At 38.0% G+C, this 63,397-nt stretch overlaps 1 protein-coding gene across 5 annotated transcripts; it reads right to left on the bottom strand.

Annotated features, from left to right (window-relative positions):
* Positions 1-6,768: 6,768 nt before the first annotated feature.
* Positions 6,769-51,422, bottom strand: ZFC3H1 (zinc finger C3H1-type containing). Of its 5 annotated transcripts, none has more exons than XM_074902861.1 (35): positions 50,741-51,422; positions 46,392-46,811; positions 43,344-43,408; positions 42,905-43,103; positions 42,456-42,703; positions 40,767-40,890; positions 39,036-39,133; positions 36,960-37,163; positions 36,106-36,270; positions 32,251-32,388; positions 31,731-31,849; positions 31,251-31,397; positions 30,015-30,189; positions 29,687-29,818; positions 28,418-28,966; positions 28,212-28,321; positions 26,821-26,952; positions 25,605-25,726; positions 24,918-25,019; positions 24,435-24,551; positions 23,384-23,567; positions 21,418-21,604; positions 20,771-20,962; positions 18,589-18,823; positions 17,295-17,400; positions 17,013-17,211; positions 16,436-16,530; positions 15,312-15,422; positions 12,982-13,086; positions 12,718-12,883; positions 11,902-12,002; positions 10,638-10,739; positions 10,006-10,045; positions 7,745-7,807; positions 6,769-7,619 (listed from the first exon to the last, which is right to left on the bottom strand). In XM_074902861.1, the coding sequence occupies exons 1-35, from the start codon at positions 51,339-51,341 to the stop codon at positions 7,482-7,484; spliced, it is 5,991 nt and encodes a 1,996-aa protein (XP_074758962.1). In that variant the 5' UTR covers positions 51,342-51,422; the 3' UTR covers positions 6,769-7,481. The 5 variants fall into 5 exon arrangements, with proteins under 5 accessions (XP_074758962.1, XP_074758966.1, XP_074758963.1 ...); XM_074902865.1 differs by having other exon boundaries at positions 42,477-42,703; XM_074902862.1 differs by having other exon boundaries at positions 42,905-43,100.
* Between the last annotated feature and the right edge of the window lie 11,975 nt (positions 51,423-63,397).

Below are 63,397 nucleotides of genomic sequence, written 5' to 3'. Positions count from 1 at the left end.
AAGCAAAATATAGATGTGGATGATTTTTTTTAAAAAAGAAAAAACAGGATGCTAAGTAGTTCATCAGTTTTCCCAGATAAATACAAATTATGACACCAGCAACACGTGGCATGGAAATTCCAGCAAATTTTGTCTGGCGTGGATAGTCTCTCCAGCAGTAAGGGCTGAAAACAGGCCACCTACTATACAAGATCAACAAGCTTCCTTAGTCTTTTCAATTTCAACCATTATTTTTTTGCTTCTGCCGTTCACCTAAACAAAAGCTAATATACATCTTTCATTGAAGGCCATGGTTACCTCCAGAAAGAATAAAGCTGGGCAGAAAGGCTCTATCAGCAACTGCAATCCCTGTACTGACTATATGAAACAAAGTGTGTGCAGTGGGAGAACACCTCAATAAAAGCATTAAAGAAACTATATAGTCCATAGACAGCTCTTAAGATACTGTATACACTAAGATAAGAAGTGTTTACAAACAAAGTTAGTCAAGTGCAAAAGACCACATGCTCACAGCTTTGTCTCAGCCATGGATGGTAGGAAAAAACCTAGATTGCTGGCCTGGCTCCATGCTTTTTGCCCTTGACTCAAGGAGCATGAAGGCAGTTAGGGGCCAGGTGCAGCTGGTTAGACAAAGGTGGTAAAAGCACACAGATTTAATGTACACCAGGAACAGGACAAAATCACAGAAGGGCTGAGGCTGGAAGGGGCCTCCAGAGGTCATCTGGCCCAACCCCCTGCTCAAGCAGGGCCTCCTAGAGCCAGTTGCCCAGGACCATGTCCAGACAGCTTTTGAATGTCTTCAAGGATGGAGACTCCACCTCCTCTCTGGCCAACCTGTGCCAGTGCTTGGTCACTTTCATAATAAAAAAGGGGTTCCTGATATTCAGCCAAAATTTCTGTGTTTCAGTTTTGGGCCCATTGCTTCTAGTCCTGTCACTGGGCATCACTGAAAAGAGTTAGCTCCATCCTCTTCACGCCCTCTTTTTGTACACATTAGTAAAGTCTTCCTTCCCCCAAGCTTTCTTCAGGCTGAAGAGTCCCAGCTCTCACAGCCTTTCCTTATATGTGAGGTGCTCCAGTCCCTTAATTATCTTTGTGGCCGTTAAGTGGGCTCTCTCCAGTAACTCCATACCTCTCTCGTACTGGGGAGCCAGACCTGGACACACCACTCCAGGTGTGGCCACATCAGTGCTGAGGGGGATCACCTCCCTCGACCTGCTGGCAATGGTCCTCCTAATGGAGTACAGGAGGCTGTTGGCCACCTTTGCCACAGGGGAAGATTGTTGGCTCATGTTCAACTTGGTGTCCCCAGGTCCTTTTCTACAAAGCTGCTTTCCAGCCTGGACTGACGCCTGGGGTGATTTTGCCCCATGTGCAGGACCTGGCACTTCCTGATGTTGAACTTCACAAGGTTTCTGCTGTCATGTTTCTCCAGCCTGTCAAGGTCTGTCTGGGTGGCAGTATGACCCTCTGGTGTACCAGTCACTCCTCACAATTTTGTGTCATCAGCAAACATGCTGAGGGTACACCCTGCCCCATCATCCAGATCATTAATGAAGATGTTAAACAGGACTGGATCCAGTATTGACCCCAGGATTACATCACTAGTGACTGATCTCCACTAGACTTTGCACCGCTGATCACCACCCTCTGGACACAGCTGCTGAGCTAGTTTTCAGTCTACCTCAGTGCCTGCTGAAGTCTATACTTCATCAGCTTCTCTATGAGGATGGCATACCACTTCCCACGACTATTGTCCATGCAAGAACTCTGCATCTTCCCCCCCACATACTCCAGCGAGTCTAGCTTCCTTACAGACCCCTAACTTAGTATAAGAGTGACATAACAGTGGCTGTTAAGTGGGTTGTCAGATAAGATAGAAATTGGTTACGAAATCTTTAATGTCAAATACCAGCATCCACTTACGCTTTTAAGTACTGGTCAGATCCTGATGCACAGCTCTAACACCTCTTGTAGTCTCAATATAAATCTGTACCCCCAAAAATAAATGCTATTAATCATGAGCATGGATGAACAGAAGGAAGCATGTTTTACTGGGGTATGTCCTATTCTTTATGTGATTACATTTTTGGAATCTTTGCAGTTTTATACAGCCCAACCATGAAAAACTGTCAATAAAATAATAAATTAAACCAAGACTTTGTTTTCCCTCCTTTCACTCCTCACTCAAGGCTTGTAATCTGGATAGAAAGATAAAAAAACTTGTCCTTATCTTCACAGTATGTCCTAGAAGCATGAAAAGGGTAAGATAAAGCAGCTCAAGAATCTACTATCAATGCACAGAATTCATATGGGAACAGCATTAACTCAGCACTATGAGCAGAAATAAAAACCAACTAGGTACAATTACATGACCAATGACTGCAATTCAAAAGTTCAGATGCTGCTCCAAAACAACTTGCTAGACGTGAAGGTCAACAGCTAGGAGTTAAAGCATCTCACCGATGTGGGCTTAACAACTCGAGTTTACAAGAAAGATGGAGACTTTTTACCAAACCCTGTGGTGACAGATCAAGGGGCAGTGGTTTTGAACTGAAAGAGGGTATGTTTAGGCTAGACATCAGGAAGAAATTTTTTAGAATAACAGTGGTGAGACACTGGCACAGGCTGCCCAGAGAAGTTGTGGCTGCCCCCTCCCTGGCAGTGTTCAAGGCCAGGTTGGACGGGGCTTTGAGAAACCTGGTCTAGTGGAAGGTGTCCCTGCTCACAGAGGCAGTCTACTCTGCTGAACAGGGATTTGCATCAGATCCGACCTCACCCCCTTTCTGCACCCACAGACACCAGTGCCAAATGTTCTGAGCCAATAAACTCACAGCAGAGTTATGCAGAATGTCTGCATTCAACACCAGCGTAGCCATCTCTGCATCTCCCAATACTAGCCCAGTGTTTCAGAACAGCACTAATTGTAGAAACGTTAGTGATGGAAATCTGGTTTGCTGGTGGGTCTGCTTTCATAGTCGAAGGCTGCTTAGCTTTCAGCCACTGATCAGTTAAGACCTTGGAGAAAATTTCCTTCTTTTCTGAATCCTAGAGAAAAGTAAAGATTCACAAGCAGCCTCAAGCTCAGATCAAAGCCAGTTGTTTCAAAAAAGTGAAACACAAAAGAGGTGTGGATAATTCAACATCTGACAATGCTTCGCTCTAAGAAAAACTGAAAAGTGGAATTGAAGCTGAGGAACTTTAGCACGTGCACCGCTAAAAAAAAAAAAAAAGCTGTCATGAATGATGCTGAAGTTAAGGAGTAGATGCTGCATATATTCTTTACAAAAAGGTAACTCCTAGTGAGATCTTTCTTCCTGTTTTTAAATTTTACTTACTCACTGTTCCCTTTCTCTTTTCTCCTTGCAAAAGTTTAAGACACTTGCAGATGGAGAATCACATAAATAATGGGAAACAGACATCACAGGGTTCTGCCTCACAATCCCAAGCAGTAAGAACAGTTTGAAGCTTTTCTCATTTTACACTGTTTAACAGGAGGCACAAGGGCCCCCAAACACAAGAAGCATGACAGACATGAAATTAATTCAGTGAAAACAAGTTACTTCTAGCAGCATGGAAAAGAACAGTTTGTAAGTCACAGTGTGAGAACTCTGATTTGCTTCATTTATAGATGGCCAAGTAGGCCCCTAAGTAGTGACCTCTAATTGTAAGAACGCTAATGATGATACTAATGGTATTAATGCTCTAATAGTGGACAGGTGGTACTCTTATCGTGTTCAGGAGAACACCAAAACTTCCAGGAGGTAGCAAGGCAGCTGGCAACAGCTAAAGCTAACAAGCTGGACGGAGCATCAAGCTTCTCGCAAGACTACAGTGCTCTTCTGAAGATCTTCCAAAAGCTCAGCAGCAGGCCAACAGGTGCCCAGCTGACATCTATAGCATGCTGATCACATCCCTTTGTTACAGTACTGTTGATGTTTACGTACTGCTCTTGTCTAATGGAAGCAGTCCTTTCCATTTTGCATCTTCATGCTCCCAGCTTCCTGTATACTTGCACTGCATCTCTTTATTTGCCAACCTCTTCATACCTCTTAAAAGGTCCATACCTCTGCTGCTATCAATATGAGGCAAACCCGCTCACTCATTCAGTTTAAGTAACATTCCTGTGACATTGAAAATTCCTGGATCTTTGTTAAGTCTTATATATAAACACAAAACACGCACTACAAAGTTTTAAGTCTTTCACCTGAAACAGGGCCTGTAAAACACAAAAGGGAATTCACATCTGCTTTTAAGAGTTACCAATTCCCAATAAATACTGCTATATGAAATGCAATTAACCAATGGGCCTAGAAGAATGAATGGGCTCATCCTTGAACCCAATGAAAAGAGGATGTGCCTTACAGAAAAATAGTCTCTTATCCCAAAACTTTAAAAAAAAATTATAGAAGACGTCTCAGTTATCTCAGAAAGATTAGGACTATTTCTAAATTTCTTACCTAACAATTCTTTAAAACCTTTCTGCTTGCTTCTCTCCACACTTACTTTCCAATGTGCCTTCACCTTGTAGCTGTGAAGAGCATATCTATAACAAAGCTAAAAACAGCATGCCATCCATAAATTGATCATTGTCTTGATGAGCACAAAAATGGCTAATAGTGAAAGAGATTATCTTCATGCAGGTCCTCAGTGGATGTACTAAACAACACAATGAATGGTTTACATTTTTCTTCCTAATATATGCAGCTGAATGTTTTGTTCATGTTGTTGTGTCTTTGTAATAGTTAGGAAATGAAAAAACTGTAGTGACAGTAGTTTGCTTCCAGAAAGACAAACTAAAGGCCAAATAAGTAATCACTATTGACAAAGTAGCCATTCTGAGCATAGAGCAAGTAGCAGTATTGTTTTATGTTTTGTTATGTGCTTTCCTCCTATTTTTCCTGTTAAGCAGCTAGTATTTTGCTTGATTCACTGGAGTTATTCTTTATTCCCAGTTATTTACCTCTGTTGCCTGTAATGTGAAATTTATTTCTTCTAGAACAGTCCCCAGGAGATATTACTAATTTAAAATATTAAAATATAGATTAATTTAGTACCCTTTGTTAAATTTCATTCTTTATAGTGATGAATTAATGAAGTTTTGCAAATGACAGAAACAAACCACCTTGTTTGTTTATTAAAACCAGCATGCCCTCCTTGTAACTACCAAATGCCAGAGGACAGAAAGGATTCAATGGTAGTTGCAGACCTGTGGAAGCTCTAAATCCTTCCCTGGCAGTTCTACATCACCCAGCATGCATTTTGTTTCTTGCTTGGTGAAAAAAATTACTTGTGCTGCTCTAAAGACTACACCACTTCCTTGTTCTTCTTCATCTCCTAAACGAACAATTTCCGTTATGATTAGTCACTTTAACATACCATCAAGCCAAGCAAAATTGAGTCAAAAGGCCACATACAAACCCAGAGTATTTTAATTAAAACAATATGAATTAAGGCCAGTGGAAGGCAGAACATTGTGGGGTTTTGGTTCTCCCTCCCCTTATCTCCCAAGATGTGAGAAGCCATGAAAGCAGAGTACCTAAAGCTTAAGATCTCCTTTGAGGCACTAGGCCTTCTGTTATAAACTCACTGCACAGCAATGCAAGCAAGGTCACTAACAGTCCTAAGTGCAACACAAGCCCAAGCCAGGGAATGTATAAGACAGCATTCGAAGTGCTGTAACCCTTGACAGTGTTAAGTTTTTCTGTTTTTAACAGCAGCATAGGTAAAATGGTATCCCACTAAAATAACTACTGCAGGTGTTCAGGTGTTGCTGAAAAAAAAAAAAAAGCAACTGTTTATGAGCAAAGTTCTAGAGAAAAATTTCAAAAAAATATTTGGGCAATGTGTATAAGCCAGCATTTATCATACTTGAGGACTTTTCAATTAAAAACCGTGCACTTTTATGGTCTACATCTTTTTCACTGAGCTGTAACACAGAAGTTTGAAGATAGGGATATCACTTTACTACAATGAAAAATGGGTTTGAGTCAGCTTTTCTGATACCAGTTGTGAAGTCTGCAGGAAAACCTGGCCATTAAAGTGGCTATATTAAATGTATCTTAAATATGAGAGTTGTCTAAAATGACTTAAGGTGCAGAATCATCCCCTGTCCCTAAATGAAAGTCAGTATTTCCCACTTCTCTCTCCTTTAAGGGACCTGCTTCATGTGGTAGTAACATTAGAGAAAGTAAGGGTTTTGAAAGTTAATGGAAGTTATACAAACCACTTTGTCTCAAACACAAAGACCACTTGTTCACTGTCTTCATGGCATCTGCATAAATCACCGACGCAAAAGGCACTACACAACCATCTTTTGGTATCATTTGACAGATGGAAAATCAGGTGGCAAGCCAACCTGCTGTGAACAGTCCCATCACAGGTTCAGTGGCCTGACAGTATCTCTCTGTAATGGACATGCAGTGACTTTGGAAAGTGGGCCTTATTTCATTAAAGGTGGAAAGGACAAAATATTTTTTAAAAAAAAGTACTTTCCACTACTGAAGTGGTATTACTGACAGGAATATGTGTTATGGGACAAACATCTATGTACCAGAGGCAAGAGGAGGAAAAATCTCATTGAGATGTAGTTTTTTGATGTAGTTGTTTACATCCACAACAGGTGGCACAATCACATTTGCCTATCTTCTGATTAAAATAACAAAAGACAACATTTATATTTTTTTTAGAAGGTAAGCCTGTATTGAAAATATCTCTGTAAAAACACCTATATACTACAAGGTAGTCCCAATACAAAACAGATCAATGTTAACTTTCTTTAAACTGTTAAACTTTATTATAAATTAAAATTTCTTTACAAAAAATTGCACATAATTGACCACTCTTAGGTTCTGATGCACTGGCATTTGCAATAGTTTCTTTAATCTTCAAGTTTAATAGTCTCTGCCGTGAGTCCAATGCAGAAAAGGGCAGTAAGCAACCCTCTTAGAGCCTTCAAGTGCAAGAAGCATACTTGTGGCCACGGCAGTTACACTTTCCTTAAGAGCGGCTGCTTTTGTTTTAAATCCTGTAATGAAAAAGTCTCAAAAAAGGTTTAAAAAAGGAAAACCCAAAATGGACTACTTGCTTTTTACTGTAAACACAGCCCAGTAAATTAATCCCAAACACAGATCTCTCAGGCATCAGCGAGAGTGTCAAGTGAATCAGGAACAGCAAAACAAAGAAAACAGAAAATAAAAAGAAAACATAAAAAAATAATGTCTGTCATTTTGATTAACTATACTTACGTAGATGACGTTATGAGAATCTGGCAGGGCCCAGAAGCAAGGCCAGACAGGGAGTTCATTTTTCCAGAGGAGGGTCATGTTAATTGTTTCCAGGTTCACAGAAAGCAGACTGGAGACTTGATATGCTCAGCAATACTCATCTGCCTTACACAGATCTTAGGCATGGATCAGCCTGAAGAATCATTCAACTGATTTTGGCATTTAATAGGACTTATGGCTGACCGTACCCAGCGTTCAGTGATTCTTGCTTTCTGTTCTGTAAGTGTTTAAATTTAAAAGCTCATCTAGGCTGACTCCAACCTCTTGGCACTTGGAAACTAGTTTTCTCAGGTTATCAGTTTTACCTCCTCCTGATGCTTCAAACAAGAGTTGCTGTAAGAGATGGGGAAGCAGATATAAGATTTAGCCAGAGCTTGAGCATCACCACATCTATGGATATGGGATATGCAGAAAATTTATATGAAACCTCAAACTGAATCATAAGGAGAAAACATTACATCTTTCCACAGTGTTGCACATAGAGGTAACTTCTGAAGGGCTCTCTGATATAAGTGATGGACCTGTAAAATAAAAACAAGTATTACAACTCAGTACAATTTCATGCACTCAAAATGAGTGATTTGAAGCACAAAAGTCTCCTGCAATGATTTTTAAAATCTATTTTTTAAAAAGTTTCAAAGTCAAGCATTACATTGCTATTAAAAGCAAAGGCAAGTTTATGTCTGACCTTAATTCTGACCCTTGTATGCACATGATTAATTACATGAGAACATTCTATTTTTCTTCACAAGATTCTTGCCTCATTCATTGCACAGGATGGAACATGCTCAGGGAATGAAGCAGCTTAATGAATATTTCTCTTTCACCACTCAATATGTAGTCTCAATGTCTTGCTTACTGCATACCATCCCAATCCGGCAATGAAAATAACTGTTTCATAGGCTTTTACCTTCAGCATCTATCTATCTGTCTGTGCTTTTAAAAAAAAAAAAAAAAAAAAAAAAAAAAAAAATCAGTATGCATCTTTGCAACTCTCTAAAAAGAAAAAATGTTTTTACCATTTTATGGTTGAAAATAAGACGACGAAAATGTTTAATCCAAGTATTTACTCAGGTCTCCTTCAAGTACTGGTTATCTAAAGTACCAACTTTAATCAGAGAGTCATTAGGGGAGGTATTTGTTAGCATTTTAAACAATCATATCCGGTTTTACAATCTTTCAGCAAACCTTTACATGACCTCTGAAGAGAATAAATGGTGGGTTCTCCAAGAACAGGAAATCCAGAATCTAAATCACAATTCAATTTTAAAAGAATATCCTACTTGTTTACTAGAAAATCCAGTTATCTGGAACAGTCACCGATTTGTATAAACAGTTGTAAGTGCTCACAACATCCCAAACTAAGCTCCCCCCCACCCCCCAAAAAAATTCAATTGCACAGCATGTGCCTACTTAAGTGATTTTACTCCACACCATATAGTTAGTCAGGTGGTTGCAGAAGAAAAACACAAGATTTCTTCTGGGTGTAATCCAGCTACAATGTTTTACATATACCTTCATTCTAATCGATTCATTTCTTTTTTTAAGGACCCTCTCTTGGATTCATTTGAAATATTTTTCTAAACTTTTTAACCAAATGAAGCAGGGATCTTTTAAGTCACCAGCCTCACTACAGGCAGTGCCTTAAAATGTAGTCCATCTAATACAATGACTGAAGCAGGGATCTGTGACTAATTACAGATTACACCAAACCATCAACACAGAGACAGAATTAAGGTTGAATAGGCAACCATGCCTTTGATATCTCCTGACTTTGAACTATTTGATCTTACAAACCAAATAACTGTCTGCTTGTGGGGTGTTCTTTTTAAACATTCTAGGAGACAGTAAAAAAGATTTCATATGTGAGTCTAACAATAGCCATGCTACCCATTATGGATCAGTTAAAGCTTTAATACGGTTTCAGAAGAAAGACTACTACATTAAGAGAAAGATACTGAGAATCAGCCACTGCAAGAATGACACAAAACAACATACAGCAGGGGAAGTAGCTCAGAAACACCACAAGCAAGTGGTGAGTCACAAACCCAGGGCCTCGTGATCCCTCCAACACACAGAATCTTTCCACAGGCAGAATATTTAAGGTGACAGCAACAATACCAGGGAGATCCATTCCATTTGAACTGAAAAATGACCCAGTTGCTGTGCCTCTTGTATTTGTATATACAGTGATAAAAATATTTCCTTCCCAAAAATACCAGTGAGAAAACTTGTTATTTTTTGAAGAAAAAGAACTGATGTCTTCAGTGGTGTTGGGAACTACTCAAACTCTCTACATACATTGGCTTGGCAGACCCACCCTTCCAACTACTTGTAAAGATAGACGTGAGCAGCTTCCAGCACAACAATCCTTCCTTCCTTCCCTCTACAGTACTTTAAGGGTTAGCAATCTCCTCCAGGTAGAGAAAGAGAAAAAAACAACAGAAGTGGGAAAAGAATACACACCACCATCCCCACCACCAAGGGAAAGATACACACAAAGAGTATACACAAGTATTCATGACATAATCCATTCTACCTTGATTGACAAAGATATTTCTCACACTTGAGGCAAATGCTTCAGTGTTTATACACAGAGTATTTCAACTATCTAGAAATCTTGGGTTTAAGAGATGACCATTGCTTTCGATAAAGCCAAGGTCTGGAAAGCTTTACAGAATTTTATAACTACTCATTTTAGTAAGCTGTGTTGACTTACTTCTCTTTGTCCCATTAGAAAGCATTCGGCAGCAATGGCTCTGAGGAAGAGAAATATATAAAAAAATATTTATTCTTGAATATTTTAAATGCCATTAGTGGCAGAATACTGACTGTGGAATGGAATTAAAAATTCCTCGAGAAGAAACTGACTAGCTTCCAATGATGTTTATCTACAGTGAAAAGATAAAAATAGCCATTTTTTAAAAACAACCTTACATGAGCAAGACATTTCAGTGGTTCCCCACTATGAACAAACACTGAAGAAAAAGATCAGTTCAGCATCACTGGACAATGGAGATTACTGCTATTGTGATATATAAAGGGGAGGGTAGAGAGGGGGAGACAGAAGTCAATATTTGAATTAAAAAGGCAACTTGCAAATACATCATTCATATTTATCTGCATAATATCCATTCACATACATTTCCCCAAGAAGGAAATTTCATTTCTCACTTTAAAGAAGTGACAGTACCTCTGTTGTGACAAAGTTACTGTTTAAATAATAATATAATGAGAGAGAGACTTCCAGTGCAAGTCCAATTGGAAGGACATTTCAGATTTACCTTTGTGATGTAAACCTTATAAACAAAAGCAATATCTATGAAAACAGATGTATGACTGTTGCATTACATTTTCCAGATGGCCAGGCATGTTGGGATATTATATGTAAACATCTTGGCTTGCAGTTTCAGAATTTGAACATTGCTCTCCTCCCAGTATCGCAGAAGCAGTCTGTAAAAGGCATTCATGAGAAAGAAACACTGCTCTAATCACTGAGAAACAGAAAAGCAATCCAAAGATACAAACACATTACACAAAATACTTTATACCTAATCTGAGCCAAGAGTTGCAAGTAGAAAAAAGAACCCAAGCCACTATATACAATATTGACTGAACATGCTCTGAGAACAAAAAGAAGTTAAGATACACTTTCAGAGAATAACTAAGAAGTGTGAAATCACAGAGAAAATATGATCTTGGCACACTACAAGATCCATTCTTAGCATGCACAAGGTACCTGTATATTTGGAAGGAGGCCAATTAGTTTTATAGTCATGTGGCTAGGAGATACTGTTCGGTCAGTTCTGCTCACCCATGTCATGCAGTATCTACATTGTCTAAGGAAGCTGCAAGCTCCATCTAGACACAATCGCAACTTGGTTTAAAATGCAGCCGTTCAACTTTGTGTGCCAAAGGCAGGTGTGCCACCCTCTCCCCATGCCCCCAACCACACACACTTATTTCAAGTCTTGCTCTGAATTCTTTGGGGTCACTGTGGATGATGAAAAACAAGTGTCTGGAGACTTTTCAAAATTATCCAATCAAATGTTCATGAGTTCACTGCAGCTGAAAATGGTAAAAGATGGACTCTCTAATCCTGGAACAGTAAGTTTTGAAATACTACTCAAGTAAGAATCAGCGTGATGCTTATATTAACTGTTTTTGTTTCCAGTAAGATTTTTTTCAAAATTAAGAATGGTTTATCTTTGCTAAATAAATGTCAAGTTAAGCCTTGTCATACACTGGTGTATCCATTTTTATTTGTTCTGTGCTGGAACTGTACCTTAATAGATCATCAAGTAACAAGAAGATTTTAAATATGTATCTGACATTTCTCTACACACTTTAAATTTTGACCACTTGTACTCATCATATACAATGCAGAGTTTATTCCTGTATAATTATAACCTCTCCGTAGATAGAACGGAACCCTGTCAAATACAAGAACGATTTAAATTATAGTCAGAAGGCAAAATATGCCTCAAGCAACATCCCATAAGAGAGGAAGAGTTTCACTTTTGTAGTAGAAAGCAAATCATGCATGTCTTGCACAACCAGTAGTTATGTTAACCAGCTGTTTGTCTTAGTCTTGATTATGAGTATTTTTACATACCTCAGTGCAAGTCCAGGATTAGCTGGCATGGTAGAACAGAACCGTTCCAAAGTTTTGGAATGTTGAGATTTTGGAATGCAGCTCAAATAAAAAAGAATTACCTGTAGAATTTGAATTATGAACATTAATCCACCTTTTAACTGTCTAATTTTGATATAACGGAATTACAAACTATGAACATTACAATTAAAGTAAGTTACCACCTACAAATCTTATTCTTCAAGGGTAGAGAAATCAGCTTGTATAATAACAAGTTGGTATCAAGTTGCTAACACCACATATTTTAAGTCCTTCTAGCCTGCATTTAGCGAGTAAAGAGAAATGCACTGGATGTTAGCAAAGAGTGACCCAGGATTTCTAAGCTTTACTCTGTCTGTGTAAGTGCACAATTTGTTTTTACTCCTCCTCCTCCTCCATTATTTATTTTGTTTCTCAGCCACTGTAACTTCTACGATCAAAACTGACAGCTCACTCTTTCCATCTCCAGTGTTACAACTCTGCAGACCCTTGATGCTAAACCATCTCTTCCCTCCCTTACACATTATCTTTTCTCTAGGAAAGAACAGTTCATCATTCACAGTATTAAAGCATGCCATAATAAAGTTTCTCTTTGCCTTACACACCCTTTATTCAAGAGGTCACTGCTAGATAGTCTTCCAATAAGACCACTGCTCTCCTCAGATACTTGTTTTTTTTTTTCTAATTCATACCTCTCAGTGTTCATACTACTGGTGCTGTATTTGAACAAGTAAAACAAGTACCTGCTAAAAGGTCATTAGTCTTTTTAATTAAAACTGTCCACAGAAACATTTTTACCTTATTATGAAACTCATAATTGGTCCAATAATCAGCAGTACTAAAAGGAATTGGGTATCGTGTGGGGACTGTAACCAGACATCTGTTCACTAGGTCAGTAAAAAGCTTGAATTCTTGAACTTTGTTGTTGGATCCAACAACTTTGCTATTGATAAAAACAAGATAACTGGAAGAAAAAAAAAAAAAAAAAAGAAAGAAGATGGTTCTTGTAGCCTTCAATTAATAGTTTTGAGATAAATTTACTTTCTTCCCTTAAGAACTTACTCCAGCCAGATGTTCTGAACAGTTTCCTGCTGCATCACTGCCCCCAGAGCTGCTTCGTAAGCATCCAGTGCTTCGCCAACACTTGCGTGAAGAGACTGGCACAAACTGTTTATATTAAAAGTTAAGAAGTGTTGTATGTCAAACAAGGCATGTTCTTACATATTAAGAGTAAGAAACAATGAAGAACTTCTCGTTCTGAGATGCAAGAAAAGACAGTATTTTCAGTTTAGCAGCACTATGGACTAATTTATCAGTCAACTTACTAAAACAGGTATGTTTCAACTGCAGATAGTAAGAAATAATACAGAAACCATGCAGTTTAAAGTGGAACTCTTAAATACAAATTAAATACTATGAATTCTCTTCTACTCTTATAAAGTACCCTTTTACTAATCCTTTTAATGGGGATGCTCTGACTGCTACAGAATACAGTCAAGTCTTGAGCTTCTGTTTGGAAAGCTCCAGACAATAAATTTCAGATGGATTAAAACCACTTGAGAAATGGTATCAAGACTATGGCAACAAAATTAGTGTTCTGAAACAACTGCTACCAAAGATCCAGGGTAGAAATATGCTAATCATGTCAAGAAAAAAAAACCTGACAATAATAGTCAAACACCCCCTTAATTTTATTCCACAGCTCTGACATATATTCAGACCAACAGGTAGGACCTCACCAAAGAGAGGCAGGCACATTTTTTGACCAATGTCCAGTAAACCATCCTTATATCAAAGGATTATCACTTATATCACTATCACTAAGTTCTAAGAGGGGAAAAAAACCCACTCAAAGAGGAAGACTACAGAAATGCAAAATAAGACAGGGCTGATGTTGACACCTTGCCACAGAACCCTCCTGACTAAGGTCACATGATCAGAGTGCCTGATGCTACTCCTGCTTTCCCCAAGAACTACAAACTAAATCATCAATTTGCTATTTGTTCTAGAAAGTGTGTATACTTTTGTGCACACACATACACATGTGCACACATACACAATGATCCTTCCATGTAAAACACTGTTCCTTGACCTTTGAGGCTTTGCTGATTTCAATCTGACTGTTTTCACTTGGTAAAAGTGAACTTTCATGTCTTTTGTTCTCTGTACCTGAAAAAAGACAGATACATAGGCCCAAATACCTAGGCACTTACTGTGGCAAGACTCAACCACAGGAACATTCCATTATTAGCTCTGAAAGTAATTTAGACACTTATTTCAAGACTATTGATCTTCCTCTTAGAAGCAGGTGCTAAAATACAGGAGCATCTGAGCTTAAGGTCCCTAATGACTAAACAGTGACCTCAAGTACCTTTTTAAACAATGTTTCTTCTGCACATGTACCAAAATGAAAACTGAAGAGGTTAAGTATTCTCAAAAAACCCCAAACTTAAATTGGTATTAAAGGAGTGTAAAAACATTAACTCAATCTAAACCTTATATTAAGATCTTCTTGAAAACCACACATTTTACCTATTTATAAGTTGTGCACCAACTAAAAACTGTAAGCAACAGTGGTGAAGGAGTTCTGAGGAGTCCTCAATCAATATCTGAAGCATTATCATATTTGTGCCTTTACTTATCTGAAAAGCCAAACAGCTACTTATGAAGATTGACAAAGCCAGACCATAAAGTGGTAAACCTCTTAAACAGCCTGAGTTAACATCTCAGTAACCACAGTTGTATAAGTTAGAGATGGCTAATACTCTGGTGCTTGCCAATCCTGGATAATTCTGCTATTCAAAGGAATGATGGAAGAAACAAGAAAAGATTGTATATACATGACAAAGATCCGCCACTTTTGCAGACTCTTGCAGAGGAAAAGGTCACTTTGTTATATTAACTTCGCTACAGAGGGGCATCTGTGGCTAGTTCCAACTGTTACAGGCTGTTGATAGTAGCTCCATAAACAGCTGAAACAGTGGGTCAAGGAAGGTGGGAAGACCAGGGCTAAACAAAGTTAAACAGAGTGGGGGAAACTTGTAAAATAAAAAAGGGAGACGACTGAAAACCAGAAGAAAGAACATTACTAGCAGTAGCAACCTAAAACAAAAAAAAAAACCACATTTGTGAAATGAACATGCCTGTTACTGTTCCTAAGGGTAGAAATTCTGAAAGTTTTCTCAAGAATTGCAGTTGATGTGCAATTCATGGTTCCAAAAACTTGTCTCTGTTGCGCAGCAGGCAAGTAGGTTCTCTAAGGACTGGCAGATCATTTACTGAAAGAACCCAAAGTGAAATACCCTTAGGCAAATAATCAACGTTCTGCTTTTGAAAATGCAGTTTACTCAGACCCAATAGCTGTTTCTCAGAAATACTTTAGAAAGTCTCACCAGTATATCTGCCATAGGTATGGGATTTGCTGGTTTACAACATCATCTGTAAGATGTTCTTTATAGAGAGGTGATGTAAATTCAATCGGCATTGGAAAATTCAGGAGATATCTACAAGAGAAAAACGTAGTAGAAAATGAGAATATTCCTCTACATGGAAGGGTCCTATGTGGATGTAACCTTTAGTTCCAAAATCTAGTTCATGGGACATTAAAAGAAGATAGACTTTTCATAGATTTTAGTTAAACTTTATCCAGATAGAATTTATACAGAAAGCCTTAAATGGAAATATAGAAATAGTTAATACAGAAAGCATTTACTCTCTCATTACGTGCAAAGTTAAATGGTGCTTTACATCTCAGACTTTTCCCCTCCTCACATAAAATACATCCAGTAAGGTACAATCACCTACATACTAGGTGATTGCTAAGCTGCATTGCCAATACTAAATTTAATGTAAACAAATGTAAGCAGGAATAAAATCTAACACTTAGCTTGGAGATAAAAACATTTCAAAGCATCATCTACATAAGCTTTCTCACAGAAGGTCTTCCTTTGACAGCCTTCAAAGGGATCTATTTTGACTATAGGGAACTTGCGTATTTCAAAACTTCAGTAAGTCTCTTGATTAGGTGCTAAAATTCAAGTGGAAAATCAGAAGGCTAGATATGAACCTGTGCCTTTTCAACAATAATAATCTTCTGATTAACAGCATGCTGGACCTCTGGACTGAGGTCTTTTGTGAGTGCCTAAATATAGTGGTTTAGGTATGCAATTTTAGGTTCCTAGCTTTGAAAAAACAAACAAACCAACCACACCAATGACAAACAAACAAAAAACAACCCCAACAACTTTGGCATATATGAGATTGATTTTCATTCCCCAAATCCAGACATTAAACTTGCTGTCTCTCTCATCTTTAAAACCTCATGGTTTTACAATTTAGCATATATTAACAAACAACAAGTATACATCTTATAAACTACCAAATCATAATTCATTGAAGTTATAGCAAAACATGCCAAGCTAAAAATAGAGAAGTTTAAAAATTCTAGACTGCGGTTTTTTTCAAGAAAATACCAGTATTACCAAAATTTAAGCAGAAAAAATATTCCAAACCGTACCTTAATAGATCCATGGGACCATGCTGTTGGCAAGTATTCTCAAAGAAAGCTGCCACAAAATCTTGCAACAGTGGAAGAATACTGCTTGACCTTTCCTGTTTGGGGGTTTTATTTTTTAAAAATAAAAAAAAATAAAATAAAATCAGGTATCAACCTGAAAATGACAAGAACAATTTAAGCACAATAAATTACAAGTGGTGTGTCTATCTCTGCAATGCTCCATTGTCTTCATTCTCTCAAGAATGAAGTCTAACTGGGTGAGTCAGCAGGTAGCACAGAAAAAGTGGACACATTACAGGGCTTGCTGTTAACACCTATTATTCTTGCTTATGGATATGAACACTGGATTAGAACAGTTCGAACTATAAATTTATGATTTTATGTAATTCCTTTGATTATATTTAATCATATCACTAATGTTGCTGATTTCATTTTCCCCATCTATATATAGATGAGTACTAGACATTACAAAAATATTATGAAGTTAATTAATTTGGTAAGTGCTCGAAACAACACACAAAACCCAAGCTTTATAAAGCCACCAGACCAACAAATGAGTTTTGGAGTGGAGTATTACCTGTGAAACAAGGAATTTACACAACTGATAAAAAACTTCCGCATTCTGAGGATTCTTCTCAAAAGCTTCAATCCACACTTTGCAGGCATTGTCACTCTGCTCCATCTGCAAATACAAGGTGGCCAAACTCTCCAAGAACTGACAGTTGTTAGGGCAGAGCTCCAATAAAGATCTACAAAGTTCTGCAGCAGACTCCCATCTTAAAAAAAAAATATTAAAGGTAAGTTTTCAAAAAAGCAGAGCTGAGTACTTCATTTTAAAAAGTGCCTTGAAATAACTTACCTTTCAAGAAGTTTCAGCAAAGCTATCATGTTTCTGTAGAGTGGAAAGCAGATAGCTATCCTTTTGTCAGCCTCAAGGCTTTCATCAGTACATGTTTTGACCGCATCTTAAAACAAAAGTATAAAATCAAGTCTTTAGACCTCAAGCAACATCAAAGGTACTTGAAACCTTAACACAATAAAACCTCTAATTTAACAATGAAAATACATAAGCGTGGAAAGGTATTTCTGAGAGTGCTGCTTTTGCAAATTGTAAGAAAATGAAGATGACCATTTTTGTCATCTTCACCACTTATCACCACAGTGCAGAAACAAAAGTCTTAGAGAAGTTTCATCCCTTGTTCATTTAAAAACCAGGAAACATCCTATCAATGAAATGTTAAAGCCACATTACAGACAACAGTGTATCACTATATTTAAAACTACATTCCAGGATTTGCAGCATAGCTACTGAAAAGTTATTGAGATATTAAAAGCTAGTACAAGATATTGAAGATGCCAATGCTGAGATATTGAAAGCTAATACAGGATATTATTTTTCTTCTCAGCATAATAAAAAGGTACCCAACAATGAACACCTCATTATCATAGTTAGACTGCCTTCGTTCCCACAGCTGGGCTACTCAATCTATCCCCGAGTAATTCCACACACATTATCACCTGCAGCATAGATGTATTCTCAGTGGCAATTCAATATTGCTGCTGGCTAACACGTTAATTATTGACATTTATACAATGCTATTCCAAACTCTACCTCTGCAGCACCTCAAGTCAAGAGTTCAACTTCTAGTATAATTTTACATCTTTAGAAAAAATTATTCAGTTTACTTAAACTTTGAATGAAAACAAATATATTCATTGCTCTGCCTCTTCTAAGGAAACATGCTAATCTTCCAGGAATATAACTTTACCATAGGCACATCCCATTGAGAGGAGGTAAGAAAAAGAATGACAACAGAAGCTTGGTTTTATGCTTATACAGCCCAAGAAAACTAGCTATCTCATACTATCACAAGCCACTAGTCTTTTCTCTGGATAGAATATCATAGTTCAGAGAAGAAGCCAAGGCTTTGAACCACAGGTGAAAAACTCACTGTGGGTGTGAAGTATGAAAGAACACTGACTTTCCTCACTGCTCTGTTCAAATCAAGATGAAATACTCACTGTTAAGCCACTAGGATTCATCAATAGTCATCAGCAATACTGCACTGCCTTGAAACTCCAAAAGCAAGATAGTATTTCTGGATTTACAACAAGTGAGTAATGTATTAAGTAGTTTGCCTCCTTAATCTTACCTTCAAACATAGCTAACAGCGTATCAGGATCAGTCTTCACATCCTGAACTGTTTGCCATGGTATTAAAAATGGTTCCTTGTTCATGATCCTCGAAGGACTGACATTAGCTGGATCATAGAACTTGACTGGGAGAATGCCGAATTCAGTTAGATGTATGTAAGCCAGCCAAGCCAAGCAACGGTCACTTACAGTAAGGCGGTCTGATATCTTTTCATTTGCTGATTTTAAAGCATTCTGTAAAGGTTAAAAGAAATAAAATGTATTTTAACCAAAAAATCTTTAAGACCTTAAAGAATTAGAAAAGGAAACAAAAATAATAAGTTTCAATATTCTCAAATCTTTTCCACAGAAAATACAGGAACTAATAATAGTCATGATTGATGTAAGGAATATTTGGCTTATGTGAATGTATGACTGTATTAAAATCATATGCATAATTTCTAGTAACAGCTTTAGAAAAACTGGAGAAGATTGTTATTTTCAAAAGTGGAGATAGACTTTGAAAACGTGCATCTCCCAAAATGTATTCCATTTTTCTGCTTAATTCTTGGACAATTACTTCTGGTTGCATAGAAATAATACATTAGCTCTAGAGACAAGTTATCTCCAAGTTAGACTGGGCTTGCTATATCCTACTGGATTTTGTGGGTTTGGAATTTTGTTTGTTGTTTGGGGTTTTTTTTATGAAGTTCTAGTTATAAGGCTATTAAGTTACAGTTATCCAAGTCAACTGAAAGCACCACCAGCTCTAGACATATTGTTTAAAAAAATGTGTTGGAAGCACTACTGAGAATTTTCCTACCAGTCATATGCAAAACTAGAACAGTACAATTAGAATGGTATATCTCAAATAAAATCATTAGAGCATGCAATTAGACAAAGTCTAAACACAATTGCTCCTAAAACAGAACACAATCTCATGGCTAGTGATGTGTCAACATTTTTCTGGATAAATACAGTACAAAGAATGCACTTTCAAGAGAATGAAAGTACTTGCAAATTCAGGCAAAATTCAACAGGACACTTGTCCTGTAATTGGTGAAAACTGAAGTTTCAAAAACACTTATTTACCCTTCAAAATACTTACTTCAGAAAACCTGCTTTCAAGTTTTCAAAGAGACACACTGCAACTAACTCTGAAGTAGCATTTACTTAGAAATAATCTTCTCTTAAATATGGTTAAACAATCTCTCCAAGACATTCCACTACACATTTCAGATGAATATAAAAAAAAAAAACAAAAAAGTTTGGTTTTGTGATGATACTTTGGGGAAAGGTAAGGTAAACCAATCCATGTTATTCTCCCATACACTGGATTTCTATGTCAATTCAACACAAACCGAGTTTTTTTCTCCCTCTGTTTTTGTTCATTCAGTCAAACACTCAAGAGTTGCATTTATCAGTACTGCTGTGTTTAGAATAGCTTTTGGAGGAAATCACACGGCATTACACTTTTTTATTTAAACTGGAGCTAGAAAAAACCCACATAACTGAGAAAAATGTTTTAGGGTGTAGCAAGCAACAGGTGCCACCTGCTGGTAAGAATGAAAAAACTTGCCATTGAAACTACAGCAGCTCCCACTTTTAGTACAAGCTGATGTCAGCACTCCATTTGTCACCTTCATCCACTATTTCAATTGTCTGCAGAGCAGTAACAGGGACTTAAATCCTTTCTACAGTCACAATAAAAGCCTACGTTACCTCCACGACTTTGGAGTTCATGGGATCAGTAAAGTCTGATTTAAGAGTCTCCAAATTTTGAGACAGGGCAATACTGTTAGGTAACACCATACTACATTCTTTCCCAAGAACTACTGGTTTGATAATTTCTGCAGCAATAAACATCTGAGTACCTGAGGCAATACATTACTCACAGACCCTTCACTGCAGAAAATTATTCTATGGTTTGCCAAAAATCAAGTAGTAAAGCAGTTTCCTGGGAACTACTTTGAGACATAGTGGTCTAGACTATTAGCTACACAAGAAAGCAAAATATGTAACAAAACTACCAACGGTATATCCAAATTTTACAGGAGCATCATATCACAAAACAAATCTACAGGAGAATTCCTTCAGCAAATAAAGGAAGGAACAGCTTCTAAAGTTGACACTATCAAAGTCACAGGTATTAGAAAGGTGAAGGTATGAAGACAACTCCTGGGGTGGTAACCTGGAAGTTACCTGCAGCAGAACAAGAGCATTCTGATGTCTTCCTGTAAACAGGTTTAAGTGAACCCTGTACAGGAGAGTCTCCAGCAGCTGAAAGGACACAAGATTTGGATTTTCTTCTCCCCCTGTCACTTCCATTAGGAACTGTAGCATCCTCCCACAAACATAGTCTTTTCCATCAAAAGAATTCTCTAAATTCAAAAACTAGAGAAAAATAATTCATATTAATAATAATCAGAATACTAGCAAGGCTTCTGGGTTTTAGTTTAAAATCCCATGAATCACAAACTTCAGATAATGTCTTTCACCACCTTAGGAACTGTATTTCCCTCCTTCACACCCAATTTTCACATTAAACCTCAAAAAATACAATTTAAAGATCAAATAGTCAAAGCTAAGTTTTGCAAGGTTGCATAACAAAAAATAAGAAATGTAACTTATTTTAAATAACTTTTATTACCTGAGGTAAGGTGATGATTTCTACAAATATGCTGCAAACAGAACTTTGAATTGCTTAGTTTTCTTCGCCACTTTCGAGTGTTCAAAAAACTATATTGTTTTTAGTTTCACACTTTCTCTGTAGTAAGTACTGGTTTTCTACAGTAGAAAATGCACAGTTACATGAATATTTCACAAATACTTTTTTTTTTTTTACTTACGGTCCACCAGATTTGATAAGAGGGAGCATATTCCACTGCTGTTTCACACATTTCCTGTATCTCCTCCTTGGTTCCTCTTTTGGAGAACAGTCTGAGGTAATGACACCAAATTTCAGGATTTTCTTTGTTGTTCTCAAGGGCTCGTGCCAAAACATTTAAAGTAGAATCTAAACACTCAGATGATGAGCTGTAAAAAATTTTAAAAAGCACTCACATCAACTGCGCTAGTATTATGACACAATATCAGATATGAAAATGGATGCTTATAATAAGAATGGAAGTGACACACAGTCAGCCTTTTTTCTTTTTTTTTTTTTTTTTTTTAAGATGTGCTGTCCTTTACTAATGAGAGTTTCAAAGTTTCAGTGTTTTCATCCTTTAAAGGTTATTATTAGGTCCAATTACCACAGCACATGAATAAGTAAGTTTTCTAGGAAGAATACCAATTCAACTAAAAGTCCAATTTAATTAAAAATGGGTAAGATTCACCTCTAAGCAGACATCTCAAGCTGCAATCATATCAAGGCATTTACATCAAACTGACTTAAAAACTTAAGTAGAAATTTCAAAGGCTTAGTAAATTAGAATATTTTTGTTATATATTTAATTTACTTTCTACAGTCAAATAGAAGCCTTTATTTCAGGTTTCTGTGCCTATCATCCAGGTTGTTTGTTTTTTTTAATGGGTTATAGACAAAGAAAAAGATTTTACTTTGAGGTAACTATCATGAGATGATACCAGAGAAGTAATACAAGATTAGCTCAAATAATTAACTACACTGCAAACCACAGAACTGGGGGCTTTATTTCATAAACAAACTTCCATAAAAACCACAGAAAGCTCTGAGGCCACATTTATTCTGAAAACATCTTTCGAAATTACTTTGCACAGCCATTTATGTGAGGAAAAACACATGTCCCAAAATAAAACTAACACAGTTAACCATGCATAAGTCTGAAGCCTTCCCAACCCCTTTATCACCACTACCACCTACTAAACCATTCAGTTTCTTCAAAGTACTGAGGTGGGTGGTGAGGAAAATGGAAGGGGTGGCTGTTTTAAAAAGGATGCACTGTCTTCCATTAGGTTTTCTCTCTTCTCTTCCTGGTCTTTTTCCAAGTACACTTATATTTAGAAAGTGTATTCTTCTCACTCTGCCACTTGGCCAGTATTATTTTCTTTGAGTACTGGGCCTTTCCAGTTCTATCCCCTTTAGTGTTCAGGCAACTATTAATATAGCCAAACTGATCTTTTGCTACATTTTCCATTATCAGCAGTTTACACAAGACTTTTAAGAGCTACTCCTCTCCATTCCCTTTCCTCCCTGCTACAGGTCCTTAATGTAGAACCTCTACTAAAAATCAAAGTCAGTATCTAGAACAGAACCATCATGACAGAAGTGTTACCGAAGTTCTCTGACTGCCAATAAAACATAGTATACTACAGACTAAATTAAAGGAACTAGAGAAACTTAAAAATCCAGAAGTTAAAAAATTATGAAGAAAGAAACTGAGTGCTCAACTGGATGATTTCTACAGGGGAAGAAACAGCAGAACTGTTCTTATAAGAAAGCTTTCTGATGAAAGCCATTTCAAATATTATTCCAATGATTCAGCCTGTAGAGGAGAAACTGATTTGAGTTTATTGGTCCACTACTTTATCACTGAAAGTGTAACATTCCATGGTAATCTTGGGAATACATTAGGTTGCACACTTATCAAACACAATTATTTCTCTCACACAACTTTCCATCAACTTCCATTTTGAATTAGAAGCTACCTAAAAATAAACCATCATTGCATACTATGCTGCATACAGTAAGAAATCTAATCTATTTTTTAACCTGCCTTTAAGTAATAAACTATTTGTGGCATTGTTGATGATGTTCTTTAACATCGGAAAGGAAACTTGATCATAGCAGCATGGGTAAAGCACAAAATCTCATCTAAGATGTAGCAGACTTACCCTTCATTTTGATTCAAGTATTTGTACGCAAGTTTAATCCAAAGCTGCACATCACAGGGGTTTTCTTGGACACTGGCCTCCAAGTTGGAAATGTCATCAGTCTCACTTGTAAAATAACGGACATCATCCGGAGTCACCACGGCATCAAGAGCTGGAACTCTTTTTTTATGTTCTGTGGGATGGGCTACAAATAAAAAATAATTAAATGTTTCTTTTCAAAACAGAAGGGACCTTTAAGATTAGAACTCACACAGGGGTGGCATTTTTGAGTATAGGCATTGACCCGAGCAAAAAATGGTTATTTCAACATCCTCTAAACCTTAAAACTCAGTAGTCTGCAGAAAACAAGTTATATTTCAAATGCAAAGGCAAGAAATAAATAGCAGTAAAAGACTGCTTTGATCAACAGACACCAATTAAGGCAGTTCATTAGGAAACAGACACATCTGACAAAAAATTTCTCAAAATTCTGAGTCTCTAAAAATCCTTTTTACAGGATTTGCTAACAAACCCTAAAGCTCCCACTTGCATGAGTCACATGTGAAACACTGTCAGGTTACTGACACTCTAGCAAGCTTCCAAGTCTCAAATGCTGCTTAACAGCACCTTTTTTTAACTCCTGACCTCAACACCAAATACTAACTGTGCAAATTTAAGATAACTGCACACATAAAGTTTTACTACTTACAGTTCTGGGAGGGGAAAAAAATAAAAATTAAAAAAAATCCCTAAAGGTCTACAGGCAAAGCTGAAACACCCTAAGGAAATAAGTTTCTTATGTTCCTTTTAAGAACAGGTATGCAGAAATTCCACCTTAACTTCCAGGTTTGGTTTTGTTGGGGTTTTTTTTTAAACTTAAATACAACAAAGTCAAGTCAAACTTCACCCAAAAACTTAGGCAAATAAAGCTTGTATGCAAGAAATATGAAGTCAAGAGTTATTTAAACCATTGGGTTTTAAGAAACACTTCAAAAATCAGGTGTTGGCAAGAGATTGGTAGGTATTTTATGCCAGTACTCTTCTTTTAATGGATGTCACAAATCCAGATTACCGTATTTAATAGGTCCAACGAACTGTTCCTCTTCACTGCTGCTACTATCTAACAGAGGTTTTCTCCAGTACTTTGGTCTCCATTTCCTTTTATCTTTCCATGTTGTAAATGGAGGCGCTGTAAACAGGCAAAGTAGTAAGAGTTGTTCTACTTTTCTGTATTGGAGATTAAAATATCTTTGCTAATAACCATTTTAGATAACAACATTTTGTGAGTGCAACACAAGTGTTTAAGTTTCAACACTACTTATTTAAAGCCTATTGTGCTCAGGTGCATAAGTCACTTTTCCAAATTGAACTCCAAAATTATTATATTATTGCCTTAAAACAAACTCTGCCGCCTTTAACTTACCATAGCAGAATTTATAATACTGAGATGAATAAATTAAGCCACAAAAAAAAAATATTCTTGTTTTACAAAACCATCAAGTTACTTAAATAATTCTAAAAGTTTATATTGTCTTGAATCTACCAAGGTACTTACTGTGACTTTTACTCTCATTGACGTTGCTGGCCAGAAGAACAGCCATCTGATCCACTGACATACGGTCTCTGTTTATACCAAAAAGTTTTTCAACATACTTTTCTGCAACAAGAATATTTGTATCTTAGGTAAACACATAAATGAAAATGGATGGGTAACTTAACAGCAATTTAGCACAACCTATGCTGAATTCATTAAATATGACTGCTTCAAGAGGTATGGTAATTTAACATACTAGAAGAAATGAAAAACTAAAAAGTTCAGTTAGGCAACATGCCTATATAGCAACAGCACTGTTATAAAATAAAATTCGAGCTCCACTAAAACAGACCAGTCCAGCAGTTACAAAAAGAAGTGAAGAAGGGGAGAGGGAAAGATTCCATGCCCACTGCTCCCCAGTTCCCTGAATCCCAGCAATACTTGATTTTTTTAAATTTTTTTTTTTTTTTTTTTTTTTTTTTTTTTTCAGTTAAACGGTCCACAGATCAATTACTTTCTGTGAAGACACCAAGGTAACTACCCACTACAAAAGGCTGAATGGACAACTGAAAAAACTTATTTTTTCATATATCTGTATCTTATACATTGTTTTACACCAAAGTCCTTACACCCAGAGCTTTTAACAAAAGCCATTCCCTTCAGAAATGAATCTTCATATACAAAAGTGAACAAAAGCCTCTTAAAAACCTGTGGCCGTGCTGATTTCCTCATCAGTGCTTTTTTCTGAACAGCCAATCAGTTCTAAATTGTAAGACAGAATATCCTGAAACAGCTGCTTACGGCTAAGAGTACAGTCTTTCATGTGCTGCCTAAAACAAACAAATAAACAGTTAATATATTTATCATGGCAACAATTTAATGAAGCTTTTAACTAGAAAGTTGAGTTTAGTACATACTATGGTGAGGCATAAAGAAAATTATACCCACAGAAAACACTATAGCCTGCTTTGAAGTTCCTGGTAAATATGTCTGGGTTATCTCTAAACTTAAACCTGCATCAGTAACTTCATTCTAGTCTTCATTACTTCCCTATAGCCTTATTCTTTAAAATATACCACTACACACTTGCTTTGCACTAACACAAAAACACAGTATTTCAAACTTTCTGGTCCAAACAAGGCAGTAAAAGAATTAGATATTACTTTGTATTTAAAAGATTCAAACTATGGTTTGATGGTAACAGCTAAAAGCTGACCCAAAAAGCTGTCTGACACTGACATGGGAAAAAAAGAGCTAAGTCCACTCCTACTAAACTTCTCCAATAGTTAGAAGGTTTCAAATCAAGTTTATTCCTGACCAATTCATATCCATCTGCTCTTAGTACCAACTTTTAAAATATACTGTGCAACATTAAATTATGTTTAAAATGGCTTGTTAATACCAGGCTTTAAAGAAACAAAACTTAGCCAGTATTTTCCCAGAAAACTAGAATTCTACTAATAGAATAATTGGGTTTTGGTTTTGTTCTTTTTTTTTTTCTATTTTTGTATGTAATCACATAATATTTGGTATATACTTTATTTTGGTTAGCATCATGATACATTAGTGTGCTTAACAGTATTGACCGCTACCTGAGGTTCCATGATGGTCTGAAGTTATGCTGAAGCTATAAAGCAAGACAAGTCCTGTCTGAATTACAAGGCAATCAAAAGGTGAAATATTCTCTTAACAGTCCATACTGCTTTTCTAAATTTAAATTTAAAGAGCCTCCTTTCTTCATAGTTTGGATGAAAGGGGTTTTTTTCCCGCCAGTCAAGTATCTGTAATTAGGTATTAAACCTTCTTTTCTAGAACTTGTGCATAGGATCATAAATCCAGATGCATGAAACACATGCCTAATTTTGTCTTCAAGTCTGAAATCTAGAAGAGAGGTTTAGTTCAAACACAATTAAAAAGAACTCACCACTGACAGTCATCATCATTACACGTGCCTGTTAAATCAAAACGGCAGAAACACTGTTTTGGCTCAACCATATTACTATATGTTAGTGAACTGAGGTACAGTTTTTCCTTCGTTCGAAAATACGGACTAAACCTAAAATGAAACAATGAATTATTGTGACAAAGCATAGACAATTAAGACATCAGTTTTACTCAACATTAGGGGAAAAGAAAACACCACACCACTTTTTCTGTATTAAATCTCATTTCCAAAACCCTATTAACCAAAAGCATCACTGACCTATGAATTAAGAGGAAGATGAGACCAGTGAGAGAGGGAGGTAACAAAACAATACTTCTCAATCTAAACAGATTCTGTTCTAGCATTTCCTTCTCCCTTAGGTGCAGAACCTTATTTATATAAAACCAGGAAATGTAGAGATGACCCAGTAGGGAAAGCAAACTACTGAAATTTAATTTCAGTTTAGTTCTAGAAAAACTGCACTTATGCTCTAGTCAGCTTAAGATCCATGCCAAATAGAAGTCTTAAGAGAACCATGAAAGATTAACTTGAAAAAACAGTGAAAAAATCCACATCAGATTTTAGAATGTGTAAACTAAAAACAAACAAAACAGTGAGGTGAGCAGACTAATGCTTAAGTCTTTAGCTGAAGACTGACTACATCAATTTTAGGATTTCTAGCTCCTTAAGGAGTTAAAGCCATAACCTATAAGAAGTTAAAATCGATACTCTTATAAAGATAACACCCTCCATCTTTGCTACTTAAGAGTATAGAAATAAAAATCCTGAAGCACATGGTAGGATTCAAACAACCCATTTTCAATTCCAGACTTTTGTTTTCTAAAATTTGATGTGTAGGAACAAAGCTCTCTTAAAGACAGATGTGTCAAATTTATTACACTTGCAGGCACCTACTTTTAAGTCAAGGCGAATCACTGTGGTCATGACTCTTTCCGCTGAGCAGGAATCCAAAAATAGGTGATTGGCTCAATCTCGACTTAATGGAAATCCTAGCCAAGTTTAAAGACTGAATAACTGAATTATGTGTCTTATTTTTTCCTGGATTTTAGATTGTTTCATATTGGATACAAAAATCCTGTTTCCAAATGCTTAACTATTATTTTTTAAATTAGTTATACCAAACAACCCAGTTGCAGGGAATGGTATGCAATACAACTCAAAAGTAGCATACTATACAAAAGCAAGGGACTCCTGCATACCAGAAAAAGTAACTAAAAATCATTAGGTTCCCTAAATAGACAAAACTGTTTCAGGATAATCAAGTTTCTCACTGCATCATGTCTTCCCTTACACACCTGGGCATCAAGTAAAGAATACCTGAACATGAACAGATATACATAGAAGTCAAAGAACTACTACAGTCTTCCTACCTGTAGGATTTAAATACTAGAAGAGGACTATGATATGGTCCAAATGGAAATGGTTTCACTTCAGTTTGTTTATTTTGCGATGTAACAAAATCCACGTCCACTGAAATTTCCTAGGAAGTAGATAACAGAGATATATATATATATATATAGCAATTGCAACACCACCTAAAAAAGACAACCGTCGTATTTCGTTTTAAAGCATTTACCTGACCACACAACAGATCTTCCTTAGGCACTATAAAGGCAGTACTTTTCACTAGCAACTCTTTCAAGCTGTCAGCTTTAGCATGAAGTTTTTTCAGTTCATCGATATTCAACCCAAGGAACAGCTCAGGCTCCTCTGATGCCTTTTTAGAGAGTTTGTTTATAGTTTCTTGTTTTGGAGTGTCCATGTGTTTAAGATTTGGTTTAGTGAAAGAATTAGATTCTCTGAAAGATCTCCTTCGTTCTCGGTTTGAATTCGACAGAACTTCATCATCAAAGTAGTTTTCTTCACTGTCCAAAGACAATTTATCCTGTGTAAGATCATGAAGCGATGGCTGAGGTAATGCAAACTCAGATTCCTCTTCTGCATGAGCTGCAATATTTGATTGTTCCTTGGTTTGCAGTGCACGAGCCTCTTTCAGTTTCTGAATCTTTAGAGCGTATTCATACTCTAGTTGTTGTAGTCTTTTTTTCTCTAGTGCAATCAATTCTGCTGAATGTTTTTTTGGACTGGATGCAGGGGAGTTCTCCAATTTCAACATTTTGCTTGGCTGAAAAGAAAATAATTCCCTTTATTTCATTTTCACATTTACTGATCTATTGACAGGAGTTAAATGAAACACGGGCAAGCTATTTAATTCAGAGTTTATAAAAATGTATTTTAAACTCCTGCCAGAAATTTTCAAACAGCAGGAAAACCACAAGAGAGTTTACCACAATTCAACTGGCAGGTTTGCAGGTTTTTCAATAAAAATTACCCTACATCATGTACAGGGCTTCAACAGAACTTCTGGCCACATTTAAAAGAGCTATAAAACAAGTATACACAGCGGTGGTGGTGGGGACACAGACACACACATGCAAAAAGGAAAACTTACAGAAATATTTTAGTGTTGTTTTCCTATATTTTGTTTTTCAAAAAAAGACCAGATCTCCTCTTCAGAGTCTTTACTATATAGTTTTAGCAAGATCACTGATGTCTACAGACAGCAAAGTATTTCCCTCCTTTGCAGGCATATAGATCCTCTTATTATTTATCTAATAATGACATTCACCTGGCGTAGAAATGTAGGCTTTGAACAGTTATCTTTTTTAAATGATTAATGTGTTTTCCATTGACTTTTCAAAAATACAGGAAACCAATAGGAAGATTCCTACACTGCTTTTGAAATCTTTTCCTGTTTTCCTGAAATCTCATTTAAAGTAAGTTTCCTCATCAAAATTATTGCTTTTCAAGTACAGCAAGGTTTAAAAGCATGCAAAAGACTTACTCCAAGATGATCCTGCTCCAGTTTTCGTTTCCCAATTTCCTTACTTGCTACTGCTTTTGCTCGAGCAAGCTCTTCCCCATATTTTAATGCCAGAGCTTTTTTTACTGTAACTCGTTGTTGAACTTTATGAATCTGAAAAAAGTAAAGAAAAAAATACTACAGCAAGATGCAAATTTTCAGATAGACCACATAATAAAATATAATCAGAAGAGACACGAGAATTAATTAATGATTAATTCAATGAAAGCCTACTGCTTCCAAAAAATCAGGCTTCTCATTTCAAGATTTTCAGATCTAAGAAACAGAAACATTTCAAAATTGAAGTTACTTGTTCCTGAAGCTTCTTAAGAAACATCTTATTGGCATTCAAGATCTTCTCTGTTGCCTGCAGCTGTTCAGCCAGTTTGTTAATTTTGTTTTCAGCAATTCGAACATTCTCTCTCTTCTTGGCCTCTTGTTGCAACAAATGTTTCAAGACAGATTCATCCTTCATCAACAAAAGTCTAGAAGTAAAAAAGCCACACAACAAAATTGGTTTTCAAAGAGAAGTTTCTCAGAGACATCACTGCTCCTCTGAAACCCTAGCTGTTTAAGAACTCAGCTCTTTCTCACTTAAACATTCTGAGTTCCTCCAGATAGTCTTAACATCCATGAACCAAAAACCTGGTAGTACATAGAGCAGAGTTCAGTATCCCAGTTCAGCATGTTAGTATAAAGCGGAGGAAAAAATTCCAGGTACAAGGACAGGGGAAGGCAAACAAGTAGAGTATCTTTAATGCTGTTTTTAACAGAAAGCAAGAACGTGTGGTTTGGATGTCTTAACGTAGAGTAACAACCCAATTCTTCCTTAGGGTGCATAAAGACATTAGCAGACTACAAGCCACAGTATTATGGCACAACAGCAGAGTAAGTAAATATAAAAAACTATGCATTAAAGGAAGCAAGATAAAGACTTAGATAGATGGGTGTGAATAAAGGGAGGGGGGAAGAATGTCCTTCACTTCCAATTTATGTCTGACCACAAAGCGGTTTGTTCACAAGACCACACAGAAACAATAAAGTGGCAATAGAAGCAGAGACAAAGGATGCAAGGCACTTCTATCTTCCACAATAACTTGAAAGAAGGATGAGAAACATGGAAGAGACATGCTAAAAAAGAAAATACGTACAGGAAATCTTCAAACAGCATACCTATTCTGCAGAAACACCCATTCATTTATGTATCAGGCATACCCACTGAAACATGTTACCCTCAAAGTGTACTAAATAGTGAAAATCACACTCATGTTTTCATATTTCAGTGTTATTAAGGGGTACATATGATATTCTAGTCACTGAAATGGACACAGCTGAAAACAATTAGCATGACAAATCATACTTAAAAGTTACCAAACACCACACTGGAACTACAACACGATTTCTTTTGTACAGCAACAGAATTCAAGACAACAGAAAACCAAATTGTTTGCTGTACATTAAATGCTACACATTAAAAAAAGACTATTTACTTAATTTTCATCTTGCTAAGCAAACAAGGCAGGACTTACAACAGTGAAATACATACCTGTTTTTCTTCAGCTTTGCTTCTGCTTCTGTGACTTGTTTTGTCACTACTGCTATTCTCCCAATTCCATCAACTTCACCATCAGAATTTGCAGGGGACGAATTGTTCCTCAGTGGATCAGACTTAATTAAGCGTTGCTTCTCACGACTAAAATAGAGATGTTAAAAGCAAAGATGTTCAATAGTTTCAATATTTATTTTGACATGTACTCACAACGGTTTTAAATTCTTCAAACAAGTAGCAGGACAAGATTCCCACTGAAAAGAAGGAACTTTCCACAACTGCTACCAACTACTTAAGTCAGTTCAAATTCAAGAACTTTTAGACTCCTACATTGTCTTACTGAAAATTAAGTGGGGGAAGAATCTTTAGGTAATGGCAAGGTTTTCAAACTCAGATTTTCCTTCCAGTTACAAAAAAAGACTAGTAAAGGACTACAAAAAACATACATTTTACATTAACAATTAAACTCAGTTGTACCTGGCTATCTCTTCTTTTAAGAGCCGATATTCTATCTTCTTATCTTCTGGTAGAGCCTCTGGAGTTCTCATTGGATCGTTTTCTTTTTCCGATTTTGGAGGGGCTTTAATTTTTGAGGCCTGTTACAATGAGGTTCAAGTCAATAATAGTCACTAGTTTAAAATACTGCTATTAAATACAATTTTTAAGAGGCATTTCAGAACAAACTTAAAGCTGTTCAAGGCTAGTAAGGTCTTTTCAGCCAATTTTTTTTTTTTTTTGCTAGTAAAGATGCATCAAGTTTTAATTGAAAAAAAATGAAACCAAAATACATTACAAATTCTATCATCAGGATACCATTTCAACTGATCATTTTAATTAGCTGCACAATCCAAATCACAATGTAATGGTCCAGACAGGACTAGTGGCACGCTCTTAACCATTTCTGGTGTAATCCAGTATTTTTTATCAAATTCTGAAGTTTAAATTCCATACACAAAGCAATTACAAAATAAACATATTAAATGCTGATAGTGTTTACCTCAACATTTCTCCTTGCTTCTTTTATCATAGATTCAAGTCCTCCAAATACACTACTAGTTGAGTTAGATGGTTCTCCATCAGACTCGCTATCATCAGAGTCATTTAATGTAACCACAACTGACTTGTGTTTTGGAAGCTGTGAGATGAATGAAAAAAGTTTTATAGCAAAAAGAAAAAAGTTAGACAGATACAACTGAACATATATTTACTATAAGAAAAAAAAAGGAGGCTAACTCCTTTTTTTATCATGGCACACTGATTCCACATTGTAAGGAAAAAAACCCAAGCATTTGTGCATCTCCTCTACAAAATACATACTGTACCCATTCTTTATACTGTAACATGAAAGGTACTCCAACATTTTCAACCTATTCCCAACCTATTCCCATATTTATGTCTCCATGATCACAGTATATGAACCTCAAACTTTTGACTCCTATACTTCATTAATTATTTCAACTGTAATGAAAATTACCATATGCCATTTGCAAGCAATTTTTTAAAGTAGCAATCAATCAAGTCTGCAATAGAAAGCCTGTGGCAGACATACTAGAACACCCCCAATCTTTCTGCCACACAGTTCTGATGCCTCTTGTCCCACAGTTATACTTAGCTGACCTTACACTGAGCTGCTCTGGCAGTTAAATTGGCAGAACACCAACAGTACATAAAGAACAAATGAAACAAGATTAATCACTTTTTGCCAACATCACTAACTGAAACAACTCACTTAAGATCAGGTGACTGCCAGTTCCAGCACACAGAAAGATACAGAAACAAACAGACAATTTACATTAACCTCAAATGCTCTGGAACTTGAAAAGAAGCCACTTAGTTCACATTTTCAGGACTGCTCTTCCCATCACTCAGTGCAGGTCTGGACAGTTACACATTTAATCTTTACCTCAGGACAGGACCTCTTCAAATCTCTCAAAGCACAAACCCCACAAGAAAAGCCTTATTTTTCAATTTAAACACACCCAATTTCCACAATTGTTCCTTTTTGATACTTTCTGGACAGTTCTTAAAATATGGATGGCATCTACTACTTCTGAATGTAAAACAGCTGCATCATTTTTGCACCACCATAGCAGGTGAAATTCCAATTTACATCGGTGCAAGAAAACAGATCAAAGCACTGGTCATCTCCTCACAAATGTTCTCTGGCTATAGCTTCATGGAAACCTAAATTAATTAGGCAAGGCACCCCACCCTTCTCATCTTCAGATGCCCAATACACCCCTTCCTATCATTGGCTCTTGGCATTAAAAGACCAAAGCTGCCAAGCTGCTTTTGGCACAGTTGCGTAGGGTAAACTGTCTCCAACTGCCTTCCCCATCTTTCTTCTAGGGGAAGAGCTGGTAGTGGTGAGGATCAAAGCCAGCTTTTCTCGAGGTTTTTTTCCCCAGGTGTTATTTTTTGAAGCAGTTCAGCAAAATGTTTAACAATCAGTAAAGTAACACTATCACACTGCTTTCAGTAAGATTAGCTTCTACTGCAGGGGAACCACAGCCTCAGTTGTAACGCAGGATCTCTCCATATGTTTTAAGACATTTTCAGTCAGTGCTGAATAAACCCAAGTGTCCATGACTACTTTGAAAAAGGGTTACAAGGTGTCTTTAAAAAAGCAAACCAGTATCTGTAGGCTATTTCACTGTGCAAAGGTCCTCAACTCCACAGAAGAAATCCCAAGGTTTGAACATTTAAAACCTCTTCTGAAGTATGGTACAGCATACTCAAACATTCAAAAGCTACCAAGCCCCTAAAACTACAAAATTAGATTTCAAAAACATGAGGAATGTCCATTTTCTATACCTTTGTGATTATTAAATTTCTGGACATATCTAACAACGCTCCCAGAAAAAAATACCAGTTTTTAAGTTCAAAAATAAATTCTCATGAGTTAACTTTTTTTAGGCTCTAGTAAGAAATAGCAAATACTACAAAAGTTAAAAAACACCATAAGCATTCCATACTAATTTTTTCTAAAAGCTTAAACTAACAGGAGTAATTGATACTGTTTTCACATTAAATTGTTTTTATAGAGGACAGAAATACCTCGTGGCTAGCCTCCTGTGAACATTATTTGGCCGTAAGTTCTTTAAAACACACATCTATTTTATATATAAATATTCTATATCCCAAGCTATTTAAAAAAAATTTAAAAATGCAAAATGCTTTTGTTTCTATAATCATTTTTGTAAAAAAGATGCTAGGCAAGCTAGCCTATTCAAATGCAATGTATTAATCTGTCAGCTTTAACTAAACTAATCATCATTAGCAACAGGCACTGAATGTCAGTTGCAGGGTAATATTTACATAATGCCTTTCAACAGCATAGCTGATAAGATACATTTATTATGTTACTAAGACACATCAACAGCGACCCAGTAACACGTGTTCTCCCTCATGTATGCAACAGCAGTTAATGAAGCCTCAGGACTATAGAATATGTGGCGATTCGCGAGTTTTTTCAGAAAACGTTTAATATTTAAACATAAAAACACTTAAAAATCTAAGTAAACATGAAGTGATTATATAAAGAATATAAGCATGTCCAAACCGAACAACTACCCTAGCCACATCCAGAATTTAAAGTAGATTGTGAAGATGGGTAGAGTCAAACAACCCCATCCACTTTAAGCTTAAGAGCACAAATTTTCCTACAGAAAGGAAAGTAGGCCTTTGAATGACCAAAAAAGGAAGAGTCAGGTGTCTACCACCTTAAGCTTTGTTTTATATTATGCATATGGTGACCAAGTGATCATACAGTCTGTATTTTATGAGCAAGAAAGCTGTTGGCCAGTTACAACTACATTTGATAGCGATATAATAATCTCAACGATACTATATATCCCTCCAAACAGAGTAAAAAAATAAATTAATTAGGATCACCATCAACTGACAGAAAGGCAAAAGTATGGACTCAATCATGCTATTCATTAGAAAATCTGCACGGGAAAGAGCCACCACAAACCAAGCATTGCAAGATGTATTGTTAAAGTAATCACAAACGATCCACTGTGTGTGGTTCAGTGCCATAAACAGAACAGTAGATACATGAGCTTCCAGTCTGGCACAACACAGAAATATGCTTTTGTAACATGTTTCCAACAATCTGAGGAAACGGCAGACATCACAAATCAAATGCTAGCTGCACATACCTCCCATGACCATTCAAATGAAAGTGAAGTTACAGAATATGGCTTGAGCTAGTGTAATGTGAAGTCCACTGCCTGAGAATACTCCCTGCCCTGTCTTCCACCCACACTCAAAGACGCACCAACTGCCACCACTTTTGTGCTAGCTCTGACGCTCACACAGTGTTCACTGAAAAAATTCAACTTCCCCTATAAGGAAAAGTACTTTTCTCCCCTCCAAGGCTAGTTTTCTAACCAGTTTAGCATGTCAAGTAAGTTAAGCTACAGGACTGATGCTCCAGACCACAGTTCAAAAGAAGGGAGACACCATTTGGCCAGGAGCAGGAGAAAGAGCAAGACCACCTCTTTTTTGGCAATTAACAGTGATTAGATCAGCTCAGCTACCATTGAACATCACCCATTAGTCTGTGCTAATCCGGAAAATAAATTAATTAAACTATATTTACAGTTTCTTTTAGTTCAGATGAGTGCTAGCATGTTTTGATGCTCTCTTAAGCTATAAATTCTTACTTGAGTGTCAAATTCTTTCTAGAAAAGCATATAAATTATCAATTACTAATAATTCAAATGTTTAACTGAAGCTCCACTGTTCTGTGCTGTATCACTAGAAAACCTTAAGTCTGATGTTCACTTGAACTGAGGACAACTTCAATTCATAGTCTTATTAATAAAAAGCACCAATATTTCCTTACTGTGATCACTGCTCGCGGAGGCCTCGGTACTCTAATAAACTTTGTATTTTGTACCCGCGGCTGAGACACGGTATTAATACTGACTGCGGACAGATTGCTTCTTGGCACGGACTGCAAATTATCTGGACCAGGAGGGGAAGGTGGACCACTGTTACTTGAAGTTTCCTAACAAAATAAAACAAAAATACTGTCATAAGAATACACACTATACAGAGTTATTTTAAAATACATAAGCATAAAAGGTATTTCCATATATGTTTTGCAACTTGGAACTGTGATTTAGGCAGACTATCCAAACACATTAGACAAATCTTTCAATTCTGCAGTAATATCAAAAAGGCACACAAGAGTATGCCAGTTATTCACAGGTCAACCGCAAAACATCTGCAACCTTTTAATGAATTTAAACACAACCTAAATTTTCAAAAGCACAAACTTTGCTTTTCACTCAAAAAAAACCCCAGAAACAGTTAACCTCTCCTAACTGTTTTTGCTAGAAGGTTGAAACAAAGTTAAGAACCTTTTTTTTCCTGACAGTTGATAAACATTTTTTTTTTTTCAGAAAATAAAATCTCCATTCCATTGAACATATGAAACTTCACGGTACTGGAAACTGAGTAATTCCCTCAGAAAAGACAAGCCACAATTTACAATTCAAAGAGTGCGCCAGGGTGGCTTTTGTTTCAGTTTCTTTTGGGGAGGCAGAGGGTGATGGAAATTCAGAAAAAAAAAAATTTTTTTTTTTTAAAGTCATCAGAAAGGCAGCATAAAAAAGCCTGTGGTCCTCATTTAGTGGGTCACATTTTGGTCAAGATTGCCATCTAGAGGTTCACATTCAAAAACCAATGGAGTACCTCAGATCTGAAAGCTCGTTTGTTGGCTAGAGACTTGAGCAATTCTTCTCTTAAGAGCATCTCCTCTTCCTCTTCCTCATCAGCAAATGGAGGTTTTGGTGGCTGTTCAGGCTCTTCAGGGGGAAGAGGTGGAAGAGGTGGAGGTGGCTCAAGAGAAATACAGGAAATACCTTCCATGTAAAGTTGGCTCAAAGATGGTACAGGCTGAGATAAAAAGGAAAACAAGGGTTTGAAACATGAAAATCACTACTATTTCATGATTATTTAGCAGAGGTTGAGACCCGTTATTTCATGGTTTAAAAGTAATCCAAACTGCAGTGGATTTAGATCACTGCCAAAGGCTGCTGCAAAACAGTTGGCAATTATTCAGAGAAAATCATAGAAACAGCAAGGTTAACTTTGGATAGTAAAGTACTGCAGACACATGAACTAAACATAAAAAAGAATTCAGAACCAGACATAGTCTAGCCACAGAAATATGGCTGACCAGATAGGTTACCACTGCTTGAAAAAAAAAAAAACAACATAACAAACACCAGTCCTTAAGCAGATCTTTGATTTTGTCTTAGCCAACAACACTACAATTTCACAGAATCATCAAGGTAGGAAAAGATCATCTAGCACTGACAGTTCCCAAGTACACCATATCCCTCAGCACTATGTCGACTCAACTCTTAAACACCTCCAGGGATGGGGACTCCAACACCGCCCTGGGCAGCCCATTCCAACGCCTAACAACCCCTTCTGGAAAAAAAATACTTCCTGATATCCAGTCTAAACCTTCCCTGGTGCAACTTGAGGCCATTACCTCTTGTCCTATAACTTATTACTTGGTTCAAGACGCTCATCCCCAGCTCTCTGCAACCTCCTTTCAGGGAGCTGTAGAGGGCGATGAGGTCTCCCCTCAGCCTCCTCTTCTCCAGACTAAACACCCCCAGTTCCCTCAGCCGCTCCGCGTACAACCTGTGCTCCAGACCCTGCACCAGCTTCGTTGCCCTTCTCTGGACACGCTCGAGTCATTCAATGTCCTTTTTGTAGTGAGGGGCCCAAAACTGAACACAGGAATCGAGGGGCGGCCTCCCCAGTGCCGAGTACAGGGGTCAGATCCCTTCCCTGTCCCTGCTGGCCACGCTATTGCTGACACAAGCCAGGATGCCATTGGCCTTCTTGGCCACCTGGGCACACTGCTGGCTCCTGTTTAGCCAGCTGTCAATCAACACCCCCAGGTCCCTCTCTGACTGGCAGCTCTCCAGCCACTCCTCCCCAAGCCTGTAGCGCTGCTGGGGGTTGTTGTGGCCCAAGGGCAGCCCCCGGCATTTGGCCTTAGTGAAACTCCTCCAGTTGGCCTCAGCCCATGGCTCCAGCCTGTCCAGGTCTCTCTGCAGAGCCTCCCTACCCTCGAGCAGATCAACACTCCCACCCAACTTGGGGTCATCTGCAAACTTACTTTCCCTTAGTCAAAAATAGAGAAGCTGTCCTGGCAGGGAAAGTAAAGCAATAGAAAGTTGACAAAGACAGGTAACTATCATTCAGTGAAAAAAAGTGGGGGGGGGGGGGGGGGGGGGGGGGGGAACACCACACTTTTTCAATATCCCTGTAGACTCTTAGGTGAGGAGACAGCCTATAGTCAAAATGCCCAAAGTCTGAAACAAGGACTGTTGTGATGAGCTACATTTTTGATTGTATTTTTACTCCCTAGGTAACAAGTCAGATAATAAGCATATGTACACGCATACATAAGAAGCAAAGTTGACTTGCACTAAAAATTCCAATTCCTTATGTGCTTCAGGCAATTTTTGCTTTCTGTTATGAAACACCCTAGCTCTAACAATGATGAAAAATGTTTTAATTCAATAGGGATAACTTCCGTTAAACAGGAATTGGATCAGCCAAAAAGTAGCTGAAATAGTTTTTAAAAAGCAACCACAAGTCTATCAGATAGTTCAAGGGAATCACCAAATAGATAACTATCAAAAACAGAATCTAAATTTAATCCTAACTTTAACATCTGAAATAAGATACAAAATGAGAATTATCAACGTTTTCAAAAAACATACTCCTTTCCAGGTTACTTACTGGAATTGGTGGAGGCAAGGGCAAGGAAATTGGTGGTACTGGAGGTGGAAAATATCCTATTGGACACTCAAAGAAAGGAGGCTGCACTGGAGAGGAAGCTGTAATTAAAATAAATTATTGAGTTTAAGAAACATGGCAGATAATTACTAAACACCAACTCATGCTTATTCTTCAACTGATTTAATACAGTAGAAGGAGGAGACAAATGTTTTTACTATGGACCAATTCATAAGGTAACAGCAGACAAAGCACAGCGCATTTATTTCTTACATATATATTCAAAAAAAAGTAGTTACCTGTCCTTTTTCTATTTTACATATAAAATGCAAGTACAGCCAAACAGTACTACTAAGGTAACAATTCAGCCCTCATATTTGATTTAATTTGCAAGAGTCTACCTTCTTAAATGAGATCTCAGAGTTTCCTGATTACTGGCTACCAAAAATACAATACAAATTAGGACAGAAGCAGACTAAATGCACTGCTGATACTGAATTCTGAAACATAAAACTAGAGCTTGAGATGCTTCAAGAGAAGATCATGTAGCTTACATGTCCGAAACAGCAGGTGCATATTTTACCAAACTAATGCATAAAGAAGGCTGACAAGGAGGAAAAAAGAAGATGAAAAGCAAGAAAATAAAAAAGGCCAATGAAGTTGTATGCTTAATGAAGCTTTCTCAACATTCCCCAGTTGAGGGGGAAGAAGGAAACCTGCATACCTTAAAAGCACCTCAAACTCAATACATGATTTAGGCTGAAAGAGACCTCTGGAAGGCATATACCCCAGCACACATGCTCCGAGCAAGGCTGCCCCAAAAAACAGGTTGCTAAGGGCTTTGTCCAGTCAAGTTCCAAGTATATTTGGGGATGGAGATTCCACAACATTTCCACTTAACCTGTTCAAGTGTTTGACCACTCTCTGTGGAAGTTTTCCCTTATATCTAACCAGAATTTATTCTGTTACAATTCAAGTGTTGCTCCTTGTCTTTCGGTTGCATGGTCCACAGAAGAGTTTGCCTCTGCTTCTCTGTAACTGCCCACCAGGTAGTTGAAGACAGTAGCAAAAGCCTTCATTAGCCTTTTCTTCTCAACACAAACTCAGCTCTCCCAGTCTCTTACCATAAATCAAGTGCTCCAGTTCCAAACTAACTTTATGAAAAACATGCCTGAAACAGTTTACCCTCAGTCAAAAAGGTCCTTTGCTAGGCTCCTTCTAGCGCATCACTTTCTCCTATCATGAAACCAGAAAACTGATGCAGTACCATCAGTGTTTAACAGCCCCTCCAGCCACCCACTTGTTAGGTGTCACAGTGCTACAACCCAGGCTACAGGTTGCCTTTATCACCCAACGCCACACTGCTGGCTCACGTTTCACTTAATGTCCATTGGGACTCTCAGGACTTTTTTTTGCAAAGCTGCTGTCTATACAGTCAACACCCTAGGGGGCCCTTACTTTCTACACAGCTGCTTTGGAACATAAGAGAATAAACTCTACAGTACTGCAATGACAACAGTATAACCTTGAAGACCTTCAAAATACCACTACAGCAGAGACAGAGAGGGAAGAGAGTAAGCATTAAAACAAGACAGAAATAGAACTAACATTTTAAGGTGAGCTAAAACTGTCCCACCTCAGATGACAGACTTTCCTGCTAAAATGATAGTTCATTTCCTACTTTTGAATTATTTTTACCAATCACCATATAAGCAAATTGTAAATAAGTCTTACCTGGAGAGTTAGTTTCACTATCTGTATCCATAGCGACTTCATCATAATTATCATACTGATAAATGCCTCCTGCACTATCTGTGGACTGCTTATCCAAAGACCATCTCAAGTCTGTATCTGAAGACTAAACACAAAAAAGTGTATTTTGTTTAGCTGGTCTTACGTTTTTGTTTTAGAGCAAACCAATTAAATGTGAACTTTAAAAAAAAGCCCTTAATTTTTAATAATTTTGTCTTCTAATTGCTTTATAAATACAACTCATTTAGCTTGTACAAAACCTGCAAACTAAAGATAACCGTTTAATCAAATCCACTGCAGCTTAAAACTGGATCTCTTCAGGAAGGGGAGGTGGGGGGCTTCATGATACATATAAGAAATTTTTAAATACCTATTAGGTCATTACGTACCCGGTAAATTGCCATGGTTATATATTTCTGAAACACCGAAAGAGAATCAAATGCTTTACTATTTCTGTTAATATGTCATGGCAATTACCAAGAGTAGTTGAACTATCTTGTTAGAAACACCACAAAATTGGACAAGGATCATCTTCACTATGACAAAGGTTGTGTGTTTAGATAAACCATGTTGACTGTTCTAAGACTGATGCCTCAGGTGGAGAATCCTTTTATTGTCCCAGAAGGAGCCACATACCACACAAACATGCCCGAGACAGTCAACTTATAAATCAGATTGTTTAAAAGATGCCTAACATTATACGGATGACAATCATGTTCAGTGAACGGTGAAAATATACAGAACAGGTAAGTATGACTTCTTAGACTCCTTCATTTGTATCTTTCAGAGGCACACATTTTGGTAGCTTTTAGAATTTCTACTGTTTACAGTTAAACACTTTTTGCCTCAATTTTCCATTCATTATTATTATAAATGCAACTCTTCTATAACATGGCCTCAAACAGCAAGTCCCAATTCCCTTAGTTGCAGTTTCATTTCTCCTTATAGCATCAGTAGCTCCAAGCACTTGAAGCATCTAGTTGTAGCAGCTGTACTGCTTCCATGATGAATAAATTAATGAAGAAACACTGACATTTTTTTCTGTAACATACCAATGTTTTAGAGACAAAGCATTAGTGATTCAAATGTCTTTCGCTAATCCCAAGATGAGAGAATGAAGACAGTCTACAAGTGCAGCAAGATGACCACTGCAGTAACTCTACTCCTTCATAAATGTGACACAACTCTGTCATCCTGTAATGAGGCTGAATTAATTACCTTCTGTATCTGAGCCTATTTTGTACCTTGACAAATTAAAAAAAAAAAATTACAAGGAGACCAAACCTCAGATGTCATTTTGAAAGAGGCAGGCCACTGAAGCTGTATAAACGCTAGAAGTTTGAAAGTGTGGAGACAAAACTGCAATCTAAAAGAAGAAAGTCAAGAAAGTCTGGTTGATTGTTTGTGGTAAATTACAAACTGCTCTTTGATCACAATATTCAAAATATCTTTAGGAGGAAATAGTTTACCACCAACTTGCAAGTGTACAACTCATACAAAACTGATCTTACCAAACCCAAAGGGAATGCCTGTCTAGCATGGGATTAAAACACTGTAAACCCTGGAATACTGGGAGCTTTTCTTTCTTTTTAAGGGGGAGGGCAGCGACAACATGCGAAACCAGGAGGGGCAAGACAGAAATCACTCATGGATCCCAAATGTAATACTAACATCATATAACAAATTTGTTACCCTGCTTCTCGATCTCCTCTTTCCTCCAACTAGCTTCATAAATCGATTGTACTGTTCTTCTTGATTTGAGAGGTCCCTAATTTTTCTGATTTCTTCTTCTCTCTTTCTTCTCTCCTCTTCCTCTTCTTGTTTCCTCTGGTCTTCCTCTTTCTGACGCCTGTCTTGTTCCTTTTGCTGCTGCATCTTCTTTGATGTCTTTGTCTGTTGTTTCCTCAAAGCTTGCTTGGCTTTAAATAAAAAGATACATGATTAACTGCATCTTACCTAAATGGTTCCCCTTAATCCTAGATTCTTCAAGAGCTTTAAGCAGATGTACAGGGTTTTAGAAGGATTAAAGGCTCATTGCCAAATGTTTCACATAACATACTGGTTTTTTATTTCAGAGGTCATGCCATTGATAGCTATTTCAGTAACATTAAACTTATTACCTGTAGCACTAGTTTTTTTTGTTGAATGTGCTTTTGTACTGGCTTTGACTTTCTGTGTTATACTTTTTGGTTTTGTTAATTTTTCCTTGCTTTCCTTCATCACCTGTTGTTCTTTTTGCTGCCATTTTTTACTAGCAGACTGAAGTGCAAGAAGCCTAAGTTGCAGTTCAGACATCTCCTCCTCATCATCAAGCAGCTTCTTGAGAAAAGAGAAGAAAGAATAAGACAAAAAAAGTCATGAAACATCACTTAACTATTTTTTTTAAAAAAAGTCTTTTGAAGTCTATCCCAAAATTTTTACCAAGAGAAAGCTTAGGAGTCCTAGTGTAGTGGTTAAGTGGACTGTGTCTATTACTGAAACATTTCTGGACTGCGATTTGGAAAAAGTCTGAGTATCGTAATGCAATTATGCCTCATCTACAGAGCCATACTTTCTTACCTTTTCAGATGTAACATCTGAACTGCTAAGCTTTCGCACCGACGTTTGTTCCTTGTCTTCTGTACCTTCCAAAAGAAAAATACCGTCTTTTTGAGCAAGCTATTCCATGAGACAGACCTACATTAAAATGATGTACAGAATTTAATCCATACAGAAATATTTTATCAGAATCATTGGTACATAGGGTAAAACAGAAGAGCAGTTGTATGCATAGGATCACATTAACAAATATTAATATAAACTTAGCATATCTGAAGAAATCCACATCATCAACATGCCATAAGCCTAAGGCAAGACTTATCGTTTTTTAATAATTCTCTGTCTTAAGGTTGATACATACTTCCCCAGGAAGCAGAGAAAAACAGATTTGGAGACAAGAGGAAAAGAAGACTTCTTGCCATCTGTTTTATGCTACCACCTCCTATCAGCTGCTGTCCTAAGCATCTCAGATTCCATTTACAGCTATTTTGAGTAACTGGTCAGTCTTCCACATAATTAAAGGCCCAAAGCTGCAGTAAGAACACACTTGCTCCATTTCATGCCAAAGGAAAATAGAAAAAAGTTATCCTATGGAAATTAATAGTAAATAGTAATGCTTTCCTGCTAAACATGAAGATGTTGACATATTGTTAGACCACTGATTATTATCCAGTGTGTATTATGTAGTGTGTATATGCACAACTATATTTTATCTAAAATATACATAACATACTATAGTATTACATAACTTAATGATTATAGCTAATAACTATTAAGGTATTTGATAGCAAAATTATAAATATATAATTTATATATAACCACACATATGTGTTTATCTGCATCAGTGAAAGGAAACAAACATTTAGAGAGAAGCTTCGAGATCTTTTCCTTTATTAGTCTTTCTTCGAAGAAATTCCTTCCCAAAATTCAAATTGGTAGAAAATAAGTTTGCACTCTGTATAGCTTTTACTCGTCCTAGCATTTTACTAAAAGTCACATTCAGAAAGGCACTGTTTAAAATATTTCAAGCCCTTATACCTAAACAAAAATGGTATGTAGCAAATGCTGAGGGTCTTCCTACTTGTATATGCATGCATTTTTAAAAGTACACATACAAGAGGAAAAAAAAAAATAATACCTAATACCAATATGTATTCTAAAAGAAAATGTTTAAAAGTTATTAGACTAAGCAAAGATCCTAACCATTCAATCCACAGGATGGAAGCAGGGTGACAGATGGTACAGTAGTTTCTGTGATGCAGTCAGACATATGCAGGGACATACTATACAAACTATGTTTTAGTCTTTCAAACCGTAAGGGGACAACACAGGTAGAACCAACTTATGGGCAACAAGGGAAGGAAAGCAGGGAAAACTGTAAAGCCTCTGTCAGAGCAGCTGAAACACAGAGAATTACTTCTACAAAGGGAAGCAAACTTCCCTGAGTTTTAAGACATGTTCTTCTTCAACTTGAACACATCTGGAAAAACATCCAATACACCATTTAAAACTGAAAATCATGAGAAAACCAAAATTTTGCTAATTTCCTAATGTATGCATAATCAACTAGTATCTGTTCACTTGATAGCCATAGATCTGCAATAACTCAAATCAGCTGGATTTTTCTATCATGGAAGCCTGTATTAAATTGTATGACAGTGACTGTTTATGACATCATCTATCTGCTTTCAGATCATTCTTAGACATACCTTTGAGTGATGCGCAAAAATTAAGGTGCTCTATTTTCATTATCATACGAACTGTATTTTCAACTTAAGTGCTTGTAACTTTTGAAGTTAGATTTTTTTTTTAGTGTGTTTTGCTCTTTAAATAGCTCTCTTACACCTTTCTTGCTATGTTCTCTTCCTGTAGCCTACTGGTTTTTCTTCCATGGTCAAGATCTGTTGCTTTTCCTCATGTTTCCCATTAAAAACTATGCTACCTCTTAATACCAGAACCTATCTTTTTCTGGGTTTGTTTGGTTGGGTTTTTTTTAATAATGGGAAAGACACAAGGGGAAAGAACAGCTAGAATGAGTTGGTTTGACTCCTCAGTTCTCTCAGTTTCTTTATAGGCTCTGCCTTCTAAATTCTCATTCTCAAGTTACATGTGTATCACTGACTTTCAGTGCTCTAGCCGTACTTTCTTCATATTCCTACTAACTACTCACCTGTACTCTTAATCCATCCACTTACTACTTTGTCTCTTCCCACTCAAATTGATAGGTTATACACACTGACAAATTAGCTAACGTAAGATGACAACCGATACCCACAAGCACACCCTCAGTGACAGCAAACACTTACTAGAACTAGATGAAGCCACAGAACAGGAAGTTTAAGCTAGCTGCCTTATTTTGCTGCAGACTTAAAAAGTACACTCAAGGACTTTTGCCGCAGGTCAGCTGGGCACAGTAACTTGCTTCTCGCTAACTGGTTCATGCATCTGAGCAATTACGTTCTTTAGTCTGCAGTCCAGAACTACCCGGACAAGATACTTACTCTACCCTTTGGTTACATTTCTTCTACAAATCCTTTCTATTTCTGGCCCATGATTTCTTTACTATTCCTGAATATCAATAATGACCAAAATAATTCTGGTGAAAATATCTCAAAGGCTTGTTACACTGAAGAAAACATATAACAAAGCTGAAATGCAGAAGATGTCTCTAAATATTATCTTTTCAGCTGAAAAAAAACCTGACACATTTATGATTCTGAAAAAAAAAACCCCAAACAACAGAAGGAAAACTTTCACTGAAAAACAGTGATTTCTATTGCGAACAGTGACTAAAGCCTTCTAGCCTTGTCCTCATGCTTTCTGCCAAACTATGTTAGTCTAACAAAACATGTTAAAAAAAACCAAAATCAAACCAAAAACATGCTTCCAAGCATGTTTATGTAATCCAAGGAATTACATAAAACAGGAGTTAAATTCATTAAATTAGTAATTTTAAAACATTTAACAATTTAACTAAAATTAGTATTTTAAATCTTCCCAAACAAATAATATGATAAATAACAGCAAACAAAAAACTTTACAAGCTAAAACAACTTAACAAACATTTACCTTGGCCGGATTCTGTGACTTCAGATTTTTGTGAGGACTGTTTTGTTCCTTCTTTGCCTTTTTTTAATCTGCTCCTCTCAGCTGGAGTAGGCAGTTTTTGCCTGAGAGGTTTCAGTTCAAATGCCTGAAAAGCTATAACCGGATTTTTCTCCTCAGGAGATACTTCTTTTATGGCATCCGTTGTAATACTGTCATTTTCTACAGTTATTTGGTCCTCAGTGTCCACCGTTTTATCATCATCTTGTTGTTCATTTTCTTCCCTGTTGCTCAAAGCCAGTCTTTCATCTTTATTAATGTATTCAAGCTCTAATTGTATCTGCTTATACTTTAAGAGTAGATCCTCAAAACTTTCTTCCACAGAGTTTTCATTTTTAGAAGAGTAGTTCTGCTTTCTAGATGGGGATTTTCCAAAAGTTTTGGCTGAATTAGTGGTCAAGAAAACTAAGACAAGAAAATGTAAGAAAACAGTGGTGATATTACCACTGAAGACTAAATTATGACAAACAGAACTTAAGATCATATTCATATATTTTATTTTTACCTTAAGCGTAGCTTGAAAAATATCCCTTATAATACGAGCAGCATGCAAAATACGTATCCATTATTATATATTGACAGCATAAATAAACATCTTCTCAAACTAACAATTTCAAACATCCTACTTATGACAAGAATTTCATGAATTGCTGAGAAGTCTTGTCCTTTGCTCACACCATCCTCCCAGAAACAGCTGTAATGCTAAGAAGGTTCCCTATCACAAACAGTGTCAGACTTTGAGAGCTCGTAACTCAAGTATTGACTCCCCGATTTGACACTCTGAAAAAGACAAGTTAAATACATTCTCACTCATTTTATCCTTTCATAAAATGCAAAGTCTAGCCATAGCACAATTACACACTGCAGTTAACTGCAGCTCAACAAATGAAGCAAAGCACAGAATAATCAACTGAAGGGAATAAAAAAATGTGGCCAAAGACTTGCAATCAAAACATTCAAAAAATGCTGAAAGAGACTGAGAATTACTAATTACTCAGAAAACACTGTCTATGTATGCCCAAGGGATAGATTCTCTTGACATGTTGCCCAAGACAGCCAACAGAAATATTCTTGGGCAACTGTATCCAGAATAAAGGTTCTCAGCATTAAAGGTTTGCTTCCTCTTACCTTCACCTGACACTTGAAAAGCTAAACTGTCCTATGAAATAATCATGCTTGAGGGGAAATCTTTTAGGATACCAAGTCAGGTTTGACTCATTTGACTTTCAGTATCAACCCTGCTGTGATAACAGCTGACTCACACCCAGCTACGTGAAATGCTTTTAATCAACGTCATCTCTTAAAACAATAAATGAGTAAAACTAAAAGCTAAAATAGGTGTCCTCTGCATGCAGACATACCAAATCCAGAGGAAGATAACTTTACATTGGTCTTCTGCTCACAACATACATCAGCTTGGGTGTTTCGCTATGTTAACTTCTAACATAAATATGAAGAATCTTGGTATGTTATCCTACAAAAGCAGCTTCTGCAGTATCAGGAAATGTTTTTACTATGCAATGCCTTCTTCAACATCAGCACGAAAAACATAAACTAGTAAAAATAAACTACATAAAATCCAGAAGGCAACCAAAAAAATCTGTAAATATGCTGAAAACACTGAACTGTGTGCAGTACAACACCGAAGTATGTAATAAGCACAACTGCCAAATTCACTTCCAACACATTTCTACTTCCAAAAACACAACTACATTAGTGATTGAGTCACAGGAAGGTCTGAAGCTAATTGATTCAACATCATCTATAAGGTCTAACTATTATTTAATATTGAAATACTTCAATAGCTTTTTGAGTCATCTAGAGTTGACTAACAAGACAAAGTTTTGTTATGTTTTTGTGCTCAGGATAATACAATTGCTAGAGCTCCCACAATGGTATTAATCAGAAATTCCCTGTTTCATATATGTAGAAACTTTTTTTTTATATGGGGTTCTGCACACAGAGTGCAAGACTTACACAGAGTGCTATGAAAGGCAGACACACACACACACATATAGATTAGAAGTTATTCTTCAATCAACTCAGGAGAAACTTCATCCTACAACCAAAGAGAGATCAGCTGAAGAAACTGAGGGGGGGGGGTAGAAGAAAAATATACTGTGAAAAGTTCAGGATTCAGAAGGAACAAAAAGTCTCATTCTGGTCCCATATTTCAGACTCAAAATTGCACAGTTATATATGCACGGATTTCTGCAGAATTGCTATCCAACAGCTTCATGTTAAAGTTGCTAGGAATTGAAAGAAAAGTCTATTAAAAGCTAATACCCAAAGAAAAGTAACAAGAATTCTTCAAGCGTTCCAGCATGTCATTTACTCCATTTATACATACACTCCTGCAAAGCACTGTGCAAAGTACTAGTTGCAAGGATAAAGGAAAAAAAAACCACCATCTCTCTCTTAGAAGACAGTTAAACATTTCACTTTCCTTGAGGAATTCCAAATACCCTTCCAGGCCAGAAGCCTCCTCGTACCAGCTGATGTGAAGGTCTCTTCTGAAGTCACATGCCCATGAACTACGCCCCTACTCCATTAATATTAGCAACATGGAGGTACCTTAATATTCAGGAACACTGTAATATCGACTCCTTTAGGTGGCAAGGATATGAAAAATACAGAAAAGAACTTACCCTGAGAGAAAACCAAGGGCCTTCCTTAACCATATGATCCATAAACAAATGAATGTCATTTAAAGAGCAACATTATTAGAACCTTCTCTATCATGTTTAAACAGAAGAGTGCATCTTAAGTAATGGGGTTGGGGGGGGAGGCTTCCTCATTTTCTGCTTTTGGTTTGAAAATGGAATTATCAGTTTCTGAATGCTCTTTTAATTAAAAGGGAAAAGGAGGAGACTGTATCAGTACTAACAAGCACTGCAAGGTCTGCTTAGGATGATCAATATGTTTGCCCTGCAAATTACTCATTACACATAAAGTAACCATTTTCTAGTACGGAGAGCAACACCACAAATTAAGAGACTTAAAATCTATTTTCAGCACTAGAACCACCTTACTGCGTGACCTTGGGCAAATCGCATCTTCATTCACTGCCTATCAAGATAAGATCCCTGAATGAAGAGTTCTTATGAAAACTTCAATAATGATGTAACTTTACCAGATGAGATTAAATAAAAGCATCTCTTTATCACTAGTTTACATATTCCACCCACACAAAAAAAAAAGGCATGGATAAGTAATCTTTTATCTAAAATAACACAAGGACCCAATCAGTAGCTTTCAAAGCTGTAAGTGCTGGCACAAACAGGAAAAATTCCCGTTCCCGTTCCTGGAATCAGCCAGCAGAGTCAAGTAAGCAACACACATCCTTTGACTACTGGTATAAGAGGACAATAAAACACTGTAAGATTCTGGCTAATAGATTTTAACCACTCGTTCTCTCGCTCAGTGTTTTTTACACTTGTCTACACTTTCAGTTAGGCAACAATGCAGTTACATCAAGTTTAAGTACCAGGCTGCCCCTAAGTTCCACTTGGCGTCAGTTCCTTTGTTTTTTTCTATAACAAACCTGGAAAATGAGAGGAGCTTTTTGCATTACTTCCACATTTCCTACTCCTAAACGCAGAAAATATGAGAGCTCTATTAAAAGTCACCTAACCAACTCTAAGAGCAATCAGCAGAGAAGATCCTACAAGGAATGCTGGGTATGGCTTTACAGAGAAGTAGAGATTTCCTACGATACCGTAACTCCCATGTAAACCACATTCCACGCATACAGCCCCAGTTCAACTTAGGTTTGGCTTTAAAGTTAGCTTTAGCTATGTGTAACAGCCTCTGAAGGGCTGGAAGCAAAAAATGAAAAAACAGCGGATGCCTCATTGCCCAATAAGGGAAATTAACAAGCTTCGGGTTTGGGCTTTACAACTGTGACACTTTAATTATATACATTAAAACTGCCGCACCAAAGACTGACCCCGCTTCACAATACTTGCGCTTCGGGCCAGAAAAGCAGCCACCCGGGATCCAATCGACTAAGGCTTTTGTTTCGGGCTACACTTTTTCCCTACACAGGGACTGATCGGCCAGGTTGCCTGCCAGGTCACGGCAGTAATCCGGCTTCCCAGCAGCCTCTCCTTGAGCAGCAGGGCCCGCTGCCCAAGCCAACCCCGGGACTGGAAGGGTGGCCTGCTTCTCGGATACCGCTACGGGAGTCCTAGTGCCACAGCGGGAGGGTAAAGCGCCCCTTCCCCGGGGTTTCGGCCACGTAACGCGGCACTGACATACCCACGCCCACCCAGGGCCTCCCGCCTCCACTACCTCTCACGTCTCAAGGATACATTTTCGAGGCGAGGGCTCCCTCCAGCCCTGGCTGCTACTGAATCCGGCACCGCCTCCCCCACCGGGCGGCCTCCCCGGAGGGTTGCCTCCCCGATCGTCGCTGCCTCGGCTCCTACCCCAGCGCCCCCCGCCCCTGTAGGGCCGGCCTCGGAAACGGAATCGGTCCAGGGCATTGTGGCTGCGCTCCCAGAAGGAGAGCCGGGGGCCCGTCTCGGAGTGCGAGCCCGACGACATCCGCGGCGCCGGCATGGGCGGCGGATGGGAGCGGAACGAGTCCTTGGGCCGATACCCGCCGTGACCGTGCAGGTGCCCCACCTCCGGCGGGGGCTGGTGCCGCGATCGGGGGAAGGGCCGGCCGGAGGAGGAGAAGGAGATGCTCCCGCGGAGGCCGGGAGGCGGCCTGCGCCTCGAGTAAGGCCTGCTGCTGACGAGGCCGCCGCCGGGCTCGGAGCCGCTGCTGCCGCCGCCACAGGGCCCGAAGCCGTTGTTGTCATCGTCGCTGATTTCGCCGTCTTCCAGCTCCCCTTCTTCCTTCGGCGAGAGTCCGCTAGGATCCAGCGCCACCTCCGCAGGCGCGGTCGCCGCCTCCGCGGCCGCCATGGGGCCCAGGCCAAGGCTCTCGGCGAGGCAGAGCGCGGCCCGCCCCAGCCACTCGGGCGGTTTCGTTTCCTGCGCAAGGCGGCCCGCCCCGCCCCGCCCCGCCCCGCCCCGCCCCGCGCCGCGCCCCCTCCCCGCCGCCCGCCCCGCTCTGCTCTGCCCCGGCCTGCGCGGGCTCTCGCGAGACCACGCCCCCCCCGGGCGGGAAAGGCGGGCGCGTCCCGGAAGGGAAAGGCTACGGGGCAGCGCCCCGCGCGGGATCTCCCGGGGAATGTAGTTCGCGGCTCGGCGCGAGGCTGTGCATGGCAGGGGGCGGGGAAAACCGGCGGCTCAGCCTATAGCGGGGCGGTGGTGGAGGGCAGGCACCAATGGGGGTTCGACCCGCCATGTTCGTAGAGAAGGCGAGTAGGAAGGCCGCCATCTTGTTGAAGGGAACCGACCTGTCTGGAGGAGGGTGGTGTAGCGATGCCGACTGGCTGCATGGCGGCGGGATACGTTGCTCTCTATCACGAGAGTGTCAATGTCAACTTCCCTTAGTACCGTGCCGGGCAGCGCTAACCACGGCATTTCTGGGGCGTGGGTCGTCCTGGGTACTCCTGTGGGTGCTTGTTACCCAGAGCTGCAGACCCTTTCTCCCTTTGTCACCGAAATCCGGGATAAAATAACTTATCGACACCAATTTGATGTAGATAAGCAGACACTTCTTTATTGATGGCTGCACGTGTACGGGAGTGCTCTCACCAACAACACGTGCCAGGCACCAGAATCATACACCTTATATAGAACTTACTCATACATATTCATTAAGTATTCATACATAAACATACAACTTCCAAGAAATCATTAACATATTCTCCTCCTATTTCCAGTTCTGCGCAGTAGAGGTTAGAAATGTCTAGAAATGGGTCTGGGGTGTAATGTGAGTAGGTGGTCCATGAGTCGGTGGTCGCGATCTCCCCCTGCCGGAATTAACTTTGCTTAAGGACACAGTTTTCTTGGCAGGTACCTGCAAACTGTTACGGTGACTTCCCTCAGTTCCCATTAATCCTGGACCTTGACAACTACTTGCATTCTTCTAGTCCTATGTATGTATTATAAATCAGTTTACAAATCACCTTGTGTTTTGTTACCTAGGTTCTAACCGTTCCTACTAAACAATTATGACCAATCCCTTTGGCCTTGGTATGGGGCTGTACAGGGAATTTTAGAGTAGCAGTCAGTTGCTAGATTCAAAATACAATAAATGTAAAATTATTTTGACTAAAATATCTCTTAATTCTATACTTATATTAAAATCAAACACAATTTAATTTCAGTTGATAATAAAATCAGTAACACTTCCCCACTTTGAAAGTGTTGAAAATCATTTCAATACTTTCATCCTTTTATTCGTTTTCATCTTTGAAGCCAAAGTTTGTCTTGCCAGATGATGGTGGTGGCGGGCTGTAGTCTGGTGGCATAGTAGGTACTTCTCTCATAATTCTATGATGTATTGCAAGCCTATTAGTAAACTGTCTTTTAAGACAGGCATACACCAACATAATCATCAAAAGGACAATTAGTAACAGAAACAGAATTTTGATTAAGGATTTCAGCCAAGAGCTCAAGTTCCATCCTAATCCACTAAAAATTTTTCCTAGCCAATCTTCTGACATATCTTTTTGAATTGTTTCTGTTTCTTTTTCAATTTTGCCTAACAGATCTAAGTCATGTTCTACATCCTGTGTAACATTCGGAATATGAATGCAGCAATGATCCAATCTATCTTTGAGATATCCACACACTCCATGTTCCTTTAACAGAAGCATATCTAATGCCATCCAGTTTTGAAGTGTCATTCGGGAAGTTGCCTGTAATTGGATGTTTAATTCTTTAAATCCTTTTCTTGTAACATCGGCCAATTTTTCTACTTGTCCTGTTAAGTGATAAAGCCATTCTCTATTCCTGTAGGACGCTATTGGGTTCAAAAGAGACTCTAAAGCCCAGCCAATTTTTACTCCTGTCGATGGTTCATTCCAGGTGTCATCATCTGTTTCAGACCTTTTAATTTGTTGTAATTTTAAATTTTCCAGGGATCCCTTGAATGGCAATTTCTTACAAATCAGACACAATGTTGGCAGGCCTAAAATAATTTTTTCACCTTACCATCTACTGGTAAGTGGGTTGTCCAGGTGCCATCACTTAATGCCCAAACTAAATGTCCTGGACTCTGAATGGTAGATTTCTTACAACTAAACGTATCCTCTTCTGGGTGTAAAGATGCTAGTCATGGTGAGGTTATTATAAAAACCTTGACAATAACAACCAAACTTCAAAGCAGCTGCCAAATGAGGAATTCTTCGATTATTAAGTCTGCATTGCTGCAATCATACAACTTTTCACATTTCCACCATGGTACTACATGTTCCTTTTCTAGTCGGGTAGTGCCTTTATCTACTATCGAGGGAAGGATTGCAAACACTCTATTAATCCAGGTACCGTCCCAAGTAAAACATCAAGGGGTTCTGACCATGTACTGAAATCGTAAGAAAATAGACATAGACTATACAGAGTCCCACTGTGCCTGTTTTTGGGTACTTTGCCCAGTTTTGTTACACTGCCATTCCATGATGCTCCTGCTCACATTTAATTTGTTCATCATATGAACACCATCCTAGATTAGGGTTTGGGCCTCCTGGGAGAGGAACTCGATCCAAAGCACTAGGTTGAGACCCTGTTACAAAGTCATAATTTAGTAGTTTCTCACAGTCTGATTTTTCCCAGTGATTTCCATTGTTTCCTAATAACCTTCACTTGTTTATACCATTGAATCACTGGCTTTTGTTTGCAATAAGTAGTCTCATTTTTATGTTCCAGATTGGTCAAATTCATAGTTAAGATTCCCCAAGGAATAGATTCACCTACTGCTTTTGGTATTGGTAAACAGGCAGTAATTTGCGTAATGTTCTGCAAGTTGGCAAATCCCTTAATCAATACTAACATCAAATTTTCTTCAGACATGCCTTTAGGAATGTTAATTAATTGTTCTGTATTCAATTGCCTTTTGTTCCTAGCCACAAAATCAACCCCTGATCTCACCAGCGTCACCTTCCAAGCCAATATAAGGAGAACAATCACAAACTGATATGAAATATTAGACATCTTTCAAAGTCAGTTTCAAAGTTTTTGGACCACGTCTTATAATTTTCCATGGAGTAGGAGCTTTCTTCACGCACTCGGGTATAGTGTATCCAAGCATCTGATTCTGCAATCTTGATAGCCATGAAGGTGGTTAACATATCTGGAAAGGTCCTTTTCAACGTTTCTGCAAAGGTTCAGAAGTCCACGTTTTCACATAGACATAATCTCCTGGTTGAAAGTCATGCACTGGAGTTTCCAGGGATAATGGTCTATTCCACACCACTGCACTCTGGATCTCAGTCAAAGTTTTTCCTAAAGAAAGTAAATAGTTATACACATCTTGTTTTCCTTTTACATGCATGTTTGGATTTGGTTCTGGGGACTCATAAGGTTTTCTGTACAGTAATTCATAACGACTGACTGAGGTTCCACTCTTTGGTTGTACTCTGCTTCATAATAATGCCAATGGAAATGCTTGAGGCCATTTAAAATTGGTCTCTTGACAGATCTTACTTATTTGCCGTTTTAAAGTCTGGTTCATTCTTTCTACTTCTCCACTGGATTGTAGCCTCCATGGAGTATGCAAATCCCAAGTGATACCCAGAATTTTGCTAACGTTTTGGACTATTTCTGCAACAAAGTGTGGACCTCTGTCAGATGAAATTCCAATAGGAACTCCAAATATTGGAATTATTTCTCATAGTAACCACTTTACTACTTCATTGGCTTGTGTGGTGTGACAGGGAAAAGCTTCTGGCCATCCTGTAAAAGTATCAACCCCCACCAGGACGTACCAGTACCCATTTTGCCTAGGTAATTCTGAAAAATCTATTTGCCAATAATCTCCAGGTTCTGTACCAGATTTTAATCTACCCATTTGAACTATTTTCTTGATTACTGGATTATTTTTCAAACATACTTCACATTTTGCAGTTATTAATTTAGCCATGTCCACCATTTTAACAGATATAACTTGTTTTTGTAAAGAAGTTACTAAAACTTCTGCTCGCTAATGACATTCTTGATGTTTGATTTGCATTATTTCCTTTATTAACAAAGGTGGAACAACTACTTGTCTATGAGGGGTTACTGTTTTGGAGGGAATTAATGCCATTTGGAATACTCGTTTTCTTGCTGTTCGGTCAGCCAAATTACTTCTAGCAATTTCTTTTGTGTTCCTAATTTGATGTGCTTTACAGTGCATGATTGCTACGTGATTTGAACTGCTTGTAATAATTGTAAAATTTAATTTTGATGCTTAATATTTGATCTCTGAGAGGACAATAATCCTCTTTCTTTCCACAAAGGTCCATGGACATGTACCACCCCAAAAGCATACTGTGAGTCTGTCCAAATATTTACTTTCTAGTTCTAAGGTTCGAATCAAAGTAATGAGTTCTGATTTCTGAGCTGATGTGGTACTCGTCAGTGCCTTTGCTTCTATAACTGTGATGTCTGTTGTTACCGCATATCCAGCATATCAAACTCCTTGCTCCATAGAGCTGCTACCATCTGTATACAATTCCCAGCTGATTGCTCCAATGGTACATCCTTCAAATCTTCTCAACTGGAATAAACATACTCGATAGTAGCCAAGCAGTCCTGCTCCAGTTGCTCTTCTTCCTGTGTGGAACTTAAAAACAGTGCAGGATTTACCAGGTTAGTTGTTTTTAGAATCACATCATCTTGTTCAGTCAGTACTACCTGGTACTTCATCATTCAGCTCAGAGATAGCCAATGTCCCCCCTTTTGTTCTAAAACGGTTATCACCATGTGTGGGACATAGACTGTTATTGTTCTTCCCAAAGTCAATTTCTGAGCTTCCTGTATGAGCATTACTGTTGCAGCCACAGCTCGAAGGCAGTTTGGCCACCCTTTACTCACTCTGTCCAGTTGTTTAGAGAAGTATCCGACAGGTCGTTTCCAGCTTCCCATCTTCTGAGTCAGCACACCTAGTGCCAGGCGTTGTCTTTCATGAACAAACAGCTGAAAGTCTTTGATTATGTCCAGAAGTCCTAAGGCAGGTGCAGACATTAAAGCATGTTTCAATTCTGCGACAGCCCATTGTTGCTGTGGGCCCCATGTAAAAGGAGAGTTCTTTTGGGCCTCATATAGTAGTTTAGCTATTAAACCATAATTCATGATCCAGAGGTAGCACCACCCTGTCATTCCTAAAAACTGCTCTGAGTTCATAAATATTTTTCAGCTCACATGGCTTCTCAGTGTTCTCAGTGTTCTGTTCCTAATTGCCGCTGTCCTTTTGAAATCTCAAAGTCCAAATATATTACAGTCTGACATGCTATTTGGGCTTTTTTTTTTTTTTTTCTCTTTTTTTTTTTTTTTTCCTGGGTACCTTGTACCCATTCAGTGCCAGAAAATTAAAAAGATCTATTGTTACCTGTATGTAGGTAAATCTGTAGCAATCAGTGTGTCATCCACATATTGTAAAGGTAAATGTCCAGGTTTTGGTTTGTCCTTTTTCTGTGTTTCAAGCTCCTTTGCCAGCTGATTTTCAAAAATTATTGGGCTATTTTTAAATCCTTGGGGTAGTCTTGTCCATGTCAGCTGCATCTTTGTCCTGTTTGTGGATTTTCCCACTCAAAAGCAAACAATTTTCTGTTTTCCTTCTCCAAAGGTATACAAAAGAAAGCATCTTTTAAATCAAGCACTGTAAACCACTAATAAGTCTCCTTTAAAGCTGTTAACAGCGTGTAAGGATTTGCTGCTACAGGATATATATCCTTAACTATTTGATTCACTGCTCTTAAGTCTTGCACCAACCTATATTCACCCGATGGTTTTCTGACTGGTAGAATGAGAGTTTTATACTCAGATTCACACTCCTCCAAGATCTTATACTTCAAAAATTTATCAATCAGTTTCTTTTTTATATCTGGTACCGATTGTCCTATAAAAATCAAAGCCAATTATATCTGAGTTGCCTCAGTTTCTACTTTCAAATCAGTATTTTTTTCTGGCAGCTTCTTTTAGTCTTTCCAGAAACGCTGAGGGAGATTCATTCTTATCTTGTCTCACCTCATACAATTTAGACCAGTTCAAAAACCTAGGCATGGCATGTTTAACTCCATATAAAATCCATTTCTGATACCGACTCAGTCTTTGTGCTCCACATTATTTGAATCCCCACTGCAGATCCCCAGATGGAAAATTCTGCTGTAATATTCCACCTGTTGTCCCACTCAATACAGTCACTTCTGCCTGTGCTTTGCCAGCCTTTAATACCATCTGGTTTTCTGTATCATCTAACAAATTAGCTAAAATCACCTGTAAATCACTCCAATCTGGATTCTGTGTTCTGATTATAGTATCTACTACTCTGCCTGTTCTCTCAGGATCCTCTCTATACACTCCTGCTGCCTGCTTCCAAGCCATCAAATCTGCCACTGAAAAAGGCACTTTCACATAGACTGGCCCATCATTGCCAACTCCCTGCCGGAGGGGAGCTACTGTTTGTACCTGCTGCCAAGTTCTTTCGAGAAACAGGGGTATGAATTACAACTTCAGACGGCCCTTCATCCACATCCTCTATTTCACTACTCTCAGGTTCCTCTACCTGTTCTCTATATTCTCGCCCTCGATGCCGTTCTCTCTGTGGAGGGCATATATCTAATTCTGGCCCTTCATCCTTTTCAGTAGAAGCAATTCTTTCCTTTAAACAATCTTTTCCATGTTCACATGTTGAACAACAGTTTTTCACCTTTTTATCATCAGAAGTTATAGCCATTACTAAATTATCCCTACTAATCAACTTACATTCCTTCTGCCAATCCTTCCTTTGTCCTAAATAGAAAAATAAATCAACATATGGCACTTCATTTCCCTTCTCTTCTACAAAACAGCATTAACTGCAAAATGGTATTATAATTCAGTGTCCCATTCATGAGCCATTTTTCCTGATCATCCAAAGTATACAGAGGCCACCAGTGATTACGATATTCAATCATCTGACTCCTTAACAAATCATCATGCAAATCTCCCCAATGTGCTAACAAACACCCTAATGGAGAAGTTTTCAGAACTTTGTCATTTGCAGCCAGATTACCCATACTTTTACTTTTAAACAAATGAGTCAGCTTAGATGCCATGGTTCAGTTACTTTGTAACACAATATACAATCACTCAGGCTTTCCGCTTCGTTTTTCTCCGGCTGCACCCCTTGCGGGATAACAGAACCGCGGATCCGAACTCTGCACTCGCTTTGTGCTCAATTGCACGTCTCACGCTTACAAACACACTCACACTCACACCTTTCCACAATTTTTACCATAAATAAAGGTATGTAACACAATATAACACAGTTCTTAATTACCACACAATACTCAATCGAGGAAATAAACAATACCACAATAAAGTGCATAAAAACTTCTAACTTTTCATTAGAGGCACTACCTTTGAGAACACTATAGCACGTAGGTTCCCTTGTCTACGCTGTTGTCCAACCCTGCAATAGCTTTCGCTTATGTCTTACGGGCAGATGCCTAGGCTTACACTTTACACTAGGATCCTTTGTTCCAACCCTGTGCAGCTTTCGCCACATCTGACAGGTGGACTTACGCTATTAGACTTAGTCCAACCCTGTGCAGCTTTCACCACGTCTGACAGGCAGATTTACACTAGTGGGACTCGAACCCACTTACTACAGCAATACCTTAAGAATGTAAAGAAGTATCTTACCAAAATCCAGGGGACATCGCAAAGAGCCTTATGGATTGGGGATTGATGGGTATCCCCGAGAAATCCTCGGTGTCGGCTGGAACTGATCAGGTCCCCAACTCTTCCGGTCTCTCTCAGGGAGGTCCCATCTGAGTCGCTAGAAACTGTCACCGAAATCCGGGATAAAATAATTTATTGACACCAGTTTGGTGCAGATAAGCAGACACTTCTTTATTGACGGCCGGACGTGTAGGGGGGAGTGCTCTCACCAACAACACGTGCCAGGCACCAGAATCATACACCTTACATAGAACTTACTCATACATATTCATTAATTATTCATGCATAAACATACAACTTCCAAGAAATCATTAACATATTCTCCTCCTATTTCCAGTTCTGCGCAGTAGAGGTTAGAAATGTCTAGAAATGGGTCTGGGGTGTAATGTGAGTAGGTGGTCCATGAGTCGGTGGTCACGATCTCCCCCTGCCAGAATTACCTTTTGCTTAAGGACACAGTTTTCTTGGCAGGTACCTGCAAGCTGTTACGGTTACTTCCCTCAGTTCCCATTAATCCTGGACCTTGACAACTACTTGCATTCTTCTAGTCCTATGTATGTATTATAAATCAGTTTACAAATCACCTTGTGTTTTGTTACCTAGGTTCTAACCGTTCCTACTAAACAATTATGACCAATCCCTTTGGCCTTGGTATGGGGCTGTACAGGGAATTTTAGAGTAGCAGTCGGTTGCTAGATTCAAAATACAATAAATGTAAAATGATTTTGACTAAAATATCTCTTAATTCTATACTTATATTAAAATCAAACACAATTTAATTTCAGTTGATAATAAAATCAGTAACACCTTGGTGGGGCCCATGTCCTGCTGCTCTTCAAATGGTGCACAGGCTTCTAAAGAAGGAAAACTAGCGGCTGTTCTGGCAGTGCCCAGCACCCTGGCAGGCACCATTAACCTGCCAGCTCCCTCCCAGTAGCTAAACTGCTATTGAAATTCTAAGAAGGAGGTTTCTGGGAAGCTCTTCTAACCTGTAATTGTTTTGAAGTACAGATTGGCCCTAATGGCTTCTGTGACAGGAGTGAAAAGTGAGCATCGGAGAGGGTAAAGCAATTAACATAAACTCCTTAAATCATCAGTTTTAATTTCATTTCTCCAATTATTCTGGCCCTACCTTGTCTGTTTCAGGGACTTGGTGTATGGCTTGCTTGGGCAGAAGGAGAAACCTTATTTTAAATAAAGCCTTTCAGCCTTTCTAAGTCAAATGGGTGTTTCCTGGAGGACTCACAAAACTTGACTTTTAAACTTCCAGCACAGTCCCTGCGAGTTTCTTTGCAATGATCATGCATGCTAAATTCTGCAGACCCGCTGTGATTCTCAAACCTGGAGAGAGATTGCTGCCTTTTTGTGCTTTTCCTGAGGGTGAATGGGGTTTTCCGTGAATAATGTGCTACAAAAGCACAAGTACCAAAAAATAAAATTCATGTTACTATTTATTTTTCTTCTTGGTCTTTGTCTCTAGATTTTCTTTAGATCCAACATGAATAGGGAGAGTAGATAATGCACATGTTTTGTCAAGTCCAAAATGGTGTGCTAAACAAACTTACTTTTCTTTGCTCAAAGCACTTTCATCCTCTTGTTTTGACCTAACTGTAACTGGACAAACTACATGATTTAGAATAGATACCATTCCAATGTCTTGGCTTCATACAAAACTCAGGATGGAGTAATGAAATCATGTCCTAAATTTCTGTAATTTCTTCCATTTAAAACAGTGTGAATTCTATTAAGATATTTACAAGGAAGAATGAAGCAAGTTGAAAGTTTGCCTTTTTTTTTTTTTTTTTACAGGTATCCATCATACTACAGTAATGTGTTAGTTGTGTCAGTTCTTCTATTAAATAGATGTTATCTCTAGCAACCATGCTTCATTGGTGGCTTATACTATTTTACATATTCCACAGTACTAAAAACATCCACAAATATGAGACAGAACCTACTAAAAACTTTCTGAAGTAGCAGCTGGAGATCAGGCAGGTTTCTTAAACAGTGCTAGGTGCCTGTGTCTGTGTCTGAAATCTGATCTGCTGTACTTTGAAGTTTCAGTGTCATTACATCTAAGCTGCAGAAATTTTCCTCCTATCAGACATTTGCTTAGTTGGGCATTCCAGAGCTCTGAATATATCTGGTTACAGTTTCCTTTATACAGTTACCTTTATTTCTAAGTGTTTTCAGACACCAGTAGGAAATTAGTATCAGCATCTTTTAGAGTTGGAAGGAGAATATTTATAGAACTGCACAGTATTGGCAAAAAAGCAGCAGCTCTATGGGAAATCAACCTCATGTAGGTATTCCCACTCTATTGATTGTTACTGTATGTTTGCCTACAGTTCATCCAACAAGTGTTCTGAATTTATTCAACAATGCTATATGATCTCTATTAGAAATTTCTAGCTGAGATACTTAACCATGTGAAAAAATGATCCTGAGAATCTACCAGTGGTTTTGCATATCCTATGGTATCATATGTCCCTTCTTTTATTTCAGTCATCTGGCACTGTGCTTTTTTCTCTCATCTAGGGTTACCAGGCAAGTAATTTTATGCCTGCATTTTCAGAAAGAAGCAGATTTATCAACTGTATTCATCGCTGTTAATAAACAGGGAATGTGATAGCGTTAAATTCCCTTCTGTAAAGGGAATGAAATGTCATGTGTAAAAAGAATGTGTTGATCTGATGGTTTTGGTATCTACACACTTGAACAAGAGGCCATAAACATTTGAAAACTGTGAGGGAGCTGCCATTCAAAGAGAAAACAAGAAAATTCCTTGCCCATGGCATGAGTAATAGATGAATTTTTTGTGAGGTTTCACTGCAATGTGTAAATTCAAGACAAAACATAAAGAAATTTAGCTGCATTTGACTTCATGACTTTGAAAGAGACAATATTGCTGCTGGGCAACAAATTTTTTTGTTAAATACTGACTGTGTTTTCACTGAAGTACAAATGAAATAATATAAACTATAGGAAAGCATACACCTCAATACTGGAGCACAGAATTTGATTTATTCTTTGACACATTCCCTGAATATTACCTGCACCTCTAGACATGGACAAAAAAGCATTGGAGAAGTAGCATGTTTCTGAAGATATATGTGAAATACTGAAATTTGTGTACATAAGTAGCTAAGACTCCTGGAATTAAAAGATATCTTCAAGATCTCATCCTGTGACTCAGGACTCATCTTGTACAAGTTCTGTATTTAAATGTATATACCAGAGGTCATGAGGTGATTGCAGTTTTAGTAAGACTCATTTGCATATTTTACAAGTATGAACTATGACTATTAGTGCAGCTATCCTAATCCTAGCAGTATTATTTTTGTTAAAGTTTTAAATATCCCTGACGTAAAAAACTACCATATTCTCATTTTCTCATGATAAGTGTCTCAAGCTCTTTATACAGAGCTGAAAACAATACTGGAGTTAGTGGTCTCAATGTCATTTTTGGTTTAGGTGACCTCATTTCTGGTCTACAAATCAATAAAAAAATCAAGTTTTTAAAGTTTGAGGCAGAAAGTTAGTAACATGTTTACTACATTGTTGGGATTCAAGAGGACTTTCTGCGAGAGAATGGACATGTGAGCAATCCTGCGTGAGAACAAGACTGATAAGAGCCTCAGCCGAGCAAGAATGCGATAAGGATGGGACCCTGAATGAGGGGGAAGAAACTCGACGAGACAAACAACCCCCGGAAGGGGTTGGGATGGAAGAGGAAGTTACACCAGGCAGGAAGCCTGGCAAGGCTGATGTGGCACTTTTTATCCAATCATAAGAAGGTTTAAAGCGCGGGCTAAGTTAACTGTCCAATCTTGAGGACTTGTACTGCATGTTACTCACCTGTGCGGGAGAACATTATAAAAGGGCTTTCTTAGTTGTAATAAACGGGCATTGCTTGATCACATTGGTCGTGTGCGTGCTCAGCTATCCCACACCACATAAATTAAATGAAAAGATTACAAGTAAAGTGGAATCTTGTTTTTCAGAAGCACAATGTAAGCCTTAAGAACTGGGCCGCTCTTCAAAATATAAAAGATGTTCAGTGTCTTTTGGTACTATAATGTTTGACTGAGGCTAATTCTATGATTTTTGTTCTGTTCCTGCTTTGTAAGTGTCAGTTATGATTGTCTTATACCAACACAAGTCTTAGTCTAGCCATGTTGAAGCTTAATTCACTTTGCATTGAA

The sequence above is a fragment of the Athene noctua genome, chromosome 3 (genome assembly GCF_965140245.1).
Source record: "Athene noctua chromosome 3, bAthNoc1.hap1.1, whole genome shotgun sequence".
Classification (NCBI taxonomy): Eukaryota; Metazoa; Chordata; class Aves; order Strigiformes; family Strigidae; genus Athene; species Athene noctua.
The sequence above is the reverse complement of the archived record's forward strand: the minus strand, read 5'-3'. Positions and strand labels throughout refer to the sequence as shown.

What these genes read in the sequence shown, in the direction of transcription:
- ZFC3H1 (XM_074902861.1), bottom strand. Translation starts at nt 51,341, where the DNA reads ATGGCGGCCGCGGAGGCGGCGACCGCGCCTGCGGAGGTGGCGCTGGAT. An exon ending in TTAAGAAGCTTCAGGAACAA is followed by an intron (nt 29,819 to 30,014) that starts GTAACTTCAATT and finishes TACTTTTTTCAG; the next exon opens with ATTCATAAAGTTCAACAACG. An exon ending in GCTGTTAGCTATGTTTGAAG is followed by an intron (nt 17,401 to 18,588) that starts GTAAGATTAAGG and finishes TTTTGTTTTAAG; the next exon opens with ATGCGGTCAAAACATGTACT.